Below are 72,089 nucleotides of genomic sequence, written 5' to 3'. Positions count from 1 at the left end.
AGCCCTTCATCAGGAATACAGGCAGAGTGCCTGACGGGTGGAGAGATAAATGAGAGGAGGGTGGGCGTGGGGAGAAAGTAACATAGAGCACAATAGGTGAGTGGGGGTGGGGATGAAGGTGATAGGTCAGGGAGGAGGGTGGGGGAAGGTAGCAAAGAGTGCAGTGGGTGGATGGGGGCAGGGATGAAGGTTATAGGTCAGAGAGGAGATGGAGTGGTGCGCATCAATCAATCACACTGCCTTGTGACCCAACATTTCAACTCCCCCATGCCGAGGACATGGTGTTTCTGGGCCTCCTCCTCGCCGGTCCCTCACGACCCGACACCTGAAGGAAAAATGCCTCATCTTCCACCTCAGAACACTTCAACATCAGTGCATCAATGGGGACTTCAACAGTTTCCTCATTTCCCCTTCCCCCACCTCAGCCCAGTTCCAAACTTCCCGCTCAGCACTGTCCCCATGACTTGTCCTACCTGCCTATCTTCTTTTCCACCTATCCACTCCACCCTCCACTGCTCTTCGGATGCTGCCTGAACTGCTGTGCTTTTCCAGCACCACTAATCCAGAATCTGGTTTCCAGCATCTGCAGTCATTCTTTTTACCAATTTCTCAGATTTTGTCTCACTTCCTCGTCCTTTGTGATTTATTTTTGCTTTTGGGTGACAATTCACCATTGGTCTTCCATTCATATCTCCTCAAAGCAGCACACTTATTCTTGTGTCATCTTCATTTCCATTGGTACAGCATTCTAGACGAAATTACCACCAAGAATCTTCAGTGTTTCCGCTATTACCAAAAATCTGGAATTCTCTGGAGTTCAATCCCATCCTCAAACTTCCCTTTAACTTTCGTAAATGCAGTAATATTTCTATCTCTCCCCATTTCTATCTCTCTCCAGTTCTGATGTAAATTTATTTGTATGCAAGTTGAGCTGGAAGATTTGTTTGTTACCATCCGAGGTAACATCATCAGTGAGCCTCCGACATTTTATATTTATGTGTTTGGGTTTCCGTGTTTTCGTGATGTCATTTCCTGTGTTGGTGATGTTTATTTATTTGATTTAATCACGTGGCATTATACTCCGGGACAATTCAAATCACGTACTGTTCGGATTGACAGACCACATGGGTTTTTTTTCAATCATTTCACATGTTCCTTCGTCACTGAGGTACACTTATATGAAGTCTAGATTAGAGTGGTGCTGGAAAAGCACAGCAGGTCAGGCAGCATCCAAGGAGCAGGAAAATCGACGTTTCAGGCAAAAGCCTTCATTAGGAATGAATGCAGGGAGCTTCCGGGGTGGAGAGATATATGGGAGGGAGATTGGGCTGGGGAGAAGGTAGCCAAGAGTAGAATAGGTGGATGGAGGTGGGGATGAAGGTGACAGATCAGAGAGGAGGATGGAGCGAATCGGTGGGAAGGAAGATTGGCGGGTCGGACAGGTGATGAGGATGGTGCTGAGCTGGAAGTTTGGAACTGGGGTAAAATGGGCCAAGGGGAAATGAGTAAGGACAGTAGTTTTTCTTCCTAAATATTTTATTTTCAACGACAGTGCGCCTCTGTCTCATGTTCAATAATAGTGGGATAGTTTTGTTGCAAGCTCCATATTAACTGCATTTGAATTCTAATATTTGGGGGCAAGGATTAGAGTTCATTTCCACATATCACTAGTTAGGATAGCTGATCCTGTAAGATTATCTGTTTCATTACAATCCAAGGACACTTGGAAATTCCAAAAAGTAAGTTTTCAGGTATAGGATTGGAAGTCATTGCATAGAAATATTCGAGCTACAATAACATAAAAATGAAATTGGGTTTAGCAGTGCCGGATAGTTGCTCAATCACTGGGCGGGGGGGAGTGGGGGGGGGGGGGGCGGTGAGAGGAGGTTGGTCTGGTTAACTGTGCCAACGGCAATTGACAATATGAGAAGCGACATTTTTGTTTTGTCACAGACACGTAGGTTGTGACGTTCCTCGGTGTTAGTCTGGAACTGTCACTGAGCAGAAATGTAATCAGACATTGTAGTCAAACATGGAATCCTTGGAATGATGGATCCAATTTGGGAGGTAGAAGTTTCCAGCCATAAGAATGGAAAGGGTGCTAAAATCTTTCTGAACCTTGTGATTTAAAAACCATCTAAGTGCCATTTCAATAAATCTAGATTATACTCCCTCCAAAATCAATTTTTTAATAACATATTTCTCGTTGGTACCCAGAAGTGCTTATAGTACTCTAGGCGATTGTTTTAGTCTACGTTAAGCTACACAGGTTTGGAGCAAATATCATGATGGGCATTCTCTCTTGGAACTTCATAGAATCCCTACAGTGTGTAAGCAGGCCATTTGGCCCAACAAGTCCACCCGCCCCTTCGAATAGTAATCCAGCCAGACACATTCCCCTAACTAATGCAGCTGGACACTATGGGCAATTTAGCACAGCCAAACTGCACATCTTTGGATTGAGGGAGGAAACCGGATCACCCAGAAGAAACTCACGCAAACTCGAGGAAAACGTATCAACTCCACGGAGACAGTCAACTGAGGCTGGGATCAAACCCAAGTCCCTTGCGCTTTGATGCTGCAGTGCTAACCACGGAGCCACCATTCCGCCCTTGAGTCTTAAATGCTCCCTTTCCCTTTCTGTTTATATTTTGTATCTGTGCACAGCAAGTTACCAGTCCATATCAATGGACTGCTACCTCATTTTGAACCTCGATACTTCTCACCTTTCCATTATTTCAAATTAATCCTGATCCATCATTTTGAGTCCAAAAATTATCATTGTGATTTGGTCATGCGAATGTCATTTGATTGTGTGCGACAATACTTCTGGAAATAATACAAAACATGTCCAATACAAATGAGTTCAAACATACCTCAACTAGGCGAATCATTTATAAGAAATCACTCCGAAAAATCTAGATTTGCACCTCATTTCTTACGTTTTTGTGGAAATTCTGTTCACATAATGAAGAAACCTACCCTAATACCTCAGAAAGTCTGACTCGGAAGGAGCATCATTTATTGTTGAACACCAAAATTAAACCAATAGAACTATCCTGGGTCCGATTTATTTTCTTTATATCCAGAAGTCCTCTTACACACAACTGAAAACTCCTTTTTTTTAAATCACCAAATCACAGCAACCACCTTTTGTTTCGTTTCCTATGTACGAACTGCCACCAATAAATTGCCCATGTAGTCAATTAAATAATTACATCAAAAACCCATTAAAGGCAATGCAAATGGTCAAAACTTAGAGAGAGGAGCTTGGTCTGTATTTTTTTTTACTGTTATTATATCCCAACGTGTTGCTGCACAAAACCAAATGACTTCGTCAACACCAAATCATGGTGACTTTTTTCTTTGTTTAAACTATTAACTGCCGTCAATAAAAAAAAAGACGCATGCAGGCAACTAGACATGTACCAGATAAAGTATTTTGTGAGCAACACAAACTACCAAAAGTGAGGGCATGTCTGGTTAGGTAAGAGGACAGAAAGGGGGAGGTGCTGGGTGTTATTTTTGGTTTAATCTATTTTTGGAATTATCTGTTCAGAGATGTAATTACACACTTCTGGAGCAGGTGTGTCTTAAATCCAGGTCTCTTGGTCCAGGAGTAGGGAACACTACCACTGAGCCACAACAGGACTCTGGGTCTGCTTTATAAAGGGAGTAGATAATGAGTGCCATTTCAGCACGCTATTGCCTGTTATCAAGGCAATTCATACTGAAGCAGCAGCACAAAGAAATTAGCTAGTGATTCCACCGTTCAGATTAGCAGACATTTATGGCAAGCAGAACTTGACATCTCTGGTGCTGTGCTGAAGCAAGTCACTTTCCAGCCCAATTACACTTTACAGTTGTCTTTGTGACCTTTTTCCTTGTATGGTCCGTGATGTCTCGGATCATATCTTTGGTGCCCTGAAGAGAGAGGGTGACCAGCCCCAAGTCGTGGTCCACGTAGGTACCAATGACATAGGCAAAAAGAGGGTTAGGAAGGTAAGGAAGAATTTCAGGGAGCTAGGGTGGAAGCTGAGAGCTAGAACATACAGAGTTGCTGTCTTTGGTTTGTTACCCGTACCACATTATAGCGAGGCAAGGAATAGGGAGAGATATCAGCTGAACACATGGCTGCAAGGATGCTGCAGGAGGGAGGGTTTTATGTACTTGGGCAATTTGGGGCTCATTCTGGGGAAGATGGGACCTGTATAAACAGTACGGTCTTCACTTGAACCAGATGGGTACTAATATCCTGTGTGGGAAATTTGTTGGTGCTATTTGGGTGAGTTTGAACTAGCTCAGCAGGGGGATAGGAACATGAGTTGTAGTTCTGGTGTACAGGAGGATGAGAATATGGAGGACAGGAACGGAATTTCACAGTCACAGGAATGTGCTAGCAGACAGCAAGGGGGTTTGAAGTGTATCTACTTAACACCAGAGGTATTCAAAATAAGGTAGATGAGCTTGCAGATAGGTACCTGGGACTTCGATGTTGTGGCCATTTTGGAGACATGGATAGAGTAGGGTGAGGAATGGATGTTGCAGGTTCCAGGGTTTAGATGTTTCATTAAGAACAGGCAAGGCATTAAAATAGGGGGGTATGGTCTTGTTAGTCAAGGATAGTATAACGGTGGCTGAAAGAACTTTTGATGAGGACTCATTTACTGAGGTAGTTTGGACTGAGGTTAGAAGCAGGAAAGGAGAGGTCACACTGCTTGGAGTGTTTTTATAGGCCTCCGCAGAGTTCCAGGAAGGTGGAAGACAGAATTTCCAAAATTATTCTGGCTAGGAGTGAAAGAAATAGAGTGTTCATTATGGGAGGCCGTTAACTTCCCCAACATTGACTGGAAATGCTATAACTCTAGTACGTCCGATGGATTGGTTTTTGTCAAACGTGCACAGGAAGGTTTCCTGACACAGTTTGTCGAAGGGCCGACAAGAGGGGAGGCCACACTCGATCTGGTGCTTGGTATTGAACCAGGCCAGGTGTTTGATTTAGTTGTAGGTGAGCACTTCGAAGAGAGTGACCATAATTCAGTTACATTTAGTTTAGCGATGGAAAGGAATAGGTACATGCCCCAAGTCAAGAGTTATCGATGGGGCAAGGGCACTTATAACGCAATTAGTCAAGAATTAGGATGCATAGAATGGGGTAGCAAAATGCAGGTGATGCAGGTAATGGAAATGTGGAGTTGATTTAAGGAACATACTGTGAGTCCTTGATAGGTATTTCCCTGTCAGGCAGGGAGGAAGTGATAAGGTAAGGGAATCTTGGTTTACTACAGAAATTGCATCTCTTGTTAAGTGGAAGAAGGAGGCTTATAAGTTGATGAGACAAGATGGTTCAGATGAGGCAATGGAGACTTACAGGTCAGCTTGTAAAGATTTAAAGAGCGAGTTAGGAAGAGCAAAGAGAGGACACGAGCAGTCATTAGCAAATAGAATAAAGGAGAAACCTAAAGCATTCTCTAGGTCTGTGAGGAATAGAAGGATGACTAGGCTAGGAATAGGGCCAGTCAAAGACAGAAGTGGGAAGTTGAGTGGGGACCCTGTGGAGATCTGAGAGAAGGCCTTATCATTTCTCATCGGTTTTCACTCAGGAAAAGGAGAATATTGTAGAGGAGAAGAATGAGATCCAAGATGTTAGGCAAGAAAGGATCGAGGTTCATTACGAAGAGGTGTTTTTAATTCTAGAAAGAATGACAGTAGACAGGTCCCTGGGCAGGATGGGATTTATCCAAAGATTCTCTGGGAAGCTAGGGAGGAGATAGCAGAGCCTTTGGCTTTGGTATTTGAGTCATCATTGTCTACAGGTTTAGTAAAAGAGGACTGAAGGATTGCAAATGTGCCCTTATTCAAGAAGGGCAGGAGAGATGACCAAGGTAATTATAGACCAGTGAGCCTCACTTCTGTTGTTCGAAAGGTTTTGTAAAGAATTATAAGAGATAAGATTTATAATCATCTAGCAAGTAACAATTTGATTTCGGGTAGTCAACATGATTTTATCAAGGGCCGTTCATGTCTCACAAATCTCATTGAGTTTTTTGAGAAGGTGACCAAGCATGTAGATGAGGGTAAGATAGTTGACATGGTATACATGGACTTCAGTAAAGCCTTTGACAAGGTTCTATTTGATAGGCTATTGGAGAAAATGTAGAGGCATGGGTTTGAGGGTGATTTAGTAGTTTGGATTAGAAACTGGCTTTCTGAAAGAAGGCAGCGAGTGGTGGTTGATGGAAAATATTCAGCCTGGAGTCCGGTTACGAGTGGTGTGCCACAAGGATCTGTTTTAGGACCACTGCTGTTTGTCATTTTTACAAATGAGTTAGATATAGGCAAGAGTTGGATGGATTAGTAAATTTGCAGATGACACTAAAGTCGGTGAAATAGTGGACAGTTTGGAAGAACGTTACAAGTTGCGGGGGATTTAGATAAACTGCAGAATTGGACGGAGAGGTGGCAAATTGAGTTCAATGCAACTAAATGTGAGGTGGTGCACGTAGGGAAGAATAACAGGAAGTCAGAGTACTGGGTCAATGGAAAGATTCTTGGTAGTGTGGATATGCAGAGGGATCTTGGAGTCTATGTACACAGATCCCTGAAAGTTGTCACCCAGGTTGATAGTGCTGTTAAGAAGGCATATGGTGTGTTAGGTTTCATTGGTAAAGGGATTGAGTTCCAGAGCCGCAATATCATGCTGGAACTATACAAAATGCTAGTGCGGCTGCACTTGGAATACTGCGTACAGTTCTGGTCGCCATATTTCGGGAAGAATGTGGAAACATTGGAAAAGGTGCAGAGGAGATTTACCAGGATGTTGCCTGGTCTGGAGGGAAGGTCTTATGAGAAAAGGCTGAGAGACTTGGGACTGTTCTCATTGTAAAGAAAGATAAAAGGGGATTTGATAGAAACATACAAGATGATCAAAGGATTAGATAGGGTACACAGTGAAAATCTTTTTTCTAGGATGATGACATCAGTTTGTATGAGGCGGCATAACTACAAATTGAGGGTGATAGATTTAAGATAGATGTCTGAGGCAGAGAGTGGTAAGGGTGTGGAATGCCAATGTAGTTAACTCAGCCACATTTAGGAGATTTAAACAATCCTTGGATAAGGCACATGGATGATGATGGCATAGTGTAGGGGGATGAACTGACAATAGTTGGCGCAACACTGAAGGTCTAAGGGCCTGTTCTGCACTGTGCTGTTCTATGTTCTATACACCCAAGTGCTATTTAAATGTTATGGTTTTGGAACCAAGGGTTTTGGAAAAGATCAAACAGAGTATTGCCAGAATTGCAAGGTTTGAGTTATAAGAAGAGGCTGGATCGTTTGGGACTGCTTTCACTGGAGCGAATGAAGTTCACGGATGGTGTGGATGACATGAATATTGTTATTAAGTGGAGGTTGACCCGCCTCCCGCTGAAAACTAAAACTGAATCACCAAAAGATGATCGTCTCGTCCTGTAATCTGTAAAGGAGTGTGAGAAGGGGTGCAAGCCTTTTTCTTTTGAGGAACTTCTAGTTGTTTAATAAAAAATAAATCCCTGACACTAACTTTTAAAAAAATATAACTATTTATTTACCTAACGCTAACAGTGAACAAATTAACTAAATTATTAACAATCTGAATAAATCCCTTCAAACTACCAATTGTTTCCGAATACAAAAACATTCTTATGGTAAGTCCTGTATTATACAACAACAAATAGCATTCAATCTTTTGAATTTATAGCCAGGTTATACCTTCCAGAAACTTCTATTTCTTCTTCCATTCACAGCACCCTCCTGCAGGAACACCTCCTCTGATTCTTCTATCAGGACCACTTTTTTCCATTGTTTCTTCATTGTTGGTATCTTTAATATTTAGATGGTTCTTTCTCTAATACATAGATGACTGTGAAAGCTGCTATCTCTCAGCAGATGCCACATCGCTATGGGGCTTCTATCCAGTTGGCACCTTCTTTATATCCATGCAGACATAACAATATTTCTGTTATAGGATTCATTCAATGTTGTCAAAACCACGAGATTTAAATTGAGTAAGTTTGTGGTAGCAAAGGGCCTGGTTCACTTGAAGGGCTAAAATTCAAAAATGTTGTCTTGGCCTTTCAATTATGTGTTCCAATTCAGATAAAACAACCTGTTGGACTATAACCTGGTGCTGTATGAGTTTTAACCAAATCTCCAAATCAATTCAGATACTTTCTCTACTGCTAAACCATCAAGCGGCTATGCACCGACATTTTCTTTAAATCTGCAAACATAGGGAAAAACACCATATTTTAAAGGGACCAAGCAATGCTTTCTCCATTTTATACTTTTACGGTTTTTCAAATATCAATTTGTAATGTCTAATCTCCCAATCTACAATTACTCTCCCCAATTTTTCAACAATAGTAAAGGGCTTTTCCACAGGGTGGAGGAGGTCAAAACTGGCAGTATAAAACTGGGGGACGTAGTTTTAAGCTGAGAGGAGAAAGGTTTATATAGGCCATGGGGACATTTATTTCTTTGCATAAGCGTGGTTTGTGTGTGGAATGAACTAGCGGAAGAATATGTGATGAAGCTGTCACTTCAAAACACTATTTTGTCCAGGGATTTGATTTTTACAGAGGAGTTAGCAAGACAGAGTTGCTGAAGTGGCTATGGAGCCAGCCGAAATCAACAGATTATTATTTATTTCTTTTTTAAAAGCAGTTATAACAATGGAAAAAGAGTGACCATTTCTCTCGGATCAGGTTTTTCTTTTAGCTGCATCAGTTACAAAGTGTTTGGATCTCAGAATTGTTGCAAACTTCAGTAAATGATTCCTAACTGTGATATTCCCTGAAATCTCTCTCAACATTGAACTCCATGCAACAATCTGTGTCTGAATTCACCATTTGCCAAGGGATTTGTTTATAGAATACTACTATATTCAAACCGGGAATTAGCTATGGTTACTGTATCTATTATTCGGTTAAGGTTTTATAATAGTATTTCTTTTGTTTGTGTTTGAATTATTGCATTTACATAAATTGCGTTTTGCTTAACGTTGAGTGGATTGACAACTTGCATCACATCTGGAACACACACTTCACATCTACTTCTAAAATCAGAAAACAAAGTGCGGGACTAGGCACAGTGGCTCTGTGGACCGGACTATTGCTTCACAGCACGAGAGATCTGGGTTCAATTTCAGACCTCAGTCTGTGTGGAGTTTACACATTCTCCCTGTGTCTATGTGGGTTTCCACCAGGTTTGGCAGCTTTCTTCCACAATCCAAAGATGTGCCGGTTAGGTAAATTGACCATACTAAATTGTCCATAGTGTTCGGGGATTGGTGCATTAGTCAGGGGTAAATGTAAGGGTAAAAAATGAGGTCTGCAGATGCTGTTAAATGTAAGGGAACAGGTCTTGGTGAGTTACTCTTTGGAGGGTAGGTGTGGACTTGTTGGGATGAAGGGCCTGTTTGCAGACTGTATGCATTCTAAAATGTACTGGGCTACACTCTTAAAGTATTTTGAGGGTGTCTGATCTGGCCCACAATAAACTGGGGGCTCATTAGAAATATAGGTCTATTATTCCAGTTTGGGTTTATGGTGGTTGGATCCAATGGTGGTGAGTGGTAGGTGTAAGCATTTTTTGTTTCAATTGCAGATTTCAATTGGTGTTAACGGGGTATGTGTTATGTAGTAATGACTCTTTCAGTCATTGAGAGTATTCTGGTGGTGGAAGAAGTAACTTTGGGAGTTTTACAAAAAGTGAGCAAGGCAAAGCTGTTGGGATTGGCAGACAAGCTTGGGTTAGCCTTCATCTGTGAGAATAGGGGAGGTAATTGCAGCAAAACTCTACATTTAATTTTTCCAGAAGTGTCAACAGAATCTTTGGAAATGGTGAGGATCCAATTGCAGATGAAGCAGCTTGAACATGAAGAGGAACTGGAACAGTTTGAATTATGATTAAAAGTAGGAGAAAATGAAAAAGAAACAATTGCCCTGTTAGAACAAAAAGAAAAAAAAATGTTCTTTAAGTATATTAAAAGAAAACAAAAGAATAACCAGAGAGAAATTGGAACCTCTTAAGGACCAAAATGGTGATGTGTGTTTAGAACCACGGGAGATGGGTAAAGTCCTCAATGATATTTCTTCTCTGCATTTACCATGGAAAAAAAAGACATGAAGACTTGGGAACTCGGGCAAGTTAGTGTTCATATCTTGGGAACAGTCAATATCACAGTAGAGGATGTATCGAATGTATTAGAACATATGACGGTGGATAAATGTCCTGGTCATGACCAGATGTATCTTAGAATACTGCAAGAGGTGAGAGAAGAAATTGTGGGGGCTGTGGCTGATACTTTTGCATCATTGTTAGCCATGGGTGAGGTCCTGGAAGACAGGAGTTTAGCTAAGTTGTGCCCTTATTTAAGAAGGACTGAAAAGACAAACCTGGGAACTGTAGACCAGTAAGGCTAACATCTGTGATAGATATGTTACTTGATAAGATTATCAAAGATAAGGCATACATGCATTTGGAAAGACAGAGCTTGAATATGAATAGTCAGCATGGCTTTGTGTTTGGGAGATAATGCCTCACAGATTTGATAGAATTCTTTGATGAAGTGGCTAGGAAGGTTGATTGGGGTGGGGCAGTAGATGTAATCGATATGGATTTAAATAAGACCTTTGCTAGGGCTCCACATGGTAGGCTGCTCTGGAAGGTAAGATTGCATGGAATCCAGGGGGGTTGGAAATTGGATACACAATTAGCTTGATGGTAGGAAGCAGAGAGTAATAGTGGAATGATGCTTGTTAAACTGGAGGTCTGTGACTCAGGGGTCAGTGATGATCCTATTGCTGTTTATTATCTTAACCAATGATTTGGATTAGAGTGTAAAAGGCATGATTAATAAGTTTGCAGATGACACAAAAATAGGAGGTATCATACACATTGAAGAAGGTTAACAGAAATTGCAACAGGACCTTGATCAGCTGGGGACGCAGGGTGAGAAACAGCAAATGGAGTTTGATATAAATAAGTGTCAGGTCTTGCATTTTGGAAAGTCTTTTGGCAGAATAATGCAATTGGCATACTGGCCTTCGTCATTCAGGGCATTGAGTATTGAAGTTGGGAAGTTATGGTGCAGTCACACAGGAAGTTGGTGAGGCCATACTTGGAGTATCGCGTTCAGTTTTGGTCGCATTGCAATGTGGATGATGTTATTAAACAGGAAAAAGTTCCGAAGAAATTTCCAACGATGTAGCCTGGACTCAATGGTCTGCAGTTTTAGGGAGTAATTAGACATGCTAAGACTTTCCTCCTTTGAATGTAGGAGTATGTGGTAGAATCTTATTGAAGTGTGAGATCATGAAAAACATGGATAGTGTGAATGCACTCAGTTTTTTTTTCCAGGGTTGAGAAATAAAGGACGAGAGGGCATCAGTTTAAGGTTAGAGAGGAAAGAATAAATAAGAACCTGAGGGGAAACATTTTTATGCAGAGAATGGTGCACATATGGAAAGAGCTGCCAGCAGAAGTGGTTGATGCGGGTATACTAACAACATTTAAAAGAGATATGGACAAATACGTGCATAGGAATGACTTGGAAGGGTTTGGGTCAAGTAAAGGGAAATGGTGGACAGACATTTTGGTCAGTATGGACCAGTTTGGGCCAATGGTTCTGTCTGTCTGCTGTAGGACTCTTTCACTCTAAAAGGAAAGAATAACTCTGTCAGAACAAAAGAGAAGCCCCTTGCAGAAGAAAGAGAGAAAGAGCAAGAAAAAAACCTGAAAGAGAGAAAGTTTGAACTCCAGAAGTTGGTAATTAGACAAGAAAGTTGATGGACGTGAAGGTACAAGGTAATATTAGTGAGGAGGATCATGATGATGAGCAAACCCATTGTAGCTAGTCAGGATCAGTTTAAATGAAGGGCTTTTGCCTGAAACATTAATTCTCCTGTTCTTTGGATGCTGTTCTTTTCCAGCCCCGCATTCTTGAATGTGTTTAAATATGCCCAAGTATTGCCCAAATTTGATGGGAAGGATGCAGAATCCTCTTCCATTTTAATTAAGAAAGTGGCTAAACAAATGAAGTAGCCGGTGACCATCTGTGGCTATGATGATCCAAACAATGTTGATGGGAAGTGCTCATGAGTAATTAGCATCACAATCTGAGGAGGCATCTGGGGTAAATCAGGAGGTGAAGAAAGCCGGGTAAAAAAATGTGGTCTGCAGATGCTGGAGATCACAGCTGAAAATGTGTTGCTGGTTAAAGCACAGCAGGTCAGGCAGCATCCAAGAAATAGGAAATTCAACGTTTCGGGCATAAGCTCTTCATAAGGTGAAGAAAGCCACCTTAAGTGCATGTGAGCTTGTGTGAGAAGCCTAAAGGCAACATTTCAGGAATCTAAGGAGGGACCCTGGTCAGACATAACCGAGTAATTTTGATTGGTTGGCAAGACATTAAAAATAGATCCAACATACAACACTCTTGAAAGAGACGATTATTTTGGATGATGCCAAAAATTCACTCTCTGAAGTAGTGAGAAGTCAGGTGGAACAGCAGCGAGTTAAACAGCAAGATCAGCAACTGAAATGGCTGAGGATTATGAGTTGGTTCATACTTGAATTTTGGCTTCTCGCATCAATTTCAATCTGTGAGTAATAGAAAGTGGGGAAAAGAGAAATCCTCAGGGAAAAGTAGATCTCATTTAAAATAGGATAGACAGCTTACCACAGACTAAAAAAGGAAACCCATGAACACAAAGAGAAATTAAAAGACTGAGGTGTTTTCAGTGCAATAAAGTAAGCCATGCAAAGTTGCAGTGGTTTAGAAAAAGCACTGGGAAGATGGATGTAGGAAAACATGATAAGCCAGTGACTTTTGTGGAACCAGTAAAGGACTACACAGTGGTGGCGAAAGAGCTGCACCAGAATGTACTACCTGATCAGAGGTTAGTTGAGAAAAAATGCCAGATCTTCTTAATACATTTGCTTGTGAGGGTAAGGTTTATTTACAGATGCCAAGAGGAGGTGGTAAAGAAAGTACTGTTTTAAGAGATAAGGGATCATGGCAAACTTTATGTTGAGAGATAAGGAGATATGTCATTCAGAAGGACTATTGCAAAAAAGTGGTGTTCATATGTGGAATTCCTAGTGAGATGAAAAGTGCTCCATTATATAAAGTGAGGTTGGAGAGCCTGGTGAAAAGTGGAGAACTAGATTCAGGAGTACAGTTTTTTTTGGTAATGATACAGTTGGGTCACAGATAGGAATGATGATTACTGTTTTTGAAAATCCACTAGAAAATTAGGCATCTGAGGTATTACAGGAAATATATCCTGGGATTTTTCCTGACTATGTGATAACAAGGTCACAACATGGCAAAGGCAGTCAGCATGGCTTTGTGAGGGGCAGGTCATGCCTCACAAATCTTATTGAGTTCTTTGAGGAGGTGTCAAGACAGGGCGATGAAGGTTGAGCAGTGGATGTGGTCTATATGGACTCCAGCAAGGCATTTGATAAATTCAAATGGTAGGCTCATTCATAAAGTCGGGAAGTATGGGATACAGAGAGATTTGGCTATCTGGATTCAGAAATAGTTGGCTGACAGAAGGCAGAGAGTGGTTGTAGATGGAAAGTATTCTGCCTGGAAATCAGTGTTGAGTGGGGTCCTGCAGGGCTCTTTTCTTGGGCCTCTACTCTTTGTAGTTTTTATAAATGACTTGGATGAGGAGGTTGAGGGGTGGCTTAGCAAATTTGCAGAAGACACAAAGGTTGGAGGTGTCGTTGATAGTATAGAGGGCTACTGCAGGCTGCAGCGTGACATAGACAGGATGCAGAGCTGGGCTGAGAAATGGCAGATGGAGTTCAACCTAGTTAAATGTGAAGTGATGCATTTTGGAAGGTTGAACTTGAATACTGAATTAGGATTAAAGTGTGGAGGAACAGACAGATGTGGGTGTACAAGTACATAGATCCCTCGAAGTTGCCAAACAAGTGGATAGGGTTGTTAAGAAAGCATATGGTGTTTTAGCTTTCATAAACGGGGGGATTGAGTTTAAGAGCTGCGAGGTTTTGCTGCACCCTACAAGTCCCTGGTGTGACCACACTTGGAATATTGTGTCCAGTTCTGGTCGCTCTACTATAGAAAAGATACGAGGCTTTGGAGAAGGTACAAAGAAGATTTACCAGGATGCTGCCTGGACTGGAGGGCTTGCCTTATGAAGAAAAGTTGAATAAGCTCGGACTTTTCTCTCTGGAGAGAAGGAGGAAGAGAGGAGACCTGATCGAGGTATACAAAATCATAAGTGGAATAGATAGAGTGAATAGCCAGAGACTTTTCACCAGAGCAGGATTGACTGGTACGAGGAGTCATAGTTTGAATATATTAGGAGGAAGGTATAAAGGAGACGTCAGAGATAGGTTATTTCTGCAGAGAGTTGTGAATGCATTGCCAGCAGAGGTGGTGGAAGCAGAGTGATTGAGGATATTTAAGTGACTGCTGGACGTGCACATGGATAGCAGTGAGTTGAGGGGTGCATAGGTTAAGTTACTATATTTTACATTAGGATTAAACCTTGGCACAACATCATGGGCCAAATAGCCTCTTCTGTGCAGCACTGTTCTACGTTCTCACACAGGTTGAAGCAGGAGGAGAAACCAAATGGTAGAGATAAGGAAGTTGAAATAGAATTATCAGAGACCATGTTTGATTGCATAGTTAAGACAAAACAAGAACAGGTTGAGGACAAACTGGATATTTTTAGCGCAGAGAAATTAACTCAGTTACAACAGAAAGATGCTTAAAACTAAGCAATTATATCACACACAGAAGAACCTGAGTGCACTCTTGAATGTTGCTATCTTAAAAAGTTATGACTTAATAAGGAAATGGAGACTATCATACATTCACGTAGGTGAGAAATGGGCAGAAGTTCATTGAATTGTATTATCAGTGGGTTATACAAATGGGTTGAAGTTCATCAAGTTGTACTACCAGTGGGTGAGAGAAAAGAGGTGTTGCAGGTAGCACATGAATTACCAATTGGTCATTTAGGCAGAAGAAAAACTCAAACCAAAATACAAAATCATTTTTACTGCCCTGGACTGCTAAAGGATGTCATGGAATTTTGCCAGTTGTGTCATATCTGTCAGATAATTGGAAAACCGCAGGCAATGATAAAACTAGCACCCTTACAACTCACTCTGCATTTGATGAACCTTTTACAATTGATTGCATCGTATCCCAACCTAAAACAAAAAGTAGGAATCAGTATTTGTTGACCATAATGGATGCATCCATGAGATTTCTAAAGACCATTCTATTGAGCAATATCACAGCAAAAGGGATTGTAGAAGAGTTACACAGATTTTTCACAAGATATGTACCACCCACAGAGATACAGTTAGATAAAGGGTCAACTTTTACGGCAAAAGTATTTAGTGAAGTTATTTATCATTTAGGAATAAAACACTTTCAATCCACTGTGTACCACCCAGAATTGCAGGGAGCGTTACAAAATTGGCATCAAATTTCAAAGACCATGTTGAGGGCTGATAGTCAAAACAATCTATCCAATTGAGATAAAGGAATTCTGATTGTAGTTTTTGCAATTAGCAATGCACTAAATGAATTTGAATTAGTTCATTTGAATTAGTTTTGGGCATGAGGTAAGAGCACCAATAAAATTAATTGAGGAGAAATTGGTTAGTCAGAGTCCAAAGATCATATATTTGGACTATTTTTCAAACCTGAGAGAACAATTAAATAGAGCAGGAGAGTTGGTTAGACAGCATTTAAAAGCAGCACAGCATATGATGAAACAGGCAGCAGACAAGAAATTAGAAATTCAAATTTTAGTAATAGAACATAGACAGTGCAGCACAGTACAGGTTCATTTGCCCACGATGTTGTGTTGAGCATTTACCTTAATCTAAGATCAATCTAACTGACACAACCCTCAATTTACTGCCATCCATACACTTGGCCAGCAGTTGCTTAAATGTTCTTCACTCTACTACCACCATGCACACACCAGTCTCTGCTTAAAGACCCTACCTTTGACATCACCCTTGTACCTTCCTCCAATCATGTTTAAATTATAACCCCTTGTTACAGCTATTTCTGTCGTGGGGAAAAGTCTCTGATTATCTACTCAATCTATGTCTCTCATTACTTTGTACACCTCTCTCAAGTCACATCTCTTCTTTCTCCTGTCGAGAGTGAAAATCCCTAGCTCACGCTACCTCTTTTCATAAGACAAGCCCTGCAATCCACGCAGCATCCTGGTAAATCTCCTCTGCACGCTCGCAAAATGTTAGTATGACTTCCAGTGATAGGTAAACCTTTAAAAGCCAAGGTTAGTGGACAGTATCAAATAAAATGGAGATCGAGTGAGGTGAATTATTTGAAACGAATTCCAGATAGAAAGAAATCTCACAGTGTTTCATGAGAATATGCTCAAAAGGTAAATTGAAATGGAAGGAAACCAAAGCAAAAATGGGTGTCTGGCTACAGAGTGAAGAACCAAATTCAGAGGATTCTGAATTGTATATTCCTCAAATTATATTAGACAATGTGGAGGTTCCTAAAAATTAGGATAAGTTATTTAGCTACCTTCCAGAGGAAAATCGAAATGACCCAAGAGAGTTGTTACTATTGCATTGTGAGACGTGCAAGTAAGTTGGCAAGTTCTGAAGTAATGATGCATGATGTAGGTTTGTAAATGATGTTCCAGTTCAGCAACATTCTTATAGCCAAAACCCTCCAAATTGGGCACAGGTTCAAAAAGAGATTGAACACATGCTCCAAGATGACATAATTGAAGTGAATTGCAGTGACTGGATCTCACCCATAGTAATGGTGCCAAAACTGGACGTTACCCAATGGTTATGTGTGGACTATTAAAACATCATTGCAGTTACAAAGTCTGAATCATATCCTATTCCACATTTGGAAAACTGTACTGAGGAGGTGGGACAAGTAACTTATCTTTCTCAGTTGGATTTACTCAGAGGAGAAAGTGAGGACTGTAAATGTTAGAGATCAGAGTTGAAACATGGCACTGGAAAAGCACAGCATGTCAAGTAGCATGCGAGAAGCAGAACAGTCAACGTTTTGGGCATAAGCCCTTCATCAGGATTGGGATGCTGCCTAATCTGCTGTTCTTTTCCAACGCCACACTTTTTGACTCTTACTCAGAGGAAACTGGCAAGTACCTTTATCTGAAACAGCAAAGACAATTTCAGCTTTCATGACAACGAATGGACCATTAGAGTCATGCCAATTGATATAAAAAGTGCCTCAACCACATTTCAAAGACTAACCAATGAAGTTATTTCTGGATGAACCAGTTGTGGGGTGTACATCAACAACCTGGTGATTTTTAGTCACAAAAGGAAGGAACACTGGCAGCACTTATCAAAATTATTCAACCACCTTTGGGAGGCAGGCTTGGTGATAATCCTGGCTAAGGGTGAATCTTCAAAAGCCCAAGTCACAGTCTTGGGTCATGTTATCGGACGTGTACAGATGATCCCTCAAAATATGAAAACAAAGATTACTGGGGAGTTTCCCATACAATCAACAAAGAGACGGTGAGGACAGCAGATGCCGGAGACCAAAGTCAAAAAGTGTGGTGCTGGAAAAGCACAGCAGGTCAGACAGCATCTGAGGAGCAGCAGAATCAATATTTCAGCCATACCCCCTTCATCAGGAATATGGAGGAGGGTGGTGGAGGGGGTGGGGGGGGGTGGGGAGAGGGAAGGAGTGAGACATAAATAGGAGGTTGAAGATGAGGTGAGACAACCGAGAAGTGAGAGGTAAATGAAGGTGGTGGGGGGCACCTTCTCTTCCCCAACCTCATCCCTGACTGAACCCTCCAACTCAGCACCACCTTCTTGAACTGTCCCATCTTTCTTCCCACGTATCCTCACTACCCTCTCCTCCGATTAATCACCATCACCCCCCACCTGCATCTATCTATTGCCTTCCCAACTACCTCACTCCAACACTCCTATTTACCTCTTAGCCCCTTTCTTCCCACTCATCATTCCTAAAAAAACTCTTATGCCTGAAACATCGATTGTCCTGCTCCTCAGACAGTGTCTGATCTGCTGTGCTTTTTCAGCGCCATACTTTTCCAATCAACAAAGCAAACAGTTCTATCATTTCTGGGATTGAATGGGCATTGTTAGACATTCATACCTGATTTTAGCAGCGTGGTTGGTCCACTGAACACTTTTTGAAGAAGTGCAGAAAATTTCAGTTGACAGACTGTTAGAATGCATTTCGCAATCTGAATGCCATGTTAACCAATGCCCCAGTGTTAGCTACACCTAATCATGCAAAGCCATTCAGGGTGGCTACTTATCTGAGTAATGTGGGTATCAGTACTGTACTGTTACAAGATGATTGGAAAGGCAAGGACTGATTCGGGATAGTCAACATGACTTTGTGCGTGGAAAATCAGGTCTCACAAACTTGATTGAGCTTTTTGAAGATGTAACAAAGAGGATTGATGAGGACAGAGTGGTAGATGTGATCTATATGGACTTCAGTAAGGCATTCAACAATATTCCCCATGGGAGGCTGGTTAGCAAGGCTTGATCTCATGGAATACAGGGAGAACTAGGCATTTGGATACAGAACTGGCTCAAAAGGTAGAAGACAGAGGATCATGGTGGAGTGTTGTTTTTCAGACTGGAGGCCTGTGACTAGTGGAGTTCTGCAAGGATCGGTGCTGGGTCTATTACTTTTCGTTATTTATACAAGTGATTGGGATGAGAGCATAAAAGGTGTAGTTAGAAGGTTTGCAGATGACACCAAACTTGAAGGTGCAGTGGACAGCGAAGGAGGTTACTTCAGATTACAAAGGGATCTTGATCTGATGGGCCAATGGGCTGAGGAGTGCCAGAGGGACTTCAATTTAGATGACTGCAAGGTCCTGCATTTTGGGAACACACATCTTAGCAGGACTTCTTCACTTAATGGTAAGGTTCTCGGGAGTGTTGCTGAACAAAGAGACCTTGGAGTACAGGTTCATAGCTCCTTGAAAATAGAGTCACAGGTAGGTACGATAGTGAAGACGACATTTGGTTTGCTTACTTTTATTGGTCAGATTATTGGGTACAGGTGTTGGGAGTTCACGTTGTAGCTGCACAGGACATTGGTTAGGCCACCTTTAGAATACCACTTTGCAATTCTGGTCTCCTTCCTATTGGAAGGATGCTGCGAAACTTGAAAGACTTCAGAAAAGATTTGCAAGGATGTTTCTAGAGTTGGAGGATTTGAGCTAGGGGGAGAGGTTGAATAGGCTGGCTGTTTTCCCTGAGCGTAGGAGACTGTGAGATGACCTTATAGAGATTTATAAAATCATGACAGGCATGGATAGGATAAAAGTATTTTCCCTCAGATAGGGAAGTCCAGAACTAAAGGGTATAGGTTTAGGGTGAGAGGGAAAAGACATAAATGGGCCCTTTTCATAGAGGGCAACATTTTCACAGAGGATGGTACATTAATGGAATAAGCTGCCACAGGAAGTGGTGGAGGCTGGTACAATTACAATATTTAAAAGGCATCTGGATGGGTATATGAATAGACCATAAGACCATAAGACATAGGAGTGGAAGTAAGGCCATTTGGCCCATCGAGTCCACTCCGCCATTCAATCATAGAGGATATATGATCTTCAATCAGGATATATTCAATAGGAGGGATATGGGCCAGGTGTGAGCTGGTAGGATGAGATTGGGTTGGGATATCTGGTTGGTGTGGATGAGTTGGGCTGAAATATGCCTTGGTTGAGGAGACCCTGAGCTTGATGTTGGCGTTACAATATTTCAACATTGATATTGCCAGTAACGTGCCTGAGAAAACTGTGTATACTGATCATAACCCATTAAAATTTTCAAAGAAATTGTAGGACAAAAATTCCAGATTGCTTAGATGGAGCTTATTATTGCCATCATTCAATTTGAAAATAATACAAGTGGGACGATGAGAAAACACAATCACCAACATATTGTCGCAACTTGGATTAAGACAGACAAAGGCTTTTCGTGGCAGGAATGAACAGACTGCAACAGAACGTAATGAATGTTTGCAGGCATAGAGTCAATGTAACATATATGTATTGCTGTGCGCTAACAGAATAAGACAAAGGGTTTTAAAATGAAGCCATCTTTGCATTTTGATGGCTTTTTTTTTTAAAAAAAGAGAGAGAAGGTGTGAAGATGTGGTGACTTTAAAGAAGTTTTGTCCTGGACCTTTTTTTCTGAAGAGAGAGGTTGTAAAGGCAGAAGTGTTGAAATGGAAGGGGAGTGGCCAGTTCTCGCAGACCAGGCTTTCTACCTTTTTTTTAGCTGTAGTATTTGCAAGTTGTTTGGAAGGCTTACAGGCTTCAGTAAATGTTTAATAACTGACTTTTTCTGAAAGCTCTCTAGACGATGAATAACATGAAATAATGCATCTGAATTTACATTTTGCTACATTTGCTGTGTTTACTATATTGTTAGTATATTGGAACAGTTAATTCCTAAGAGGTACTGTATCTATTTTTCAGTTAAGTTTTCCAATAGTTGTTAATCTAAATTCCTCTTTCTTTTGTACTTTAACTATAGGGTAAAAAATGAGATCTGCAGATGCTGGAGATCACAGCTGAAAATGTGTTGCTGGTTAAAGCACAGCAGGTTAGGCAGCATCCAAGGAATAGGAAATTCAACGTTTCGGGCATAAGCCCTTCATCAGGACTTAAATAAATAATGTTTTGTTTACCATTGAGTGGTTTGGCCTGTTGCAACACAACTGGAACACCCACTTCACATCTACAAGAAAGAAAAGGTTAAGATCTAAGCTATCTTCTGAAAGAATTTTGAGGGGGTCTGGTCTGGTCTGTTCCATAACATATGGTTAGATAGAACAGTTACAAGCGATTTGGATCAGTACATGAATACAAAAGGCTTTGTGGTAATATGGGCCAAATGCAGAAAAGTGGGAATAATCTGGAAAATTTGGGTGTCATGGAACACTTGGACCGTTGGGTTTGTCTCCTTGCTGTTCGATTCCATGCTGGCTTCAGCACACTTCCAGGAAATGAGCCCCTCTGGTAATGCGCCAACTTCTGGGTGGCAATAATCCCCTTCATATCCACAGTAAGCCTACATCGCTTGTAAAGGAGCTCTCAACCAAGGGGAAAAAAGGACTTTCCTATTAACTATATCTCAACCTCCCTTGGTTTTGTATAATGCATACAATCCGCTCAGCTTTCTGTTACAGAGAGCAGGCTTAACTTATCAGAGACCTAATGTTATTCGGTTTGGGCAATGTCCTACTAAATCTTCTCTGGAATCCCCGAAACCAGAACTAGAGGGCATAGGTTTAGAGTGAGAAGGAAAATATATAAAAGGGACCTAAGGGGCAACTTTTTCATGCAGAGGGTGGTACGTGTATGGAATGAGCTGCCAGAGTAAGTGGTGGAGGCTAGTACAATTGCAACATTTAAAAAGGCATTTGAATGGGTATATGAATAGGAAGGGATATGGACCGGGTGCTGACAGGTGGGACTAGATTGGGTTGGGATATCTGGTCGGCATGGATGGGTTAGAATGAAGGGTTTGTTCCATGCTGTACATCTCTATGACTCTGATCTGAAGTTCTAATTTCTTCCCACTAGCAACCAGAGGTATATCATGCTCTGAATAGTGAGAAAATAATAGATACCTTGAACACTGATGTATAAAATCCTGAAACTCTCTTCCTTACATCACTGTTGGTGTACCTATTCCATACTGACTGCAGCAATTCGACACAGCACCACCACTTTCTGAAGGAAAGTTAACAATTGGCAATAAATGTTAGCCTAACTGGCAATATTCTGGATTAGTGGTGCTGGAAGAGCACAGCAGTTCAGACAGCATCCAACGAGCAGCGATATCGACGTTTCGGGCAAAAGCCCTTCATCAGGAATAAAGGCAGTGAGCTGGAAGCATGGAGAGATAAGCTAGAGGAAGGTAGGGTGGGGAAGAGAGTAGCATAGAGTACAATGGGTGAGTGGGGGAGGAGATGAAGGTGATAGGTCAGGGAGGAGAGGGTGGAGTGGATAGGTGGAAAAGAAGATAGGCAGGTTGGACAAGTCATGGTGTCAGTGCTGAGCTGGAAGTTTGAAACTCGGATGAGGTGGGGGAAGGGGAAAATGAGGAAGCTGTTGAAGTCCACATTGATGCCCTGGGGTTGAAGTGTTCTGAGGCAGAAGATGAGGCGTTCTTCCTCCAGGCTTCTGGTGGTGAGGGAGTGGCAGTGAAGGAGGCCCAGGACCTCCACAGAGTGGGAGGGGGAGTTGAAATGTTGGGCCACGGGGCGGTGTGGTTGATTGGTGCGGGTATCTCGGACATGTTCCCTAAAGTGCTCTGCTAGGAGGCGCCCAGTCTCCCCAACATTGAGGAGACCGCATTGGGAGCGACGGATACAATAAATGATATTAGTGGATGTGCAGGTAAAACTTTGATGGATGTGGAAGGCTCCTTTAGGGCCTTGGATAGCGGTGAGGGAGGAGGTATGGGCACAGGTTTTACATTTCCTGCAGTGGCAGGGGAAAGTGCCAGGATGGGAGGGTGGGTCGTAGGGGGGGGGGGGGGCGTGGACCTGACCAGCTAGTCACAGAGGGAACGGTCTTTACGGAAGGCGGAAAGGGGTGGGGAGGGAAATATATCCCTGGTGGTGGGGTCTTTTTGGAGGTGGGGGAAAAGCCGGAGAATGATTTGGTTTATGCGAAGGCCACTTTAGCCATTTCCTTTTGCACCCCCTACCGAAGTTAATCGGGGGCAATTGGTACAAAGTTGATGCCGCAACATAGGGCACACCTCACAATGCTAAAGACTCATCGGGGCACTCACTGGGAAAAATGCCATTGTAACTTTGCAAGCAATAACCCACCCAGCACCAGTAAAATAAAGTCAAAATTGCAAAACGGGTCACATTTTATTGTTTTTATACAAATCATATGAAATAACACAATAACGCAGACTTTACCACTCCCAAGCCCACCCCATCTATCCACAATGTTCTCTTTCCTACACTTGTGCTCCTACAAGGCCTCCCACTCCAGCTTCAATGTGTTAATCCCGTCCCGCGAGATGCTTATGGTCGGCGATCTCGAAGAGCTCTTGCGCGAGGGGACCTGACTTCGGGTGGAGCTACCGCCGCTGCCGCCGGGGCAGTGGGTGGTCGGGGAAGCAGTGAGGGTGTGGATGCGCCGACATCCTGAGCAGTGTGGCATCGTGCCGTACAAGTCACACCGCCCTCGTCCCGGGCCTCATCGGTGCCCCCGCTGGCCGACGGCAAGGCAGACTCCAGGAGGCCGCTGAGGCGACTGAAGCCCTGGTCGATGCGCGCCCCTAACCTTTCCAAGCCTGAGGAGATGGTGCAGGCCAGGGCCTGGATGGCACTGGTCTGAGCCTCGATCAACGAGGCCAAGGCTGGCGCCACGGGCTCCGGGACGGGAGGCCTCACTGCCGCTTCCACCGAGCTAACCATGTGTTCCATGGTGGACTGCAGGCTCGTGATCCCTTGTGCCACAACACCACACAGTATAGAAGCAGACTCCTCCATACTCTCGGACAGGGTGAGGCAGCTCCTGGGCAAGCTGTCTAAAGCCTCGAGCAATTGGTGGTGCTCATGGAAGATCTTTCTTTTAAAGGCTGGGCCACTGAAATCAGCATCTTTGTCCTCTTCAGCATAGCTGGGAATTGGGTTGGCCCTGTGGCCGCCTGTCTCCTGCACTGTCCTTTCCAATACGTTCAGCTCCTGCTCACTACTGCTGAATAATTCACCTCGTGAGGACTCATGGAGATCGCCCTCTCTCCCGTCAGACACGCCAATTTCTGTGCTGTGGTACTGGAAGGACGGAGCCTCTTCCATCAGGTGCTGCTCCTCGATTTCATGCCCAGCAAAGCCCAAGTAATGCGAGAGACCTGGAGGAAAAGGGAGAGGGGAGAAGGGTCAGCGAGCACTAGGGAGGTGGGGGAAGCATGGAGCAGCCCTCCCCTTGTTGACCGCGCTCCTGGTGCGACGCCTCTGTGAAACGCAAGCAGCTATGGGAATGCGGAAGACACCCTGTGAAACTTGGCCTCCAGCCTCGCCATTCTCGATGCTCCTCCGGCTGTTGGGCCCAATGATGTCCAGAGCTTCCTGCTCCATGTGGGTGAGATCTAGAATGGAGGGTGGCCGCTCCCCAGTACTGGTCCTCTTTCTCGCTCGACGTGCCAGCTTCTCCTGCAGGCGGAGGGAGAGACAAGAGACTTGTGAGCAAACTTACAGCTCATTAATTTAAAGACACAGGAGTAACACGAACACAGAATTGACTAAGTGACAAAAAAAAGAATAATTTTTGACAGATTTCTTTTCAGGTTGGAGTAAGTTTGGTAGAGGTGATTTCCTGGGGTAACAAAGGAACACCGCATAATACGAGGAGCTGGAATAGGCGATTCAGTACCTCTAGCCTCCACTAGCAAGTAATTTGGCCTTAGGAGCCTTATTTCATAAAATCAAGAATCACAGAACCCCTGGAAACAGGCAATTTGGCCCAACAAGACACATCAACTCTCCGAAGAGTAACCCACCCAGACCCAATCCCCTACCCAATTACTCTACAATTACCCCTGATTAATGAACCTGATCTACACATCCCTGAATACCATTGGCAATTTAGCATGGCCAATTCACCTAACCTGCAGAGAGTGTGTCACAGGCAACCCAGAAACAGACCCTTCGGTCCAACTCGTCCATGCCGACCAAATATCCCAACCCAAACCAGTCCCACTTGCCAGCACCCAGCCTATATTCCTCCAAACCCTTCCTATTCAAATACCCACACAGATGGGCTTTAAAAGTTGTAATTGTACTAGCCTCCACCACTTCCTCTGCCAGCTAATTCCATACACATATCACTCTCTGCGTGAAGAGACCCAAGGTGTCATATCTTTCCCCTCTCACCCTAAACCTATGCCCTCAGTTCTGGACTCCCCCACTCCAGGGAAAAGATTTTGTCTATTTTTGTCATGATTTTATAAAATGTCTCTAAGGCCACTGACGCTCCAGGGAAAACAGCCCAGCCTATTCAACCTCTCCCTAAATCTCAAATCTTCCTACCCTGGCAATATCCTTGTAAATCTTTTCTGAACCCTTTCAAGTTTCACCAACATCCTTCCGATAGGAAGGAGACCAGAACTGCACATAATATTCTAAGTGCGGCCTAACCAATGTCCCATGTAGCTGCAACATGATCTCCCAAACCCTGCAATCAATATTCTAACCAATTAAGGAAAGCATACAAATGCCTTCTTCACTATCCTATCTACCTGCAACTCTACTTTCAATGAGCTATGAACCTGCACTCCAAGGTCTCTTTTTACAGTGACACTCTTCAGGACCTTACCATTCAAGTGTATAAGTCCTGCTAAGATTGCTTTCCCAAAATGTAGCACCTCGCATTTATCGAAATTACTCTATCTGCCACTCCTCAGCCCATTGGCCCATATGATCAAGATCCCGTTGAAATCAGAGATAATTTTCTTCGCTGTCCAACTTTGGTGTCATCTGCAAACTTACTAACTATTCCTCTTATGCTCACATCCAAATCATTTACATAGATGAAAAGTAGTGGACCCAACACTGATCCTTGTGGCATTCCACTGGTCACAGGTCTCCAGTCTGAAAAGGAACCCTCCACCACCACCCTCTGTCTTCTACCTTCAAGCCAGTTCTGTATCCAAATGCCTGGTTTTCTCCCTGTATTTCATGAGATCTAACCTTGCTAACCAGTCTCCCACAGAAAACATTATTGAACACCTTACTGAAGTTCATATAGATTACGTCTACCACTCAGTCCTCATGAATCCGGAGTTTTTTTTTGAAGAAGAAACAATCAAGCTCATGAGACACGATTTCCAACACTCAAAGCCATATTGACTATCCACAATCATTCTTTGTTATTCCAAATATATCTTTGGATTGTGGAAGGAGACTGGACCACCTGGGAGGAAACCCACGCAGACATGGGAAGAATGTGGAAACTACACACAGACAGTCGCCTGAGGCAGGAATCGAACCCGGGTCCCTGGCGCTGCAAGGCAGCAGTGCTAACCACTGAGCCACTGCCCAAAATATATCTATTTTCAAAATCTTAGTGCAAGGGAGTAACTCTGGACTTTGCAGGCAACGAAAATATCTGAAGCATTCTAAGCTGTGAGGAGGATTGTGTAAAATTTCAAAAGGAGAAGGGTGAGGTGATATAGTTTAATAGAAAGAGCATGAAGATATAGTTTAAAAAAACAGGTATTATTCTAAAGGGTGCACTGGATAACAGGATGGCAGATGTATATATGCATAAACCATTCAAGTGGCAGGAGCTAATAGAGTACACTTTTGTTCTTCACTGAGGTTCAATTAATGTGGGCACAAAGTACAAGAGCAAACAAGCTTTGCTGAACTTGCATAAGATACTTGTTAAATCTCATCTGAAGTAATGAGTACAAACCTACACACTGTAGACAGGATGTGAAAGCACTGGAAAACTGCAAAAGAGACTTACAACAATGGGTGCAAGGATGAGAAACTTCAGTTATGGGTATGGATTGGAGTAGTTGGGATGGCTTCCCTTGGAGAGGAAGAGCTGAAGAGGAGATTCCAAAGAAGCTTTCTAAATCAGGAAAGGTCTGGAAGTGTAGATGGGGATAAGCTACACTGGCATTTATAAAAATATTAAGAATGAGGGGGTACAGATTTAAGGTAAATTGAAAAAGACGCAAATGCAACATGTGAAGCAATACCATTTTGCACGATCAGTAATCCCAGTACAGAATGCAACACCCGCGCAAGTGGTGAAGGCAGGATCATTGCAGACATTCAAGAGGGAGTTCGATGATTATTCAAAAGAGACAATGCGTAACATTACAGGGAATTATAGGAAAATAGCGTAAAGTCCTGATGCACACTCAGAGGCAGCAGTGACATGATCAGCAAAAAAGGTCCAATTTACCTTGAAATGGGACTGCAGTGGATGACTGTTTTTTTCATTGCAGGTCTAATTGTGAAAGCATGAGGCAAATTTACAAAATAGATCTGAGTGGGATATAACATTCATGTACTGGGTGACACCTGAAACCAAGCATAGCGCCATTCATGACCTCAACCACAATACACAGCATCACTCATTATTCTTTGAAATGTAATCGATATGAGAATGTTTTCAAAATCCATTCAGGGCCATGGGCATTACAAGCTAAGTCAGTTTGTAATGCCCATCTCTAACTACCAAGTGTAAAAATGAGTCAATAATATTACGTAGGATGCTCTATTGTGGAGACAGCTGACAGCAGAAGAGGGCTGGCGTACCGAGAAACCTAGTGACACCACAAAAGATGGTGTCAAGAAGTGTCGCGCTTGAAAAGCACAGCATCAGAGGAGCAGGAAAGTCAATGTTTTGAGTACAAGTTTATCAGAAGAAATGTGTTGGGGGTGGGGGGCACAAAGGGGCCGAGAGATAAATGGGAGGTGGTTGGGGCTGGGGATGGGGCAGGTAGCTAGGAATAATGATAGTTGGATGAAGGTGGGGGTGACGGTGATATGTTGGAGTGAAGGGTGGAGCAGATAGGTAGGAGAATTCAAGAGGTCAGTACAGAGTTGGAGGGTGGGTCTGGGATAAGGTGGGGTAGGGGAGATGAGGAAACTGCTGAAATCAACAATGATACCATGTGGTTGGAGGGTTTCAAGGTGGAAGATGAGGTGACCTTCCTCCAGACGTCGAGTAGCTTGGATTCGGCGGTGGAGGTGGCCCAGGACTAGTATGACATTGGCAGAGTGGGAGGGGTGACAGATTAAAGAGTTAATTTGCTCTGGTGACCTGCAGGAAATTGTATGCCCCAAGGCTAGGGTGGGATGCCTCTGATTTACAGGTAGATTGGCAAGGGATAACAATGTAAATTCCTTACATTTAGAGCCATTAACATGGCCATCTCCTATTATTCAAAATCAATTACAGTTGGAATTTTGACCATTCCCTGTAGTGGGAAAAAAAGATCCACAACATGAACGGTCATTAATGGATGATTTACGTTATATTGTTCCAGGAAGTGATATGGTCACTGCATTGTATCTTGAGGGGCCTGTGACTATGGGGATTGTCTTGTGGGCATTACTGACCAGGACGTAAAGATTTTGTATAAAAGGAAGAGCTATTCCTTTATTCGGAGACCTCTCAACATACTTCGCAACCATGATAAAGCTTGTGCTGTATTTGCTTAATAAAATGTTGGCTGTTCAGAAGTTGGCGTATTGCAGTTACATCAAGTGTATAAGAATATCACAAAAAATAATTAACAGGGGAAGTAGAAGTGATGAAAAATGCCAGAGAGTAGACTGGAACAATGGGAAGGGTCTGGCATGGTCAGGCACCTCAGAGGGGACCGACACTGGTGGCCATCAAGGTAACTAACATGGAGGAGTGTGGTGGTGGGGTGAGATAGCAGGGAACCACAGACTGGACTGGCAGAGAGAGGCACTACGGAGAGACTGCCACAAAGGAGCATCGGGGAGGGACTGACAAAGGTGGGCAACACAGAACAGGCATAGCAGGAAGGGGAGTGGTACAGTGGGCCAGCAGAAGTGCTGCAGAGATAATTAAGAATGCTTTGGGCTTGGGTGAAAACGGCAAGTAGGTGCAGCTGAAAGACTAAATTCAGGACTCAGTCTCAGGCAGGGCAGTTCAGAAAGTGACATGGTCCCAAGGGCAACAGACAACTGCAAAGTGATAACTGCAGAGTATTTTCTCACAGTTTGTAAAGATAACATTAGCTTAAATAAAAGGTAGACACTTTTGATCAAAATTAAAGTGCTTGAAATGAAGGAAGGTCCAGAGCTTAATGAGGTTCTCTTAGAGTGAGTAGAGTCATAGAGGTGTACAGCATGGAAACAGACCCTTCGGTCCAACCCATCCATGCTGACCAGATATCCCAACCCAATCTAGTTCCACCTGCTAGCACCCAACCCATATTCCTCCAAACTTTCCTATTCACATATCCGTACAAATGCCTTTTATATGCTGCAATTGTACCAGCCTCTACCACTTCCTCTGGCAGCTCATTCTATATAGGTACCACACTGTGTGAAAACGTTGTCTCATAGGTCTCTTTTACATCTTTCCCCTCTCACTCTAAATTTATGCTCTCTAGTTCTGGACTCCCCCACCCCAGGCAAAAGACTTTCTCTATTTAACCTATCCATGCCCCTCAATTTTGTCACCACAGCCTCCGATGCTCCAGGGAAAACAGCCCCAGCCAGTTCGGCCTCTCCCTATAGCTGAAATCCTCCAACCCTGGCAACATCCTTGTAAATCTTTTCTGAACCCTTTCAAATTTCACAACATCTTCTCGATAGGAAGGAGACCAGAATTGCACGCAATATTCCAAGTGACCTAACCAACGTCCTGTATAGCCGTAACATGACCTCCCAACTCCTGTACTCAATACTCCAACCAATAAAGGAAAGCATACTAAACGCCTTCTTCGCTATCCTATCTATCTGCGAATCAATTTTCAAGAGGCTATGAACCTGCACTCCAAGGTCTCTTTGTTCAGCAATACTCCTGAGTATCTTACACCTTAAGTCCTGCTAAGTTTGCTTTCACAAAATCCAGCACCTTGCATTTATCTGAATTAAACTCCATCTGCCATTCCTCAGCCCATTGGCCCATCTGGTCCAGATTCTGTTGTAATCTGAGGTAACCCTTGTCACTGTCCACTACACCTCCAATTTTGGTGTCATCTGCAAACTTACTAACTGTACCTCTTATGCTCGCATCCAAGTCAAATATGTAAGTGACAAGAGGTAGAGGACCCAGCACCAATCCTCGTGGCACTCCACTGGTCACAGGCCTCCAGTCTGAAAAACAACCCTCCACCACCACCCTCTGTCTTCTACCTTTGAGCCAGTTCTGTATCCAAATGGCTAGTTCTCCCTATATTCCGTGAGATCTAACCTTTCTAATCAGTCTCCCATGGGGAACTTTGTTGAACGCCTTACTGAAGTCCACCTAGATCAATCCTCTTTGTTACTTCCTCAAAAAAAAACTCAATCCAGTTTGTGAGATATGATTTCCCACGCACAAAACTATCCCTAATCAGCCCTTACCTATCCAAATACATGTACATCCTGTCCCTCAAGATTCCCTCCAACAACTTGCCCACCACCGATGTCAGGCTCACTGATCTATAGTTCCCTGGCTTGTCCTTACTACCCTTCTTTAACAGTGGCACTACATTAGCCAACCTCCAGTCTTCCGGCACCTCACCTTTGACTATCGGTGATACATATATTTCAGCAAGAGGCCCACCCAGTCACTTCTCTCGCTTCCCACAGAGTTCTAGGGTAGACCTGATCAGGTACTGGGGACATCAGAGTGTGTCTGGGAAAATTAACAAACAGTGAAATTCACAACTGATCTTGGAGGGAACTGTTGGGTGAAGTTCACAGCACAGAAGCAACTAAGTGTATTGTTGTTTTAAGCGTGATCTACAGAAAGTCTGCAGTAGTTGGTAGAGTGGGTTCTTTTTTGATAATGTGTTTTTGGAGATATGTCTCTTAATTAAACTTATAAGCCATAACTATGAATTTAACCTGGGGCAGTGTTTGTAGAGGAAAACGTTGGTGTTATTTTCTGGGTCTGTCGATGGTGAAGAAGCAAAAATGGCCTTTAGTAGAGTGATATATGCTTCTTGTCAGATGTGGGAGTTTAAAGAGAGTTTAAGGATTACAGCGGATTATATCTGCCATAAATGCTGTTGGTTGCAAATCTTATCAGATCGAATGAATCGGTTGGAAAGACAATTAGAAACAATGAGGAATTTGCAACAATAATAGTATGTGATGCATGGCAGTTATAGGAAGGGGGGAAAGTCAGATACAGTCACATAGATGGGTTAACTCCAGGAAAGCCAAGAGAGGTAGGCAGCTAGTGCAAGAGTCTTTTGTGGCTATACCCATTCCAAAACAGTATGCTGTTTTGGAAAATGTAGGGGGAGGATGGATTCTCAGGGAGGCGTAGCACGAACAGCCAAGTTTCTGGTATTGAGACTAGCTCTAATGCAATGAGGGGAACATCGGGTTCCAAGAGATCAATAGTGTTGGGGGATTCTCTAGTCTAAGGTATAGACAGCCGTCTGTGGGCAGCAGCGAAAAATCAGAATGGTGTGTTGCTTCCCTGGTGCCAGAATCAAGGAAGTCTCAAAGAGGGTGCAGAATGTTCTCACGGGAGAGAGGGCCAGCAGGAGGTCATTGTCCACATTGGAATCAATGACATTGGAAGGGAAAAGGTTGAGAGTCTGAAGGGAGACTACAGACAGTTAGGCAGGAATTTAAAAAGGAGGTCCTCAAGAGTAGTAATATCTGGATTACTCCTGGCGCTATGACCTAGTGAGGGCAGGAATAGGAGGATAAGGCAGATGAATACATGACTGAGGAGCTGGTGTTTGGGAGAACAATTCACATTTTTGGATCATTGGAATCTTTTTTGGGGGGAGAAGTGACCTGTATAAGAAGGACATATTGCACCTAAATTGGAAGGCAACTAATATACTGGCAGGGAAATTTGCTGGAGCTGCTCAGGAGGATTTAAACAAGTAAGGGTGAGGGGTGGGACCCAAGGAGATAGTGAGGAAAGAGGTCAATCTGAGACTGATACGGTTGAGAACAGAAAGTGAGTCAAGTAGTCAGGGCAGGCAGGGACAAGGTAGGACTAATACATTAAATTGCATTTATTTCAATGCAAGGGGCCTAACAGGGAAAGCAAATGAACTCAGGGCATGGTTAGGAACATGGGACTGGGATATCATAGCAATTACAGAAACATGGCTCAGAGATGGGCAGGACTGGCAGCTTAATGTTCCAGGAAACAAACGCTACAGGAAGGATAGAAGGAGAGGCAAGAGAGGAGGGGGAGTGGCATTTTTGATTAGGGATAGCATTACAGCTGTGCTGAGGAAGGATATTCCTGAAAATATATCCAGGGAAGTTATTTGGGTGGAACTGAGAAATAAGAAAAGGATGACCATCTTATTGGGATTGTTTTATAGACCTCCTAATAGTCAGAGGGAAATTGAGAAACAAATTCGTAAGGAGACCTCAGCTATCTGTATGAATAATAGGGTGATTATGGGAGGGGATTTTAACTTTCCAAACATAGACTGGGGCTGCCATAGCGTTGAGGGTTTAGATGAAGAGGAATTTGTTCAGTGTGTACAAGAAAATTTTCTGATTCAGTATGTGGATGTATCTACGAGAGAAAGTGCAAAACTTGACCTACTCTTGGGAAATAAGGTAGGGCAGGTGACTGAGGTGTCAGTGGGGGAGCGCTTTGAGGCCAGCAACCGTAATTCCATTAGATTTAAAATAGTGACGGAAAAGGATAGACCAGATCTAAAAGTGGAAGTTCTAAATTGGATAAAGGCCAATTTTAACAATATTAGGCAAGAACTTTCAAAAGCTGATTGGGGGCAGATGTTCACAGATAAAGGTACGGCTAGAAAATGGGAAGCCTTCAGAAATGAGATAACAGGAATGTACTTTCTCGTTAGGGTGAAAGGAAAGGCTGGTAGGTATAGGGAATGCTGGAGGATAAAGAAACTGAGGGTTTGATTAAGAAAAAAAGGAAGCATAAGTACAGACAGAATAGATTGAGTGAATCCTAAGAGGAGTATAAACGCAATAGGAGTATACTTAAGAGGGAAATCAGGAGGGCAAAAAGGGGACATGAGATAGCTTTGGCAAATAGAATTAAGGAGAATCCAAAGGGTTTTTACAAACACGTTAAGGACAAAAGGGTAACCAGGGAGAAAACAGGGTCCCTCAAAGATCAGCAAGGTGGCCTTTGTGTGGAGCCACAGAAAATGGGGGGGGGGGGGGGGGGGGGGGAGGAAAGAGTATTTTCATCAGTATTTACTGTGGAAAAAGATATGGAAGATATAGACTGTGGGGAAATAGATGGTGACACCTTGCAAAATATCTAAATTACAGAGGAGGAAGTGTTGGATGTCTCAAACTAACTTAATCTGGAGAGAAGTCATGACAGGAGACCTTAGACATGGTGTTTCCAGAGACCAGACGCAGCTACTGGCTAACCACTTTTTGAAGCTGAAGCTGTGAGTGGACTCACTGTGGAGCATCCGCAATGCTGAAAATAATCGCCTACAGCACATTTAGCAACACAATCACATCGCAGGCAAGGATTACACGGGCAGATAAGGAACAGGTGGCTATCAGACAGAGGAAAAGCTTCAGAAAGGAACTACAGGAGTTCCTTGTTGTCATGCTGCCCTGAAGGAGATATACCATTTCAGATAATGTTGGGAGAAATAGCCTTTCAGTGGAAAGTAGCATCAGTCAAGTTCATGGCACCACAGGGGAGGAAAACTAACAGCAGGGCTGTAGTGATCAGCAATTAGATAGTAAGGGGCACTTCTGTGGCCGCAAATGTGAATCCAGAGCGGTATGTTGCCTCCTTGATGCCAGGGTCAGAGATGTCACAGAGTGGTTGCAGGAGCAGGATAGTGAAAAGCCAGTGGTTGTGATACGAAAGACATAGACAAACCAGAGAAGAGGGCTTGAAAGCGGAATATAGGAAGTTAGGAAATTAATTAAAATGCAGCACCTAAAATTACTCCCAGCACCAAGGGTCAGCAAAACCAGGAATAAGAGGACAGATCAGATGATTGCATGACCTCAGAAATGGTGTACCAGGGAGGGGTTTAGATTCTTCAGGCATTGGGACCATTTCGGGGGAAGGAGCGACCTATAAGTCTAATTGCACCTGGACAAATAACGTCAAGGGCTTTTGCCAGTTCTGTTGGGAAGATTTTAAACTATTATGGGCAGGGGGATCAGAACCAAAGTAAAGGCTTAGAAGTGACAGCTCAATAAACCTGGATGTACTGCTTTCAGACAAGAGAGAGTGGGTGACAAAAAAAGGGTAGCACAGGGTAGAGAGCAGCAGTATTGGAATCAATTATGCTTGCAAGACATGATAATATATTAAACAGGCAAACAAATGAGGCTTCATGGATTGTGTTTAGGAATAAAAAAAAGGGCAGTTACACAAATCCTCAAATAGTGAGAAGGACATAGGTGAACATGTATGTCAGCAAATTTGTGGCTATCAAAATATGAGGACAATAATAGTCTGAGACTTTAACTATCCTCACATCAACTGGGTGAAAAATTGATTAAATGTACACAGGAACTTTATTTTAAACAACAAGTACCATGAGAGCATACGCAATTCCAGATTTAGTTTTAGAAAAAGATGAGGAGTGAGTGGGTAAAGTGACAGTGAGGGACCATTTCTCCAATCATCCAGCATTCTCTCCATCTACCACCGTTGCCCATCACCTTAATTAGGACATACTGTTCCTGGACACAGTACCTCGTTTTTGAAGGCTTCATATTTTCTAGCCATCTCTTTAATGGCAAATATCGACCTCAAACTTTTGAAAGTTCTTGCCAAATACTGTCACAAACTTTGCCTTCATAAATTGGTGGATATGGCTCCATTAAGGTGAAAGGCAAGGCTGGTAGAAGTCAGGAATACTGGATGGCTGGAGAAATTGAGGTTCTGGTCAAGAAAAAGGAAGAATATGTCGGGTATAGGCAGTAAGGATCCTTTGAATCCCGAGGACTCTTAGTATCATAGAAGTGTGCTTAAGAGGAGGATCAGGAGGACAAAAAAAAAAGAGACATGACATAGCTTTGAAAAACAGAGTAAAGGAGAATCCAAACGGTTTCCACAATACACAAAGGACAAAGGAATAGCTGAGGGGGAATACGGCCCCTTAAAGATGCCAACGTGGGGAACTACAGGAGATAGGGGAGACACTAAAGTATTTTTCATCAGTGTTTACTGTGAAAGAGGAGACGGAAGCTACTGAACTTGGGGAAATAAATAGTGTTACCTTGAGAAGTGTCAATATTACAGAAGAAGTATTGCTAAATGAATTAAAACCCATAAAGATGGATAAATCCCCAGAACAGGTGTATCCTCGCAGTTTGCGGGAAACCAGTGAAGAGATTACTTGGCCCTTTTGCTGAGATTTTTTTAAAATTATCAATAGCCACGGGTGAGGTTCCGGAAGACTTGAGGTTGGCTAACTTGGCGCCACTATTTAAGTAAAGTGGTAAAGAAAAGCTAGAGAACTATAAACCAGTGAGCCTGACATCAGTGGTAGGCACATGGTTGGAGGGGATTCTGAGGGACAGGATTTACATGTATTTGGAAAGGCAAAGACTGACTAGGGATTGTCAGCATGGCTTTGTGCATGAGAAATCTTGCCTCATTAACCTGATTTTTTTTTTAAAAAGTAGTAGCGAAGAGGGATTGATGAGGGCAGGATGGTGGACATTACCTACATGGGCTTCAGTGAGGCATTCAACAAGTTCGGCATAGTAGACTGGCTAGCAACATTAGACCACACAGGCAGAACTAGCCAATGGATACAAGATTGACGGCAAGGTTGGAAACAGTGGATGGGTGAGGATGGTCGCTTTTCGGACCGGAGGCCTGTCCCCAGCGGTGTGCCACAGCAATCAGTGTTCCATCCACTGCTTTTCGTAATTTATATCAATGATTTGGATGCAAATTTGGAGGCATGGTTAGTAAATTTGCAGATGACACCAAGATTGGTGGTGCAACAGACAGCGAAGAAGATTACCTCAGAGTACAATTGAACATTAATCTGATGGCTCAATAGACCAAGGAGTAGCAAATGGAGCTTAATCCAGATAAATGTGAGGTGGTACATTTTGGAATGCTAAATCAGGACAGGACTTATGTACTTAATGCTAAAGTCCTGAGGAGAGTTGCCAAACAAAGGTATCTTGGAGTGCAGGTTCATAGTTCTTTGAAAGTGGAGTCGCAGTAGGCAGGATAGTGAAGGTGGTGTTTGGAATGCTTTCCTTTATTGGTCAGTGCATTGAGTAAAGATGTTGGGAGGTCATGTTGTGGCTGTACAGGACTTGGTTAGGCCACTGTTGAAATACTACATTTAATTCTGGTCTCCCTGTTATCGGAAATATGTTGTCCAACTTAAAAAGCTTCAGCAAATATTTACAAAGATATTGCCCAGGTTAGAGGGTTTGAGCTATAGCAAGAAGCTGAATAGCCAGGGGCTATTTTCTCTGAAGCATCAGAAGCTGAAGAGTAACCTGAGGGGTATAGATAGGGTGAACAGTCACGGTCTTTCTCACAGAGTAGGGGAGTCCAAAATTAGAGGGCATAGGTTTAAGGTGAGAGGGGAAAGATTTATTGGTGACCTAAGGGGCAACCTTTTCGTGCAGAGAGAATGAAATGCCAGAGGAAGTGGTGGAAGCTGATACAATTACAACATTTAAAAGGCATCTGGATGGGAATGTAAAAAGGAAGCGTTTGGAAGGATATGGGCCAAATGCTGGCAAATGGGTCTATAATCACTGAGGGTATTTGGTCAGCATGGACGAGTTGGACCAAAGGGTCTGTTTCCGTTCTGTACATCTCTATGGCTCTATATTGAGGATAATAACCACAATTCAGTTAGATTTAATATTATTATTATGGAAAAGGACAGAAGTAAATCAATTGAAAAAGATTTCTAACTAAAGGAAGCAACTTTTACAAAACTGCTGAGCTTTGGGCTGAGGCGGACTGAACAGGAGCGCTGAAGGATAAATCAGTGGTAAATTAGTGGGGGGCTCCAAAAGTGAAATACTTTGGTCACAAGTAGAAATGCCACCTTCAAATAGAAGAATGACACCACCAAATCTACACATCCATGCTTGTCTACAAAAATACTGAGGAGGATTAAACACAAAAAGAAAGCTATGATTGTCACAAAAAAAAAACTCAATATTGCAGATAGCCTGGAGGAAAATAGAAAGTATAGGGATCAAGTACATAGAACAGTACAGCACAAGATATGTCGAACATGATGCCAAATTAAACAATCTCTTTTGCCTGCCCTTGGTTCAGATTCCGCTACTTTTTCCATATTCACTTGCTTAGCTAAAAGTCTCTTGAACACCCAGATTATATCTGCCTCACCACCGCAGCACACTCCAGACTCCTATCACTCGAGTAAAACTTGCCCCTCACATCTCCTTTGAACTTTCCCGCTCTCATCTTAAATGCATGCCTCGGAGTACGAGACATTTCAATTCTGGAAAAAATGATTCTGACCATCAATCCTATCTGTGTTGCTCAAAAATTTATAGACGTCTATCAAGTCTCCCCACAGCCTCCACCACTCCAGAGAAAACAGGCCAAGTTCTTCCAGCCTCTCCTTATAGCTCATAACCTAAAATCCAGGCAGCATCCTCATTAACACTTTCAGCATTGCAGGAAAGATATGGAGGCCTTTGAGACAATGTAGCAACTAGAATTGAACACAATACTCTAAGTGTGGCTGAACCAAAGTCTTATAAAATTGCAATATGAAATACTGACTCCCGTATTCATTTCCCCGACCAATAAAGGTGAGCATGCCATATGCCTTCTTCACGATCCTGTTTACTCGTGTGATCACTTTCAGGGAACTATGGACTTGAAGCCCAGATCCCTCTGTACATCAATGTGGTTTAAGGTCCTGCTGTTAAATGTATACATTTCCTTAATATTTGATCTCACAAAGTGCAGCACTTCACAATTAGCTGAAGTAAACTCCATCTACCATTTCCCCACCCATATCTGCAACTGCTCTATCTCCTGCTGTACCCTCTGACAATGTTCGGCATTATTCACAACTCTACCAACCTTTGTGTTGTCTGCAAACTTACTCACCCTGCCATCTACAGTTTCATCCAAATCATTTATATAAATCACAAACACCAGAGGTCCTAGCAATGGATCCCAGCAGAATACCACATGTCACAGTCCTCCAGCCAGAAAAACACCCTTCCACCACTACCCTCTGCCTTCTATGGGCAAACCGATTTTGAATCAAAACAGCCACATCATCATGTATCCCATGCATCTTAATCTTCTGGATGAGCATTCCATAAGGGACCTTGTCAAAAGCCTTACGAAAATCCATGTAGACAATATCCACTGCTCTACCTTCAGTCACCTCAAAACATTCAATGTTACCTGACGAAGGAGCAGCGCTCCGAAAGCTTGGACTCCCAAATAACCATAAGATCTGCCTCCTAACTAAATTTTAAAAATATAAATGATAATGTTTTTGATAAGGGACAATGTTGTACTTTGGGAGGATATTTCTGGGAGAAAGTGAGGACTGCAGATGCTGGAGATCAGAGTTGAAAATGTAGCAGGTCAGGCAGCATCCAAGGAACAGGAGATTCGACGTTTCGGGCATTAGCCCTTCTTCAGGAACCTTTCTGGGAATACATACAGGGACGTTATTTGGTGGGAACTGAGAAATAAGAAAGGGATGATCACCTTATTGGGATTGTATTATAGACCCCCTAATAGTCAGAAGGAAAGTGAGAAAAAAAATTGTAAGGAGATTTTAGATATCTGTAAGAACAATAGGGTGGTTATATTAGGGGATTTTAACTTTCCAAATATAGACTGTGACTGCGTTAATATTAAGGGTTTAGATTGAGGAGTTTGTTGTGTGTGCAAGAACATTTTCTGATTCAGAATGTGGATGTACCAATTAGAGAAGGTGCAAAATGTGACCTAGTCTTGGGAAATGAGGCAGGGAGGTGACTGGGGTGTCAGTGGGCGAGCACTTTGGGGCCAGCGACCAGAATGCTTTTGCGACCATTAGCTTTAAAATAGTGATGAAAAATTATAGACTGGATCGAAATGCTGACATTCTAAATTGAAGGCTGGATAACTTTGATGGTATTAGGCAAGATTTTTTAAAAGCTGTTTGGGGGCAGATATTCGCAGGTAAAGGGACAACTGGAAAATGGGAAGTCTTCAAAAGTGAGATAATGAGAATACACAGACAGTGTATTCCTGTTAGGGTGATAGGAAAGGCTGAGATGTAGGAATGCTGCATAACGAGAGAAATTGAGGTTTCAGTTAAGAAAAAGAAGGAAGCACATGATAGGAATAGACAGGAGATTGAGTGAATCCTTAGGACAACATAAAGGCAGTAGGAGTAAACTTGAGGAAATCAGGACAGAGAAAAGGAAAGATGAGATAGCTTTGGCAAATAGGGTTAATGCAAAACCACATGAAGACAAAAGGAAGAGAATAGGGCCCCTCAAAGATCAGCGAAGCAGCCTATGTATAAAGTCGCAGGAGATGGGGGAGATACTAAACAAGTATTTTGAATCAATATTTACTGTGCAGAAGGATACGGAAGGTATAGAATGTGGATAAATAGATGGTGACATCTTGAAAAGTGTCCATATTACAGAGTCATAGAGATGTACAGCATGGAAACAGACCCTTCGGTCCAACCTGGCTATGCCGACCAGATATCCCAAACCAATCTAGTCCCACCTGCCAGCACCCGGCCATATCCCTCCAAATCCTTCCTATTCATCCAAATTCATCCCATCCAAATGCCTCTTAAGTGTTGCAACTATACCAGCCTCCACTACATCCTCTGATAGCTCATTTCATACACGTACCACCCTCTGCGTGAAAAACTTGTCCCTTAGGTCTCTTTTATATCTTTCCCCTCTCACCCTCAACCTATGCCCTCTAGTTCTGGACTCCCCGACCCGAGGGAAAAGACTTTGTCTATTTATCCTATCCATGCCCCTTATAATTTTATAGACCTGTATAAGGTCACCCCTCAGTCTCCGACGCTCCAGGGAAAACAGCCCTAGCCTGTCCAACCTCTCCCTGTAGCTCAAATCCTCCAACCCTGGCAACATCCTTATAAATCTTTTCTGAACTCTTTCAAGTTTCACAACATCTTTTAGATAGGAAGGAGACCAGAATTGCACGCAATATTCCAACAGTGGCCTAACCAATGTTCTGTACAGCTCAACATGACCTCCCAACTCCTGTACTCAATGCTCTGACCAATAAAGGAAAGCATACCAAACGCTTTCTTCACTATCCTATCTACCTGCGACTCCACTTTCGAGGAGCTATGAACTTGCACTCCAAGGATAAATCCTCAGGACCTGATCAGGTGTACCCGAGAACTCGGTGGGAGGTTGGGAAGTGACTGCTGGGCCTCTTGCTGAGATATTTGTATCAATAGTCACAGATAAGGTGCTGGAAGACTAGAGGGTGACAAACATGGAACCACTATTTAAGAAGAGTGGTAAGGATAAGCCAGGGAACTATAGACCAGTGAGCCTGATATTGGTGGTGGGTAAGTTGCTGAAGGGATAGGGTTAGAGTTAGGGTTAGGGGGATTCACATGTATTTGGAAAGGCAAGGACTGATTAAGGATAGTCAGCATGGCTTTGTGCGAGGGACGTCATGTCTCATGAAAATTGAGTTTTTTGAAGTAACAAATAGGATTGATGAGGGCAGAGCAGTAGATATACTCTATATGGATCTCAGTAAGGTGTTTGAAAGATTCTGCATGGGAGACTGGTTAGCAAGATAAGATCTCAAGGAATACAGGGAGAACTATGAATATGGATACAAAACTGGCTCAAAGGTGGTGGAGGTTTGTTTTTCAGACTGGAGGCCTGTGACCAGCAGTGTACCAAAAGTATCAGTACTCGGTCCACTGCTTTTTGTCATTTATACAAAGGATTTGGATGTGAATATAAAGTATAGTTACTAAGTTTGCAGAAGACACCAAAATTGGAGATGTTGTGGGCAGCGAAGAAGGTTACCTAAGATTACAATGGGATCTTGATTTTATTTAGAAGTTTTATTTAGATAAATGTGAGGTGCCGAATTTTGGAAAAGCAAATCATAGCAGCACTTATATACTTAATGGTAAGGTCCTGGGGAGTATTGCTGAAAACAGACCTTGGAGTGCAGGCTCATAGTTCCTCGAGGCAGAGCTGCAGGCAGATAGAATAGTGAAGGTAGCGGCACTTCGTATGCTTTCCTTTGTTGGTCAGAGCATTGAGTATAGGCTTTAGGAGGTAATGTTGCAGTTGCACAGGATATTGGTTAGGCTGCTTTTGGAACATAGCTTGCAATTCTGCTCTCCTTATCGGAAGGATGTTGTGAAACCTGAAAAGATTTAGAAAATATTTCCAAGGATGTTGCTAGAGTTGGATGATTTGAGCATAGGGAGAGGCTGAATAAGCTGGCGCTGTTTTCCCTGGAGCGTCGGATAGAGGTAACCTCAGGTTTATAAAATCAAGAGGTCTTGGATAGAATAAACAAACAAGGTCTTTTCCCTGGAGTGGGGGAATCAAGAACTAGAGGGCATCGATTCAGGTCCTTTATGTCTTTCCCCCTCACCCTAAGAGGCAACTTTTTCACACATAGGGTGGTTTATGTATGGAATGACCTGCAACAGGAAGTGGTGGAGACTGGTATAATTACAGCATATAAAAGGCATCTGGATAGGTTTTTGAATAGGAAGGGCTTAGAAGGATATGGTTTAAAATGTTGGGAAATGGGACTAGATTATGTACAGACATCTGTGTGGCATGGACGAGTTGGACCGAAGGGTCTGTTTCCATGCTCTATACCTCGAAGAAAGCACAAGAATCAATGAGGGTGGTGCAGTGGATGTTCTCTATAAACAGTGCAGCATTTGACAAGGTCCTAAATGGAAAAAACTGGACAAAAAAGTAAAAGTCCACAGGATACAGGGCATCGTACCGAATTGGATCAAAGTTGGTTTAGTGACAGGAAACAAAGGGTAAACAAACAAACAAAGGAAACAAACTATAGTCAATGGCTCCTTTCCAAATGGAAAGGTGCCTCAAATGTTGTACCACAAGGCTTAGTGCTGGGACCCCTGTTATTTGTTTTATACAATGACAATTTGGACTTGAATGTGGGGGCACAACTGGGAAATTTGCAGATGACACAAAAATTGGTTGCATAGTAGATACTGGTAGAGGATAGCTGGAAGCTCGAAAATTATGTGGATAGGTTTGAGAGTGTGCAGGAAAGTGGCGACTTGGATAAGCGTGAGGTAATGCACTTAACCATGTTAAACAGTAAAACAGAATGCACAAAAAGCAGGAATATCTTAAAGAGAAGAGGACAAAGAGAGAGATCTTGGTGTGCAAGTGCACAGGTCTCTAAATGTGGCTGTACAGGTAGGCAAGGCTTCAAAAAAAAAGGCAGATGGAATGATCTCCTTCACGAACACAGTAATAGAATACATAAGTAGGGACATATCGATGAAATGCTTATAATATATGAGACCACAACTGCAGTTTATGTACAATTCTAGTCACATTTCTCTGCAGTGTGTGCAGAGAAGATACACTAGAATGTTGTCAGAACTCTGACTATGGAGAAATTGGAGGGTTTGGAGTTGTGTTCTTTGCAACAGAGAAGGTTACATAACCGAGGTATACAAAACGGAAGGGTAAAGGTAGATTAGAGGAACCAGTTTCCCATGGCACAGAATTCAAAAACCAGGGATCAGAGATTCAACCTAACTGGCAGAATGATTTAAAAGGGGCACGAGGACAAACATTTTATGTAAAGAGTTGTGAGTGACTGGAATTCACTGCCTCGTAAGGTGGTGGAGGCAGAGACCCTTAAGTCATTTTAAAAGTACCTGGATCTGCACTATACATACTGTAAGCTGCAAGGCTACAGACTACGTGCAAGTTGTGATTAAAATGGACATTTGAGTGTCTAGGATGGCATGAACTACAGGGACCAAATGGCCCCTTTGGTGCTGCATCACTTTGTGGTTTTATGATTCTAAGGTAATGTAAGGACACAGCACAGGGAAGCAGCACATGGAGTGAACTGGCACAACAGGGGACCTCGCCGACAGCCCAATACATTGGGAAAGGGACTGGCACAGCAGGGCACCACTGAGGTCTGGCACAATGCACAGGACTGGTACCACAGAGGGAACTAGCACAGTAGAGACATAGCACAGGGAACTGGTACTGCAGAGGAAAGAGGCACAAGACAGGACTGGTACCAGAGAGAATACTGGTTCAGTACGGACTCGACACAGGGGGACTGGTAAGTGCAGAAAGAGCTGGCACAGCGGGACACCAGAGGGAACACCTACAACAAGGCGTCGCTTGATAACACCAGCACGGTAGGAAAACCCGGGGTTTCTGTTTACCTTGGCCGTCCAGGTCAGGCCGTTGAACTTCTTCCTGCACTGCAGCCAGGTCTTGGGCACCTCGCTCCTGGCGTTCACACACACAGCGACGTCCATCCAGGCCTGGTGCACCAACTCCCGGGGCACACTCCTGCCCTCCCAGGGAAACAGGATCTCCCTGTGGGCCCTCACCCGCTCCAGCAGCACCTCCACGGCGCCGTCGCTGAAGCGGGGGGTCCGGCCTTCTCTCATCGTAGCCACTCTACCCAGTTCCAGCCTCCGGACCACCAGCGGCCGTCCAACCCCTCAACCACGTGGGACGCTGACCAATTACCTGTCGGATAAAGCTGTCCAACCCCCTCAACCACGTGGGACACTGACCAATTACCTGTCGGATAAACACGTCCGTCAAACTGCCCGGTGTGAAACGGCCAGTCCCTCAAGCGGCTCGTGTGAGATCTTGACCAATAGCGTCCAAGGATGGCCCCACGTCTGTCAAACGACAAACCAATCGAATTGGCAAGCAGGCCGTCCGTCAATGCACCACGTGGGGCTCTGCCCGATCAATACGAAAAGCGGTGCCTCAGCCCCCTTTTGTTATACCGTCCAATCGCATTTCGACGTGAAACGTCCGTCAAACGTGCTCCATGGGGCCACTGACCAATCAGAAGCGAAAGCTGGAATAAGTCTGCGGGGCCGACAGGAGTGATGATCCAATCAGACATCAGGCCCCAGTAACCAGAGACTGCAGTTTACTGGTGAGGAGTAGGATGTTTAGGGGATTGAGGTAACAAAGAATTAAAGTATCTCCTGACCCAGTTAAAAATCACACAACACCAGGTTATGCTCCAACAGGTTTATTTGGAAGTAGCTTGCGGAGAGATTCTCCTTCATCAGGTAACTGGAGCAGGATCATAGGACACAGAATTTAAAGCAAAATATGACAGTGTCAATTGTTCAATATGTCGCTTCAGTTGCATAATATTGCAATTTTTAACTTGGTCCACGCCAGTCCCACAACGGCATTTCCATATCTCCTGACATTTAATGATAAATTTGCACCGAATGGACTCATCTCCATTTTTTCTTTCATTAACTCTGCTTGACATAAGCAATATAAAACCGATACATTTTTAAAAAGTGCTTTCGTTTTTCTGTTCAGGGATATTATGTTTCATTAATTTCATTTTTACGTTTTATAGCATTATTAAAAATTGCTTCTGCATTTAAGTTGCGACTGCACATGCTCAAGGGTGGCATCAGATGCGCTTTTGTTTTCACTAGACGATTTGGTATGTGGGAATCACTGTATAAAAGTTCAAAGTTTGGGAGAAGATTTGTAGCTCGGGTGCTCGTTGTTGTGGTTCTGTTCGCCGAGCTGGGAGTTTTTTGTTGCAAACGTTTCGTCCCCTTTCTAGGTGACATCCTCAGTGCTTGGGAGCCTCCTGTGAAGCGCTTCTGTCATGTTTCCTTCAGCATTTATAGTGGCTTCTGATTCTATCAACAAACACATCGACCTGGACCCAATATACCGGCCACTGCAGGGGACAGCAACTGAGAACCAGAAGCGGCAGAGACAAGCCACTATAAATGCCGAAGGAAACATGACAGAAGCGCTTCACAGGAGGCTCCAAGCTCTGAGGAAGACACCTAGAAAGGGGACGAAACGTTTGCAACAAAAACTCCCAGCTCCGCGAACAGAACCACAACAACTGTATAAAAGGTTGATAGAGACAGGAATGCATTAAAACATATGTCATGTATTTCGGTGAGCACTTGGCAGAACATGGAAGGCTACAGGCCAAGATCTGGAAAATTGACTTAGAATTAAAAAGGGGCTTTATGACCAATATAGTCATGAAAAGTCTCTTATCAGAAATCTATAACTCTTTTTCCTAACAAAATGTATAATCTCAAAGTTCTCTGCATTGAACTGCATCTGCTAACTATCTTTCCACTCCACCTAATTGTCCACGATCTTTTGAAATTCTACACTGCCGTCCTTACAGTTTACAATGCTTCAAAGTTTCATATCATCCACAATCTTTTAAATTGTACCCTGCATGCCAGCTGAATTACATATCATTTGTATACATTAGGTTAAAAAAGGGCTTAATACCAACTTCTTAGGAATTCCACTAGGAGCTTTCTGGAGTTCCAATAATATCATTGATCCATCTGTTTCTTATCCCTCAGCAAATTCATAACCAAGTTGCTAATTTCTGTTTTATTCCATGGACTATAAATTTTCTGATAATTATCATAAGTTTGGCACTGCACTGAACATCTTTTGGAAGACCATGCATACACCATGCCAACTGTATTGCACTCAGTGACCATTTCTGCTCTTTTTAACTCACTCAAGTTTAGTTGTAACCACCCTGTAAATATTGCATATAGAGTAATTGCTACAGTGAGAAAGTGAGAACTGCAGATGCTGGAGATCACAGTTGAAAGTGTGGTGCTGGAATAGCACAGCAAGTCAGGCAGCATCAGAGGAGCAAGAGAATCGATGTTATGGGCATAAGCCCTTAATCAGAAATGAGGTTGTGGGCCAGGGCAGCTGAGAGATAAATGAGAGGGGAGTTGGGTTGGGGGGAAGGTAATTGAGAATGAGATAGGTAGATGAAGGTGAGGGGTTGGGGGGAAGGTGATAGATCCGAGAGGAGGGTGGAGCGGATAGGTGGGAAGGAAGATGGGCAGGTAATGAGTGCGGTGATGAGTTGGATCACTTGGGATTAGGCTAAAGTGGGAGGAGGGGAAATGAGGAACTGGTGAAATCCACATTGATCTAACTCTGGGACACCCGCACCAACCAACCCCACCGCCCCGTGGCCAAACGCTTTAACTCCCCCTCCCACTTCACCAAGGACACACAAGTCCTGGGCCTCCTCCATCGTCAAACTCTAACCACCTGACATCTAGAGGAATAATGCCTCATCTTCCAACTTTGGACCCTGCAACTACACAGTATCAATGTAAATCTCCTCCCACTCCACCGAGTACATGCAGGTCCTTGGACTCCTCCACCAGCAGAACATAACAACACGACGGCTGGAGGAGGAATGCCTCATCTTCCGCCTGGGAACCCTCCAACCACAAGGAATGAACTCAGATTTCTCCAGTTTCCTCATTTCCCCTCCCCCCACCTTGTCTCAGTCGGTTCCCTCAACTCAGCACCGCCCTCCTAACCTGAAATCTTCTTCCTGACCTCTCCGCCCCCACCCCACTCCGGCCTATCACCCTCACCTTGACCTCCTTCCACCTATCACATCTCCATTGCCCCTCCCCCAAGTCCCTCCTCCCTACCTTTTATCTTAGCCTGCTTGGCACACTCTCCTCATTCCTGATGAAGGGCTTATGCCCGAAACGTCAAATTTCCTATTCCTTGGATGCTGCCTAACCTGCTGTGCTTTAACCAGCAACACATTTTCATCAATGTAAATTTCACCAGTTTCCTCATTTCCCATTCTAACGTACTGTTCTCAACGCTCAGTATTTCTGATGCAACATGATCAATCCACAACACTCACTGCAGCAATTCAACATGACCCTTTGTCAGCATCTTAAAATCTTTAACATCCATTGCCCAGAATGTCATGGATAAAAAATGCAAGAATACAGCAACAACTTTCGTATAATACGTCATCCTGATGTGTGCACGCTTGGTGAATGTGATGCATTTTGGAGAATCAGATGACCAAAAGGACTCCTGAATGGGTTTAGGTTAGATTAAATTAGATTCCCCACAGTATGGATATAGGCCCTTTGGCTCAACCAGTCCACACTGACCCTCTGAAGATTAACCCATCCAGACCCATTTCCTTCTGACTAATGCACCTAACGCAATGGGCAATTTATCATGGCCAATTCACCTGACCTGCACATCTTTGGAGTGTGGGAGGAAACTGGAATACCTGGAGGAAACCCACGCAGACATGGGGAGAATGTGCAAACTCCACACTGACAGTCGCCTGAGGCTGGAATCAAACCTGGGACCCTGGTGTTGTGAGGCAGTAGTGCTAACATGAGAATAGCTTATAATAATCATACCTGCCCCACGTATATGGAGAACCTGCCAGTGCATTGGAGGGTAGCAAGTCGCGGGAGGTTGGGGGGGAGGATAGGTGGAGAGCAGAGTAAAATGCTAGTGCCGGACGCCAGGCTCAGCCAAACAAGAGAGACAGCTTCCTACAGGAAATGAAATTTGCTTTAGGAACCAGGGAAATGATTTTGCATGGGTAAGGCAAATCGTTGATACAAGACCAGAACCAGTAACATTAAAAGTTCAGGCAGGAATGATGATTCTGAAAGCTGTTAACTCACCAACAGTGAGGCAGCAAAACATGCCCGCTGATCAGAAAATCAGAAAAGCTGTCAGAGCTTATGGGCTCTCCCTCACTTGAAGAGATCTCTGAACCTGAGATGGACACGGTGGATCTGGTTGCATTGATGCCTATGCCACCAGAAGAAGGAAGTGAATTTTTTGCCTGAGGTGCTGCAGGCATATTTGGAGAGCTATTGTCCATTATATGTCACCCATATTTGATGCAGGGCTGGTGGAATCTGACCTGGTGCTAAAACGTCAAACAGGCCATACAAAACACAGGCCCAATGTTTGTTTTTGGACTCGGGAGAAGGATATTTGGTTTATGCCCGAAACGTCAAATTTCCTTTTCCTTGGATGCTGCCTAACCTGCTGTGCTTTAACCAGCAACACATTTTCAGCTGTGATCTCCAGCATCCGCAGACCTCATTTTTTACCCTTCACTGAGGATTTAGCTGACCAAAAAGTCTTAATTTCAATTGACTTGTTATTGTGCACTGAACCATCAGTGCTAAAAAGAATCAAATGATGTTTGATCTGTAACTTCTAATTTGTGTCCCCTTGCAGAAGAACTCAAACTCCACAACATATGTCCAATTATTTCAGTTCATATAACAACAACTGTAACCCTGTCCTAGGGAAAATGTGGGCTCTCAAGATGCAGCACTCATTACCTGCTGTCTTCAGCAACAGCAGATCTATCAGTTATATGTCATATTGCATCAAATGAATCTTTATGTATTTCAGGGGTCTTTTCAGCATATCATCACTGTTGTCACATTCAGGATATGTGTGGCATCAGGCTGCTCAGTCTTGTTTCCTGTCACTTTTGTCTCTGATCGATTTGTGGGTATTTGTTGTCAGAAACTAAAAATGGGATATTGTGCTTTTAAAATCTCAACTGTGATTCTCACAATAACATGCATTCTTTGTTATTTTAAAAGTGTATCCCTCTACTTCACTGGGGACCGCAACTGATTATTGACAATATCCTCTGGTTTTGTAATATAAAATCAAAGTATTATACAAGTTCAGGTAGATGTTTTTTGATTGGTTTGATAAGGTACTGACACCTTTAAACACATTCATTTTAATTCTATTCTTCAGTACTCTGACAGTTAGGTGCACTTAGGCAGAAATTCAGGGATCTAGGGTGGAAGCTGAGAGCTAGAACAAGGAGAGCTGTTCTCTCTGATTTGTTACCCATGCTACATGCTACATGTGGCTACAGGGATGATGTGGGGAAAGATTCAGGTACTTGGATAATTGGGACTCATTCTAGGGTAGATGGGACCTCTACAAACAGGATGGTTGACACCTGAACCAGAATGGTATGAATATTCAGGGATGGAAATTTACTAATGTTCTTTGGGAAGGTTTAAACCAATTCAGCTTGGAGGTGGGGACCTGAATTGTATCTCCAGTGTAAGGAGGTTGAGAGTAGTGAGCTTTTAATTAAGGTTTCAAGTTCGCAACAGTGTACTGGAAGGCAAGAAGGTGGTTCAAAGTGTGTCTCCTTCAATGGCAGGAGCATCAGAATAAACTGGTTTAATTTGTAGCATGGATTGGTACCTGGGACTTTGATGTAATGGCCATTTTGGAGACATGAGTAGAGCAGGGACGGGAATGGTTGTGGCAGGTTCTGGGGTTTTGATGTTTCAATAAGAACAGGGAACGTGATAAAAGAGGGTGAGGTGAGGCATCATTAGTCCGGGACAGTATTACGGTGGCAGAAAGGAGGTTTGATGCGGACTCATCTGTGGAGGTAGTGTGAGGTTACAAACAGGAAAGGAGAGGTCACCCTGTTGGGAGTCTTCTGTAGCCCTCCAAAAGGTTCCAGTGATACAGAGGAAAGGATAGACAAAGATGATTCTGGATAGGAGTGAAAGCAACAAGGTTGTTGTTATTGGCGACTTTAACTTTCCAAATATTGACTGGTAACACTGTAATTCTAGTACTTTAGATGGGTCAGTTGTTGTTCAGTTTGTGCAGGAGGGTTTCCTGACACAGTATGTAGATAAGCCAACAAGAGGTGAAGCTACATTGGATTTGGTACTGAGTAATGAACCAGACCATGTGTTAGGTTTGGAGACAGGTGAGCACTGTGGTGATAGTGATTGAAATTCAGTTATGTTTACTTTAGTGATGGAAAGGGCTAGGTATGTACCACAGGGCAAGAGTTATAGCTGGAGGAGAGGCAATTATGATGCGATTAGGCAAGATTTAGGAAGCATATGATGGGGAAGCAAACTGCAGGGGATGGGCACAATTGAAATGTGGAGCTTGTACAAGAAAAAGCTACTGCATGTCCTTCATAAGTATGTACCTGTCACATAGGAAGGACATGGTTGAGCAAGGGAGCCATGGTTTACCAAAGAAGTTTAATCTCTGGTCAAGAGAAATAGGAAGGCTTATGTGAGGACAAGATGTGAAGGTTCAGTTAGGGCGCTTGAGAGTTACAGGTTAGACAGGAACAACCTAAAGAGAGAGCTCAGAAGAGCCAGGAGAAGACGTGAGAGGTCTTTGGCAGGTAGGATCAAGGAGAACCCTAAAGCTTTCTTGATGTGGGTGTACTGTACCTGTAAGAGAGTTAAAAGTGAGCAAAAGCTACCTGACAGCACCAAATGTTCTGAAAAAAGATACAATATAGCATATGTTCCAGCTACTGGAGTAGCCAGTGTAGCTGGTTGCCTGGAAACAACAGAACAGATTCAAATTAGACCAAATAATTTAAATTGTATACCAAAAAATACCAAACTCCAAAACAGTTTGAAATTAGTATATTGACAATCTTAAAAGCCAATGACACAGTCCAATGCTTTGAGGTTATAAGTCCAGAAAAATTGAACACTTGGGAGGACAACTGCCAGGCTACCAACATAGAAAGACTATCTGAAAAATAGCTCTCTTAAAAGGTACCTTTATCAATCAGTAGCCTGTGAAGCAGAATCCCCAAGAAGAAGAAAAGAACAGGAATGCAGAGAAAACTGAAAACTGCCTGGTTTTGAGATTAAATTTTGTTTTGGAAATAGTAATTAGGAGCCTAATCAGACTAGTATTACGGAATTGAACGTAAAAGATTGATTAGGGAGGAACTGTAAACAGTTGTTAGTTAATTATTCTCTGTTATACTTTAAGGGATAAAGTTGTTTATTTTTACTTTAAATAGTTCTTGGCCTCTTGAATTTTCACAGATTACTGTACTGGATATAGCTTTTCTGTGTTGTTGGTTTACAGTAAGCAGGAGAGTTTACCCTGTGTCATAACAGACTGGGGGCTCATCCAGGATTTTAATTGTTTTAGACAGATTTGAATAGAGTTGGATTTACGAAAAATCCCAGTAGATTTAAACACGTGCAGGTTAATGTCCTTGATCTTTGAATTAAATTTAGGCGAGATGGTTTGTTTACTTTCAGTGACTTGTGGTTGAGTAAATTAAAAGTGAGAGAAATGGCTCTTAAAATTGCTAAAGAGGTTCTGGGATTTGAAGATGATTTTCAAATTTGCCAAGAATGTTTAGAAGTAAAGGAAAAGGCCATACTTTTAGAATTAGCAAACAATTTCAATTTGGGTTTAACCTAGGAGAAAAGTAGAGCTGAAATTATAAGGAAATTATGCAAACACTTAGGTGTATCAGAGAAACAGACAAGTACAGTTGAGTTAGAAAATAGACTTAGAAGATAAACAAAGACAGAGAGACAAAGGAGAAAATGAGAGAGAAAGAGGAGAGAGAGAGAGGAAAAAGAGAGAGGGAGACGGCCCTTGGAAACGCATCTTTGATGTAATGCTCCTATCAGGACCTCGAGATCTCCTTCGGATAATCCAATATTTAGATAATTGATATTCATATAATCAAGGTTCTTCTGAGTATCTATCAATCAGGGAGGTAGTTGTCGAGATAGGGAGCCATGGTTGACTAAAGAAGTTAAAGCTCTTGTCAAGAGGAAGAAGAAGGCCTATGTGAGGATGAAGCAGGAAGGCTGCGTTTGGGGGCTTGAGAGTTATGAATTAGGGAGAAAACATATAAAGAGAGGGCTAAGAAGAGACAGGACGGGACATAAGAATTTGTTGGCAGATAGGATCAAGGAAAACCCTCAGGCATTCCATAGATACATCAGGAATAAAAACAAATGACTAGAGTAAGAATAGGGCCATTCAAAGATAGTAGTGGAAAGTTGTGGGTGGTATCGGAGGACAGACAGGAAGTGCTTAATGTCAGTATTCACATTAGAAAAGGATAATGTTAGTGATGGCATTGAGGTTGACAAATATGAGGTTTTAGCAATTTTGGAAGATCTGAAAATAGATAAGATGCCTGGGCCTGATGGGATATATCCTCGGATTCTCTGAGAAGTCAAGGAGAAGATTGCAGAGCCTTTGGCTTCAATCTTTATGTCATCATTCTCAACAGGAGTCATGCAGCAGACTGAAGGATTGCAAATGTTGTTCCCTTGTTTCGGAAGGGAAGTTGTGACAACCCTGGTAATTATAGGCCAGTGAGCCTTATTTTGCTTTTTGGTAAGGTGTTGGAAGAGGTTATAAGAGATAGGATGCATAATTATCTGTAAAGAAATAATTTGATTAGGGATAATCAACACGGTTTTGTGAAAGGTAGCTTGGGCTTATTGAGTTCTTTGAGAAGGTGATGGAACAGGTCAATTCAGGTAAAACAGTTGATGTGGTGCATATGGACTTCAGTAAGGCGTTTGTTAAGGTTCCACACGGTGGGCTATTGGACAACTTACTGAGTTTTTGGATCGAAGGTGATTTAGCAATTTGAATCAGCAATTGACTCGGTAAAAGAAGACAGAGGGTGGTGGTTGATGGGAAATGTTCATCCTGGAACTCAGTCACCAGTGATGTTCCACAAGGATTTGTTATGGCGCCACTGCTGTTTATGGTTTATAAATGACCTGTGTGTGGGTGTAGAAGGATGGGTTAGTAAATTTGTAGATGACACTATAGTAGGCAGAGTTGTGGATAGTGCCAAAGCATGTTGTGGATTACAGAGGGACACAGATAAAATGCAGAGCTGGGATGAGAAGTGGCAAATGCAGTTTACTGCAAAACACTTTCAGGTCGTTCATTTTGGAAGAAGTAACAGAAATGCAGAGTACTGGGCTAATGATAAAATTCTTGGCAGTGAAGATGAACAGTGAGATTTTGGTGTCCTGATGCATAAATCCCTGACAGTTGACACCCAGGTTGATTGGGTTATTACGAAAGCATATGGTGTTTTGGCATTTATTGGTAGTGGGATTGTGTTTTGCTGCCTAGGGGTCATGCTTCAGCCATACAAGACACTGGTGCAGCTGCATCTGGAGTATTGCATGTAGTTCAGGTCTCCACATTATTGGAAGGATGTGGAAACTTTGGAAAGGGTTCAGAGGAGATTTATTAGGACGTTGCCTGGTATGAAATGAAGGTCTAACAATGAAAGGCTGAGGGAACTGATGCTGTTTTAGTTGGAGAGAAAAAGATTGAGAGGTGACTTAATAGAGGCATATAATATAATTGGAGGGTTAGGTAGGGTGGACAGTGAGAGCCATTTTCCTTGGATGATGAAGGTTAACATGAGGGGACAAAGCTTTAAATTGAGGGTTGATAGATTTAGGATACATATTGGGGTAGTTTCTTCACTCAGAGAATAGTAGGGGCATGGAATGGACTGCCTGCAATAAGGGGAGAGTTGTTGATATTACCATTTAAATGGGCGTTGGATGTGCATATGGATAATAATGGAATGGTGCAGGTGAGATGTGCATCATATTATTTTTACAGATTGGCACAACATTGAGGGCCAAAGGACCTGTATTGCAGTGTAATGTTCAATGTTCTATGTTCCATGCTATGAAGTGAGAGATCTTTTGAAATTACTTAAAGAAAATTTGTAGGACTAACGTTGGAGATCTCACACTTAGATTTTGAATCAGAGTTGAGGAGAGATTAAATAGTGCAGGTGAGTTTGCTAAATAGCACCTAAAAGAGGGCCCAGTGTAGAATGAAGCAGGTGGCAGATAAAAGCTCTGAGAATCGGATGTTTTCCCTAATGGAAGATGTATTAGTACTGTTAACAGTGATAGGAGATCCCTTCAAAGCCAGGTTTAGTGGTCCCTATCAAATTGAGAAAAAGTTGAGTCAGGTGAACTATCTAACAAAGATGTGAGATAGAACAAAAAGGTATTGAGTATGTCATGTGAACATGTTGAAACCGTATTATACCAGAGAGAAAGAACAGGAGAAACAGGTATTAGTTACTGCTGCACAGAGTAAGGAATCAAATCCAGATGATATGAATTTTGATGTGCCTCAAAATAGATTTTAAAAATGAAGAAATCCTTGAGGAATGGGATAGGTTTGTAAGGTATCTGTCTCAGGAGCATAGAACGCAGTTGAAAGATTTGTTACTGCAGTATAAGGACATATGTAAAGATCAGATGGAGAGGACTAATGCTATTGTGTATGAAGTAGACACAGGAAATACTGCTCCAATAAAACAGTACCCTTATCGGCTTAATCCTTTCAAAGCCAGACAGGTCCAGATGGAGGTGGAGGCCATGCTCAACGTGGACATCATCAAACCAAGCCAGAGTGAGTGGAGTTTGCTGATTGTCCTCATTCCCAAACTGGACAGGACACAACAATTCTTTATGGGTAATTGAAAGGTCAATGCTGTTACAAAATTGGACTCATATCTAATTCCTATATTTGAGGACTGTATCAAGAAAGTCGGATAAGCCAGTTATCACCTGGTTGGACTTAATGCATGATTACTGACAGTACCTGTATCAGAGATGGCCAAAACATTTCTGCATTTGTAATCCCAGTTGTGCTACATTGTGCTATAACTTGCCACATTCCAAAGTCTCATGAACAGAGTTGTGGCTAGGTTAATAAACTGTGAAGTCTATTTGGATGACGTAGTGATCTTTAGTAATGATACAGTTGGCAGAGCTCTTTGAATGACTATGAGAAGCAAAACTGGTGATAAACAAAACGGAATTCGCAAAAACAGGGATGACGTTCCTGGGACAAAACATTGGTCATGGAAGGTTGACCCCATGGAACGCAAAGGCAAAGGCCATCGAGGAAATTCCATGGCCAACCTCGAAGAAAGAAGCACTTTGGTTCTTAAGACTCAGTGGATTCTGTTAGAAGTTTGTTCCAAACTTCAGCAGCATAGTTGCACCATTAACCGATTTGCTGAAGAAGATCACAACGTTATGGTAGATGAAACAACGCCAGGATGCATTCGATCATTGAAAATCAATATTAACCACCAAACCAGATTTAGCTATACCAAACTTTTCAACAGCTTTTAAAGTTGCCATTGATGCCAGTGACTTTGGAGTTGAAGCTGTATTCCTCCAAAAAGGTGAGGATGGGATTGAACTGCCGGTTGATTACTTTTCAAAGAAGATCAACATCCACCAGAGGAAATACTCCACATTCAAAAAGGAACTCACAACGTTTTAATGTGTATGTCACAAACAACGTGTTGGAGACGGTTGTGTACATGGATTACAATCTGCTTACATTTTTAGAATGCTTTAAAGACAAGAATATGAGACTGTTTTGTTGGCGTCTTATGTTACAGGCTTTTAATTTAAAAATCGTACATGTTGCGTGTCATAAGAATGTAATCACTGATACATTATCATGGATTTAACTGATAGAGTTTAGATGAGATACGTATTAATTTAATGTACATATAAATTTAAATTTATCTGTGTGTTAGGGTAATGTATTTAAAAAGAGAAGAAAAGAAAAAAAACTTGAAGCCATCTTTTTTATTTTGATGGTTCATTTTTTTTCTGAAGGTGGGTGTGTTATGAAGAGGTGGGTGTTATGAAGAGAGAAGGCAAAGTCGGATGTAATGGTGTTACAGTTAAATAAAGGTAATTATGAGGGCATGAGAGAGGAACTGACAAAACATAGACTGGAAGCAGAGGCTAGTGGGGAAGAATGTAGAGCAAAAATGGCAGGAGTTTGTGGGTATAATTGGGGACACTGTCCAGAGGTTCATCCCCAAGAAAAGAAAGATTATGCAGAGAGGGATTAGACAACCATGGCTGACAAAGGAAGTCAGGAAATGTATTAAAGAAAAAGTGAGATCCTATAAAGTGGCCAAGAGCAGTGGGAAATCAGAAGATTGGGAAGGCTACAAAAACAAACAGAGGATAACAAAGAGAGTAATAAGAAAGGAGAGGATCAAATATGAAGGTAGGCTAGCCAGTAATATTAGAAATGATAGTAAAAGTTTCTTTCAATACATAAGAAACAAATGACAGGCAAAAGTAGACATTGGGCCACTTCAAACTGATGCAGGAATCCTAGTGATGGGAGATAATGAAATAGCAGAAGAACTTAACAAGTACTTTGCATCAGTTTTCACATTGGAAGACATGAGTAATATCCCAACAGTTAAAGGGAGTCAGGAGGCTGAGTTGAGTATGGTTGCCATTACAACAGAGATAGTGCTAGAAAAGCTAAAAAGTCTTAAAATTGATATATCTCCTGGCCCTGATGGGATACATCCTAGAGTTCTGAGAGAGGTGGCTGAGGAAATAGCAGAGGCATTGGTTGAGATCTTTCAAGAGTCACTGGAGTCAGGGAAAGTCCTAGATGATTGGAAGATCGCTGTTGTAACCCCCTTGTTCAAGAAAGGATCAAGACAAAAGATGGAAAATTATAGGCCAATTAGCCTAACCTCGGTTGTTGGTAAAATTCTAGAATCCATCATTAAGGATGAGGTTTCTAACTTCTTAAAAGAGCAGAGTCTGATTAGAACAAGTCAACATGGATTTAGTCTTGGGAGGTCATGCCTGACAAATCTGTTGGAATTCTTTGAAGAGGTGACAAGTAGGTTAGAACATGGAAACCCAGTGAATGTGGTCTATCTAGACTTCCCATGTGGCACCACCAAACCAGATTTAGCTATACCAAACTTTTCAACAGCTTTTAAAGTTGCCATTGATGCCAGTGACTTTGGAGTTGAAGCTGTATTCCTCCAAAAAGGTGAGGATGGGATTGAACTGCCGGTTGATTACTTTTCAAAGAAGATTTAGAAACCTCATCCTTAATGATGGATTCTAGAATTTTACCAAGGTGAGGGCCCATGTTGTTCGAGGTGAGGTACTGGGATGGATTGGGGATTGGCTGTCTGACAGAAGGCAGAGAGTTGGGATAAAAGGTTCTTTTTCAGAATGGCAGCCGGTGATGAGTGGTGTCCCACAGGGTTCAGTGTTGGGGCCACAGCTGTTCGCATTATATATTAATGATCTGGATGAAGGGACTGGGGGCATTCTAGTGAAGTTTGTAGATGATACGAAGTTAGGTGGACAGGCAGGTAGTACTGAGGAAGTGGGGAGGCTACAGAAGGATCTAGACAGTTTGGGAGAGTGGTCCAGGAAATGACTGATGGAATTCAACATGAGCAAATGCGAGGTCTTGCACTTTGGCAAAAAGAATAAAAGCATAGACTACTTTCTAAACAGTGAGAAAATTTGTAAAGCCAAAGTACAAAGGGATCTGGGAGTACTAGTCGAGGATTCTCTAAAGGTAAACATGCAGGTTGAGTCTGTGATTAAGAAAGCGAATGCAATGTTGTCACTTATCTCAATAGGGTTGTAATATAAAAGCACCGTTGTGCTATTGAGACTTTATAAAGCTCTGGTTAGGCCCCATTTGGAGTACTGTGTCCAGTTTTGGTCCCCACACCTCAGGAAGGACATACTGGCACTGAAACGTGTCCAGCGGAGATTCACACTGATGATCCCTGGAATGGTTGGTCTAACATATGAGGAACGGCTGAGGATCCTGGGATTGTATTCATTGGAGTTTAGAAGATTAAGGGGAGACTTAATAGAGACGTAGAAGATAATACATGGCTTGGAAAGGGTGGACGCTAGGAAATTGTTTCCGTTAGGCGAGGAGACTAGGACCCGTGGACACAGCCTTAGAATTAGAGGGGGTAAATTCAGAACAGAAATGCAGAGACATTTCTTCAGCCATAGAGTGGTGGGCCTGTGGAATTCATTGCCACAGAGTGCAGTGGAGGCCGGGACGCTAAATGTCTTCAAGGCAGAGATCGATAGATTCTTGTTGTCTCGAGGAACTAAGGGCTACGGGGAGAATGCAGGTAAGTGGAGTTGAAATGCCCATCAGCCATGATTGAATGGCGGAGTGGACATGATGGGCCGAATGGCCTTACTTCCACTCCTATGTCTTATGCTCTTACTGTCTTATGGTCTGGCCTTCCATGCATAAAGATCATTCGTGAATGGAATTGGTCATCAGTTCCATGTTTCTGCATGGAAGAATAGAATTGCCTCGTTCTTATGGTTAGTTTTGTTGGCGAGATTTGAAATTTGCCACGCAATATAACCAAAAACATGTTTAATCCCAATGCAGTTGATGTAGTTTAACAGGATGGTGACTCATCACGACACACCATGTTAAAGTTGTTTCTGAAGTTATACATCAATAACTGTATCTTATTAATGCAAATATGTACCCATTGGGATTGTGGCTATGCTGCCAAACTTCTGTACTATAAATGTTTGCTGAATGTAGTGCCATCCCTTCCCGGAGAAGAGAGTTCAGAATGCTAATTTGGAGTTCATGATTTTTCAAGGATCCTGAGCTCTGAAATATGCCAAGCCCTTTCAACACTTGAATCAATTGCGCCTGACAAACTCACCTATACCACGACTCATTAAATTTTCTACTTAAAAGGGAAATATGAACATTCGAGCTAAAATGCCTGCATGTTTCAGAAGTAAGACACGTTTTGTTCAAGATCCCCACCTTGCACTCATTAAAGTTGCTCAAACGTATCTAAACGCACTGAAAAAGCAAGATTGCAGCACTGCTGCCTCACTACACTGACAAAATAATTTTAAAATGTACTATCTGCTCGAGTCATAAATGTACAGAGCATTCTTCATCCCATTGAGTGTTCAGCTATCATCAGACGCCTATAGATTTTTCATTCTCCGTCACGCTTTCAGGCTTAGGCACCTACCCCGTGGATGAAAATAACAATATTTCTGAATCCTCTCCAGCATCTAGTTGCTTAGCTTAAATTTATGACATCGATTATTGATCCCTCTGCTCAGGGGATTTTTTTTTCTTTCATATTTGGTCTTTCTACGCCCCATCTGACTATATATATATATATATATATATATATATACACACATATATATATACATATATATAAATATCTTCAATGACGAATATAAACTTCATCATTGAAATGAGTCTGTATGAAGCTCCTCTGCACTCTCTCTCGTACAATTGCACCTGTCATGCGGCAAACAGAACTGTTTACAATACTCCTGCTGTAGCCTACTTTATTTCAAAAAAGCTGAACCGTACTCTTTCTACTCTTAAATTCAATGCCGCGTATATATTCTTAACTATGCTATCCGCCTGTCCAAATGCCTCCAAAGGTTCGAGGATGTACACATCAATCCCTCTGTGATCCTTTGTACCTACTAGGTCCTGCAAAATGTTTGTCCCATTTATTCGCTGGTCATTGTTTCCAAAACCAGACGAACCCTCATGTTAAATTGATCCAACAGGAGTTTAGTTACATCACTGAATTTGTTGACCCAGCATCCACCTTGCTATCCTTTCCTCCACCTGAGAAAGATTGCAGGATTATAGCAGCAGTGATGCACTCTTTGTACCGAACTTTACGTAGAATTCAAGGATATGAACTATCTGCCAAACTGCAGTTGTGGTGAAATATTTCAAAGACAAGAACATTTCTCTCCTGACCAAAGAAAAAGCGGACAGCGGATTTGATTGTGCTGTCGTCAATGTGAGGAGCCTGCATACAGTATGCAAATTATGTACGTCCCACGTAACTGAGCAGAGAACAGCGACTGCGCAGCACAGAATAGTTGCTAAACAGTTTATTGTGCAGATGAGGATATATATTTTTCCTCTGTGAATGGATCTAGACTTCACTGCTTGAAAATATATTAGAAATGCAAATGATGCATTTGTTGAAACTGTGTGGATACGCAACTCAATTTATATAACTTGCTGTAATATGGACCAAATCTTACAGTTTGGGATTAGGCCAGGTGATCCATTATTTCTTTAACAATTCAATGCATGAATTAGTCCCCCGCTTTCTGTGAAAGAAACGTTTTGGATGACTATCATTCTAATTCAGGCGAGTGCAGCCTGTCATGACAACAGGTATGGTTACAGCAACTGCAAGCAGTAACAGGCTTTTTTGTTTCCTTCAAGGCATTGGACAACTAATGTATTGCTCCTGTAGTTGTTGTAACATCTTTGTATAATGTGAGTGCTAATAAAATTTTCAGAAATTTTAAACATTATTCATATTAGTCTTGGAACATAATCCCTTGTTTTCGTGGCAGTGGCATTTATACGATAAAAACAGAGGACCAAATTTCTTCAGCCGTGTGTATTACTGTTTGTGTGGTTGCATATTGTATTAATCTTAACCAGCATATAGCATATAATGTAGAACAGTGCAGCACACTACTGCCTCTTCGGCCGCCGACGTTGTGTCATCAATAAGTTGTTGAAGTGGGATTGTGGAAAAAAAGGAGCAGTGATTGACCTTCTTAGTTACCCTTCTTTAAAATAAATGCGACATCATCATTATTGTAGGAGCAAGGCTTTTTATGCATCGTCAACCTTTGAAAATATATATTCAACAACGTTTACCATTGCTCAGAACTTTCTTATGTCTAAATATTGCGTGTTATTTATTTACGTGTTTTTGCACGTTTTCAACGTGTTTCATGCAAAGAGCTTGGACACTCATTAAAATCTTTACTGGTCTCGCTTAGAGTTCTATCAAATACAATTCAGCACTTTTTTGTATTTTGGTCCGTACTGTGAGATGCAACCTCATATTGAATCCTTGATCAATATGCCTCGCTTACTCAGCCAAGAGTCTCATTTTTATCATGACAATGAAACAGTTTTGAGAAGCTAATCTCCCCTATTATTTCACTAGTGGGTTCTTTTCTCTTTTTTCATCCATCATTGCTGTTTTCTGCAAGAGTTATGCTCTCTATTTATATTTCCTTCTCTTGCCCTGTCTGTCTCCCTTTATGCTCTGCTCCTTTCACACCACCCATTCCCCCGTTTTCCTCCATTCCTATTTCTCTTTGCGCATTTAATTATCTCTCTTTCCCTTTGAATGTTCTTTCTGTTCTCTCTCCCTTAGCTTATCTGCCAGGGTAATCATCATCCATGTCGATCTTTAAAAAAATGAATTTGTCAACTCGAGTTTTCTTCATTCAACTGTGTAACTCGTTCTGTCAAATCATTCACATTCAACCACAGATTTATAAATTGAAATGTATACTTAAAGTTTATTTAAGGTTGCAACTTCAAATTTAACAATAAAACCTGTATGTTGACATTATTTAGATAATTTCATTTGAACCTGACAGTTGCTGAGTTCTGGAGACATTGAGGCACAGAAAGAACACATTGTACCTCTTCAGCATACCTTATTTCTGGTTAGAGCAATTCAGTTAACCTCATTTACTGAATATAGGTTTGCTCACTGAGTTGGAAGGTTCATTTTCAGACCCATGCTAAGTAACATCTTCAGTGAGCCTCCAGATCAGTCTTCGCCCGGAGGCTCACTGAACATATTACATAGTATGGTGATGAAACGTCTGAAAATGAACCCTTCAGCTCAGCAAACAAATCTAAATCCAGAACCTCAACCTGAGCTACAAATCTTCTCAAAACTCACTAGCCTCATTTACCTTCTATATCACCACAGCCTTGAAAGTTTCGTTGGGCAGAGTGGAGTGAGATGTGCATTGTTTCTATTGTAGTGTGGAATTAAAGAGGATTCATGATTGCAAACTAGAATTATGTCTGTAATTATGAATGAAAAAAACCCAAATTTTACAGCATTTACTATGTAATATGTTTTTTTGCTCTCCTAACTCCTGTATTATATAATGAAGATTTTCAAACTGTGCCTCTTGGTCTTTGTGCCAATCTGGACTGATTTTCTTTGTGTAACTTATCTGAACCTAAAATAATGTATTACACTTCCGTCAAACTGCATCTCATTCTTCATTCCTCTAACGAGAACAATCCTAAATTATCCAAACTAATCGTGCAATTATAATTCATCAACATTGAATCCAATCTCTTATTTTGACCTGACACCTGCAAATGGAAGAACCGTTTGATATCTCTGTAGACACAAATATTTTATTGTATTGGTTTTCTGTAATATATCATAGATCTGTGGCGATGTCATTGAATAGAAACTGCCGAATTGAGATAAGTTGAATTTTATTGCATCTTCTGTAATTTGAGAGTTGACACATATCACAATTTATTTTAACAAGTTCTGTCAAGAAAGCATATTTTTTCAAAAAAAAACCCTGTCCATTAGCACAGTAGTTGAACATTAACATGTAAGGGCTTAGCTGGAAATGGTTAACAGAATAGCTCATGCTTAGGGCCAACATGAGCATGACTGTTGTATTTTTTTCTTCAAAGTTTTCAATGTGATGTTGACCTGATGCTTTCTGCAATCTCTTCATTAACTAAAATAAACTGGGATGAAGAATTTATTTTCTCTAATAATATCTGGTGCAATCGGCCTTTAGCTTTGGCTTTTTATTTCAATCTCGAACCAATCTTTTACATTCATGTCTCTTCTGTCTTAAAATAGTTGTCACTTCTTTTCTATCTATGAATTCAAAGCCATTTGAGAGATCAGTTATTTGTTTAATTCCTTTCCAAGAATCCAAGTGGTGTGTGAGGAGAGATACAACAGCTATGATATAAATTGGGTGGTTTCATTAGCAAAGTTATTTTAATGAAGTAAATTGTCTATTTGGTGATGAACGAATGTAGGTTTGCAAACAAGAAAGAAAGATAAATTCAAGAAGGATGAGAAAAACTGTTTCCACAGGGACAGTAGTGAGGGGTGGGAGAGTGGTGTGTGTGTGTGGGGTGGGGGGAATGAAATTGATAATACCTAAATTTTTATGCAAGAATTATTGAGGGCAGCAGCAACCATCTCATGGTGTGGCCTACATTACTGCTCTACCATTCCCCATGAAAAGAAGCACACTCAACTTGTTGAGAAGACTAGAGTGAGAATCAATTCTTGTAACGGAACAGAGGATGATGTGCATTATGAAAAAGTGGAGATGCCTCTTCATCCATAAGGTTCGTGGAACATAAAAATCTCTCTGGTTCAGGGAGTGCATGAGACAAATGTTATTGAAGCATTACAGCAAGGAATTTGACATGGCAAAGGTAAAGGACAAAGAGTACGACCATAAAATGGCGGATGTGATTAGGTGTAGGGAGGAACATGGGTTTCACACCAACTAGAACAGTTTGGGTTTAACGATGTCTTCCAAATTCATTGGGTTCCATGTCTCCCAACTAAACAATAGAGATGGTCCCATCAGGACGGGTGCTTGCCCAGAGCTGAAAGACGGGATAAACTTTACCAGTGAAGTGGGCTTTGAAAGTATGCAGATGGGCTCCACCATCTGGGTTGTAGAAAGAGATTCGACCTTCGATAAAGTCCACATAAACTCCTAGTTTGTTCAATGGGGCCAACAGCATGGTTGTGCCCAACTTCCTTACTTGCACACGAGTGCCCTTGATGTTCCACAACATCATGACCCAAAACCCCACCTTGACCGAGGGTTTGTGAAATCTGGATATGGGTATTGTGTGCTGAGAGACTCCCACAGTCCACGCCGTCTCTGGGCCAGCTGATACCTCCCAGTAATGTTTTCCTGACTTGAGTCCATCTCGCGCCCATATGGCCCAACTGTCTAATTTATGCTGCTTCTGTTCTGGTGTAAGTTGGGCGTTTGCATTCCACGTGCGCCTGGTCCGATCTTCAGATAGAGTGAATCGTGGATCAGATGTTTCCCCGTCGAGAAAAACTGACACTGCAAAACAAAAAAAAAACACAATTCTGAAATATATCAGCAATGAGATTCATGGAGGTGTACAGACTTACAAGATAATGTATAACACACGTAAAAGATCAACTCATTGAAATGCAACACTAAGTATGTGGAAGACGAATATTTTTAATTTCCCACTGCAAGCGGTAAAACTCTTTCCACTCTATTCATTTTAGCGTCTTGAGAATTTTCATCTTTCTCTTCAAAACCTCATTGGAACTTAGAAGAATATGAGTTTAAGTAACTAAAACATGTGCAATTCTTACAGGGCTCTACCCCTGCTTGATGCATTGAGAAAAGGAATGCAGATTCTGATAACGAACCAGGTCATAAAAGAACGAAATGAGTTGAAGTTTTTCATTAAGAGGATGACAAATGTTGGTATTCTCTATCCCAGAAGGGCCAATCATTTAGCATGCTTCAGTGACTAATATATTTCTCAGTATAAAAATAAAAAAAATCTTAAGAAAGATGCTGACATTACATAATAATGATCCCAAGGTCGAATATATAACATAAAATCATTAAGTGGCACAGCAGATCAAAACAATTTATTGGCATAATCCTGTCCCTACGAAAAATGTTCTTAAATGATCAACAGCTCCAGAGTCACTCAGTTCCCTCTATAAAACAGGTCGCTCAGTCGATTAGCAGTTATCTACTTTACATTGTGTTGTTTTAACTTATGAGTAGTGGTATGTCATGTTACTCTGAGATGTTAACAATACATTCAAACTGTGGGACAGGCAAACATGTTATTTCTCACCTTTATTTCTCTTCACGTCTCTCCAATCTGAATGGCCATGTTTGAAAGCAGAGAGAACAGATGTGAAGCATAAATGTACGGGTTAATATTGACCATCAGAGTTCAATTGTGGTAATTGCGCCTGTTGAGCACTGTGGTTTCATTCTATCTGGATCATTGTGTGTTCAAGCGAGAGCTGAACTTCCGTATCTGAGCAGGGAATTCTGTCTGGAAATACGACGGACACACTGCCTTATCGGAAGATTCATACAAATGAAAAGTCATTTTCCTTCTCTGAAGTACTTAGTTCAGCGCTGTGCCAAAACCTCCCTCTTCATATACATTTGACATTTCATACATTCAAATGCTCACAAAGCCGAAGACTCATAGAGGTGACAAAAAAAAGACTAGATAGAAAGGAAAGTTTCTCAAATTCCAAACATATTTTTGCCAAGTATACGAAGGTTGACGTTGGCGAAGACGAACATCAAAATGACATCCCATCCCTTATCAGAAACTGCAGGGGCAGATATAGCACTGTGATCCATGAATATTAAACCCTCAGAAAACATGCAGCCCTGGGATAGAATAACATTCAAACTACTTCCACTCATCCATTAAACACTGCAATGGTGGATGTAACCCTTCCAGAGATAAATTTGAAGCTATATTTCACTGTTTTATCAGACAGTTCCAAGGTTCCTTGGATAGACTAATTTTAACATGGCGCCCGAGTCCCATCTCCCTCTTCATTAGCTCACCTGAAACTTTCTCCTTCGAGTCTAAAAGAAAACAAACCAAGAGACTTATTCCTGGATGCACGCTTGTCATCATCAGCCCGTGGCAGGTTCGTCGCTACGTGTACACGTGTGAACAAATGCAGTGTGGCCGGAAAATCACAGAGAAGGGACGCATTTTCTCGGCAGCAGTTGCAATGGGAATAGCGACAGCGAGCACAGTGGGTCGAGGGAAGGTAGCAGTACAATTTAAAAATTTATCTCGGGAGGTCAGCTTTTTTCATTTTCTCGACGGCAGTTCCACTGGGAGGAGCGATACCTCGTGTATAGGCAGAGTGCAATCTGAGCGGGAGCGAACACGGGACTGCTGGGGAAGTGAGGCGTTATATTTGGTGATGCCTCACCATTCGATCTGAATCATTACGTGTTGAAGCAACACCTAACTTTCGTGTCCGAGTAGAGAATTCTGTGGGTCAATACGTCGGACACACTATTTTTAGAAGATTCAGTCAAACGACACGTCATTTGTTTCTTCTATGAAGAACATAGTTCAGCACAGTGCCAAAACTTCTCTCTTAAATGTGTATTTGACATTTCATACAGTCAGATGCTCACATAGTCGAACGCTCATAGCGATGACAAAACACAGACGAGACACCGAGAGGGAAGTTTCTCTAATTGCAAACACTTCCTTACCAAATACACCAAGATTGACACTCACAAAGCCGAACATCAAAATGACATCCCATCCCTTATCAGAAACTGCAGGGGCAGATATAGCACTGTGATCCATGAATATTAAACCCTCAGAAAACATGCAGCCCTGGGATAGAATAACATTCAAACTACTTCCACTCATCCATTAAACACTGCAATGGTGGATGTAACCCTTCCAGAGATAAATTTGAAGCTATATTTCACTGTTTTATCAGACAGTTCCAAGGTTCCTTGGATAGACTAATTTTAACATGGCGCCCGAGTCCCATCTCCCTCTTCATTAGCTCACCTGAAACTTTCTCCTTCGAGTCTAAAAGAAAACAAACCAAGAGACTTATTCCTGGATGCACGCTTGTCAACTTCAGCCCGTGGCAGGTTCGTCGCTACGTGTACACGTGTGAACAAATGCAGTGTGGCCGGAAAATCACAGAGAAGGGACGCATTTTCACGGCAGCAGTTGCAATGGGAATAGCGACAGCGAGCACAGTGGGTCGAGGGAAGGTAGCAGTACAATTTAAAAATTTATCTCGGGAGGTCAGCTTTTTTCATTTTCTCGACGGCAGTTCCACTGGGAGGAGCGATACCTCGTGTATAGGCAGAGTGCAATCTGAGCAGGAGCGAACACGGGACTGCTGGGGAAGTGAGGCGTTATATTTGGTGATGCCTCACCATTCGATCTGAATCATTACGTGTTGAAGCAACACCTAACTTTCGTGTCCGAGTAGAGAATTCTGTGGGTCAATACGTCGGACACACTGTTTTTAGAAGATTCATTCAAACGACACGTCATTTGTTTCTTCTATGAAGAACGCAGTTCAGCACAGTGCCAAAACTTCTCTCTTAAATATGTATTTGACATTTCATACAGTCAGATGCTCACATAGTCGAACGCTCATAGCGATGACAAAACACAGACGAGACACCGAGAGGGAAGTTTCTCTAATTGCAAACACTTCCTTACCAAATACACCAAGATTGACACTCACAAAGCCGAACATCAAAATGACATCCCATCCCTTATCAGAAACTGCAGGGGCAGATATAGCACTGTGATCCATGAATATTAAACCCTCAGAAAACATGCAGCCCTGGGATAGAATAACATTCAAACTACTTCCACTCATCCATTAAACACTGCAATGGTGGATGTAACCCTTCCAGAGATAAATTTGAAGCTATATTTCACTGTTTTATCAGACAGTTCCAAGGTTCCTTGGATAGACTAATTTTAACATGGCGCCCGAGTCCCATCTCCCTCTTCATTTGCTCACCTGAAACTTTCTCTTTCGAGTCTAAAAGAAAACAAACCAAGAGACTTATTCCTGGATGCACGCTTGTCATCTTCAGCCCGTGGCAGGTTCGTCGCTACGTGTACACGTGTGAAAAGATGCAATGTGGCAGGAAAAGCACAGAGAAGGAACAGATTTTCACGGCGGCAGTTGCAGTGGGAGGAGAGACGGCGATGACCAGAGGTCTGACGGGAAGCTATTACAAGAGTTTAACAACCTACCTCGGGAGTTTAGCGTTCTTCATTTTCTCAGCTGCAGCTGCAGTGGGAGGAGCAGTGCCTCGTGGGAAGGCTAGAGCACGCTGAGCAGGAGCGTACATGGGAAAGTGAGGCTCTATATTTGGGAGGTTGTGATCTCTCACCATTCGGTCTGATTCATTTTGTGCCCAAGCAAGAGCTGAACTTCCGTATCCGAGTAGAGATTTCTGTCGGTCTTTACGACGGACACACTGCCTTATTAGAATATCCATTCAAAAGAAAAGTATTTTCCTTTTAGTTCAGCACAGTGCCAAAGCTTCCCTCTTAATATACATTTGACATTTCATACAGTCAGATGCTCAAAGTTGAACACTTACAGCGGTGACAAAACACAGACGAGACACCGAGAGGGAAGTTTCTCCAACTGCAAGCGTTTTCTTACCAAATACACCAAGGTTGATATTCAAAAAGACGAATATCAAAATAATATCCTACCACTTATCAGAAACTGCTGGCGCAGATATATAGCACTGTGATCGATGAATATTAAACTCTCAGAAGAAATGCAGTCCCAGGATTGAATAACATTCAATCTACATCCACTGTTCCAATGAAACACTGCAATAACGGATGTAGTCCTTCGAGAGATAAGTTTGAAACTATCCACGGTTATATCAGACGCATCCAAGGACCATACGACGCCGGGAAAGACTAGTTTTAAACATGCTCCCCCACTCCCCTCACCCCCAACCTTCCATATCCCACCTTCCCTCTTCAATAATTCAATAGAGGATTCAGCTGATTCTAGAAGGAAAAAAAAACCAAGATGCTTATTCGTGGATGCACGCTTGTCATCTTCAGCCCGTAGCACGTTCGTCACTCCATGGGCACGTGTGAAAACAAAACGCAGTATGACAAAAAAGTCACCTAGAGGGAATGCATTTTCTCTTCAGCAGTTGCAGTGGGAGGAGCGACAGCGAGCACCAGGGGGTCGAGGGAAGGTAGGAGTTCAGTTTAAAAACTTACCTCGGGAGATCAGTGTTCTCCATTTCCAGGACGGCAGTTGCAGTGTGAGGAGCGATGCCTCTTGTGCATAGGCAGAGCGCAAGCTGAGTAGAAGCGAACACGGACCTGTTAGGGAAGTGAGGCTTTATACTTGGAGGGATGTGATCTCTCACCATTCGGTCTGACTCATTACGTGTTCAAGCAAGAGCTGAACTTCTGTATCCGAGTAGAGAAATCTGTGGTCAATACGACGGACACACTGCCTTTTCAGAAGATTCATTCACACGAAGCATCACTTTTCTTCTCCGAAGGCCTTCGTTCAGCACCGTGCCAAAACTTCCCTTTTAAACCTATATTTGACATTTCATACAGTCAGATGTTCACAAAATCGATAGCGGTGACAAGACACCGAGAGGGAAGTATCCCCAACTGCAAGCACTTCCTTACCAAGCACACGAAGATTGACATTCACAAAGACGAACATCAAAATGATATCCTATCCCTCACCATAAACTGCAGGGGTAGATATAGCACATTGATCCATGAATATTAAACTCTCAGAACAAATGCAGCCCTGGGATAGAATAACATTCAAACTACTCCCACTGTTCCATGAAGCACTGCAATGGTGGATGCTGCCCTTCCAGAGATGAATTTGAAGCTATATTTCATTGTTATATCAGACAGTTCCAATGAACATACGTCGCTGAGATAGATTAGTTATATGCAATCCCCCCTTGTCCCATCTTCCCTCTTCATTAATTCAACAGGGGACTGACCTGTTTCTTTCTCCTTCGAGTCTAAAGGGAAAAAAAAACAAGAGATTTATTCATGGATGCACGCTTGTTATCTTCAGCCCGTGGCACGTTCGTCACTACGTGTATACTTTGAGAAAAAAACGCAGTGTGGCAGGAAAATCACCTGATTTTCACGGCGGCATAGCAATGGGAAGAAAAACAGCGAGAACCAGAAGTCAGACGGGGAGGTGTGAGTAGAGTTTAACAACTTACCTCGGGTGTTCAGCATTCTACATTTTTTTTTGCGGCAGTTGCAGTGGGAGGAGAGACAGCGAGGACCAGAGGTCCGGCTGGAAGACCGGAACACAGTTTAAAAACTTACCTCGGGAATTCAGAATTCTTCATTTTCTCAGCGGCAGTTTGCAGTGAGAGGAACAATACTTCGTGGGTAAGCAGAACTCACGCTGAGCAGGAGGGGACACAGGACGGCTGGGTAAATGAGGCTTTATATTTGGGCGGTTGTGATCTCTCACCATTTGATCTGAATCATTATGTTTTCAAGCAAGACCTGAACGTCCGTTTCCGAGTAGAGAATTCTGTGGGTCAATACGACGAATACACATACCTTTTTAAAAGATTCATTCAAACGAAAAATATTTTTTCTTCTCTGAAGGACTTAGTTCAGCACAGTGCCAAAACTTCCCTCTTAAATATACATTTGACATTTCATACAGTCAGATGCGCACAAAGTCGAACACTTATAGCGGTGGCAAAACACAGACGAGGCACTGAGAGGGACGTTTCTCCAATTGCAAGCACTTTCTTACCAAATACACCAAGGTTGACATTCAAAATGACGAACATCAAAATGATATCCTATCCCTTATCAGAAACAACAGAGACAGATATTTCACTGTTATCCACGAATATTAAACCCTCAGAACAAATTCAGTCCTGGGATAGCATAACATTCAATCTACTGCCACTGTTCTATTAAACACTGTATTGGTGGATGTAGTGTTCCGAGAGATAAATTTGAAGATATATTTCACTGTTATATCAGACACATCCAAAGAACATACGACGCTGGGATAGGCTAATTTCAAACATGCCACCCCCCGTGTCCCATTTCCATCTTCATTAATTCAACAGGGGACACGTGTGAAAAAATGCAGTGTGACAGGAAAATCACAGGTAGACATGCTGGTGAGGAAGGGCTGTGGCACTCTAGCCCTCATTGGTCTGTGCAATGATTATAGAGGTTCTAACGTCACGTTGTGGCTGTACATGGCACTGGTGAGGCCATTTTTAGAATACTGTGTTTGAGTCGGTTCTGCCTGCTTTAGGAATTATGTTGTTATGTTTAAATGGTTGCAAAAACACTTTTGCAGGGATGCTGCCGGGATTGAATGATTTCAGCTATTGGGAGAGACTTGATTGTCCCTGGTTTTTTTTTACTGCAAACGGTAAATCCCCTTCTCTATGACCTACATCTGGCATTTCATCCAGTCAACTACTCACAAAATCTTCCACTCGTAGTGATGATATAGCAAAGGTTATATGGAAAGGAAATTGTCCCCAATTCCCCACTTTCCTTCTAAATACAGTAAGGTTGAGATTGACCAAGAAGGATATCAGAATAATACTCTACCTGATATCTCAAATTACAACCTTAGATATAGCACTGTGATAGATTACCATTAATCCAGTTCCCAGTACACCAAGGGAAACTCTCAGAATAAAAGCAGCAGCGTCATAATGACAGAATAAATCTAACTCCGCTGTCACATGAAACACTGCACTGACAGATGTAGTACTTGGAGAGGTGGAATATGAAGCCAAACCAACTGCATCGAAAGAAGATATAAGATTGGAATAGACAAATACTAAACTTGGCATCTATGTCTCGTCTTTCCACTCATTGACCTCGATAAGCAACTCACCTGAACCTTTCACCTTAGACTTCTGATGATGCTGACCCTTTAACAAGTTGAGAACTTGTGTTTGAATTTACCATTTGCCAAGGGGTGTGCTAGTGGGATATTGTGAGAATTGGAACAGCTTTGTTAAGTTGCGATTTCTAGTGGGTTGGCTTTTCAAATAGTTAAGCTATTTTAAGTTCTGTTTTATTTTTCTGTGTTTCAACTGTAGTGTGTACGTAAATTCTATTTTGTTTGAAGCTGAACATTGAACAAAGAACCTTATCAAAGAACATTACAGCACAGTACAGGCCCTTTGGCCCATGATATTACGCCAAACTATGAAACCAATCTGAAGCCCATCCAACCTACACTATTCCATTTTCATCCATATGCCTATCCCATGATCATTTAAATACTCTTAGGGTTGACGAATCTATTATTGTTGCAGGCAGGCTGTTCCACAACCTTACAACTCTCTGAGTAAAGAAACGACTTCTGACATCTGTCCACATCTATTACCCCTTAATTTAAAGCTATGTCCTCTCGTGCTAGCCATCACGATCTGAGGGAAAACGGCTCCCACTGTCGACCCTATCTTACTCTCTGATTATGTTATATGTCTTAATTAAGTCACCACTCAACCTTCTTCTCTCTGACGAAAACAGCCTTAAGTCCTTCAGCCTTTCTTGTAATACCTTCCCTCCATACCAGGCAAATGTCATCTAAACCCTTTCCAAAGCTTCCAAATGAGTCCTAAAATGCATGACCAGAATTGTATGCAATACCCCAAATGCGACCGCATCAGAGTTTTGTACAGTTGCAGTATGACCTCATCGCAATGAAACGCAATCACTTTACTAATAAATGCTAAACACACCATATGCCTTTTTTCCCAATCCTATCAACTTGAGTGGCAACTTTCAGGGATCTATATACATGGACACCAAGTTAGCACAATCCTCTGCATTCCTGTTACTCCTTCCAAAGTGAATCACCTCACACCTTTCCACATTAAACTCCATTTGTCACCTCACAGCAAAGCTCTGCAGCTTATCTCTGTATGTCTGTAACCTAAAAGATCCTCCAGCACTATCCACAACTCTACCAAAGTGTCATCCGCAAATTTCCTAGCCCATTCTTCTACACCCTCACTCAAGTCATTTATAAAAATGACAATTAGTAGTGACCCCAAAACATATCCTTGCCGTACACCAGTAATAACTGAACTCCAGGATGGACATTTCCCATCAACCACCACCCTCTGTCTTCTTTCAGCTAGTCAATTTCTAA

At 42.3% G+C, this 72,089-nt stretch overlaps 1 protein-coding gene across 1 annotated transcript; it reads right to left on the bottom strand.

Annotated features, from left to right (window-relative positions):
• Positions 1-22,950: 22,950 nt before the first annotated feature.
• On the bottom strand, positions 22,951-43,485 carry LOC132833942 (uncharacterized). Its single transcript, XM_060852627.1, has 3 exons — positions 43,177-43,485; positions 24,103-24,262; positions 22,951-23,961 (listed from the first exon to the last, which is right to left on the bottom strand). The coding sequence occupies exons 1-3, from the start codon at positions 43,405-43,407 to the stop codon at positions 23,129-23,131; spliced, it is 1,224 nt and encodes a 407-aa protein (XP_060708610.1). The 5' UTR covers positions 43,408-43,485; the 3' UTR covers positions 22,951-23,128.
• Positions 43,486-72,089: the final 28,604 nt, after the last annotated feature.

The sequence above is a fragment of the Hemiscyllium ocellatum genome, chromosome 38, assembly GCF_020745735.1.
Source record: "Hemiscyllium ocellatum isolate sHemOce1 chromosome 38, sHemOce1.pat.X.cur, whole genome shotgun sequence".
Classification (NCBI taxonomy): Eukaryota; Metazoa; Chordata; class Chondrichthyes; order Orectolobiformes; family Hemiscylliidae; genus Hemiscyllium; species Hemiscyllium ocellatum.
This window is presented reverse-complemented; position numbering and strand designations above follow the sequence as displayed.

Bases quoted from the DNA above. Each gene is read 5' to 3' on its own strand.
- LOC132833942 (XM_060852627.1), bottom strand. From the start codon at position 43,407: ATGAGAGAAGGCCGGACCCCCCGCTTCAGCGACGGCGCCGTGGAGGTG. The intron at 24,263-43,176 runs GTAAACAGAAAC...CTCCGCCTGCAG, and splicing joins GCCTGACCTGGACGGCCAAG to GAGAAGCTGGCACGTCGAGC. The intron at 23,962-24,102 runs GTGTCTTCCGCA...CTTTTCCTCCAG, and splicing joins TGGAGGCCAAGTTTCACAGG to GTCTCTCGCATTACTTGGGC.